At 43.6% G+C, this 55087-nt stretch overlaps 1 pseudogene across 1 annotated transcript; it reads left to right on the top strand.

Moving 5' to 3' along the window:
• Window positions 1–7394: 7394 nt before the first annotated feature.
• LOC147464850 (protein CHAPERONE-LIKE PROTEIN OF POR1, chloroplastic-like) lies at window positions 7395–48441 on the top strand (annotated as a pseudogene). The gene is made up of 5 exons (XR_015188729.1): window positions 7395–7490; window positions 7623–7732; window positions 47031–47413; window positions 47517–47593; window positions 47997–48441. The product of XR_015188729.1 is annotated as a protein CHAPERONE-LIKE PROTEIN OF POR1, chloroplastic-like (transcript).
• Window positions 48442–55087: the final 6646 nt, after the last annotated feature.

Below are 55087 nucleotides of genomic sequence, written 5' to 3' on the forward strand. Positions count from 1 at the left end.
CATGCACTGCGACATAGTCTTCCAATAGTGACAATAAAACCTTAGTGGCATCGAAAATAGGTATTGGGTCTCTTACACACATGCGAATGGTAATGGCAATGGTGGAGCTGCAAGTGCAGGTACGATGAGTGCACCATTGAAAGCAAGGTCCCTTCTCTACCAAACTTTGCTCTCGTATCCCACTTAGATTATGGTTTTGAAAGAGGTTTAGCGTGAGTCACACCACGATGCACACCTTCCTCACCATTGTTCGCTAAGAGGCGCTAAAGGTGACACATGATGAACACCATCATAGGAGAACATTCTTTCTATAACTATAAGGTGACTTCCCCCACCAACACAATGCCCTTTTGATGTGTCAGCTACTAAGGGTTGGGAAGGAAGCTTATATAGAAGAGCACCTCCACATATAAAAATTGAGAAGATCTCTACCATTTTCTAAGATGTTTTGAGCTAGCACTAACCCATGAGGGTGGATGCCAAGCTTATAATAACTTACTCAAACAAGCAAGCGTAGGATTTGGTACCTATATGTGCGTAAATGAGGGGAAGCATGGAGGCTTTGTGGGATTTGTACCTATAAGCAAGCATGGACGCTCGAACTTAAGTTCGATCTCCATGCTTGTTCATGGTCATTATGTATGTAAATGAGGGGGAGGCATGGAGCCTCCATGCTTGAGGGGGAAGCATGGAATGCTTGCAAAATTTGTACCTACTAGCAAGCATGGAGGCTCTTAAGTTCGAGCCTCGTGCTCATTATGTTGCAAATGAGGGGGACGATTGATTCATGCCGAACACATTGCTTGAATGAGGGGGAGGCTTTCTTTTAGGGATTTAGATGAACTCTTTGTTGAAGTCTCTTAGCAAAGGGATATTGGTAACAAAGTGGGTTTGCAAGTTGAAATGTAAACCTAATGGTAGTGTTGAATATTGTAAGCATAGACTTTGTGGCAAAAGATTATACTAAAGAGAATGGCATTGAAATTTTGATGAACTTCTCTTTTCTTTTTCTGTCTTTTGTAACTACCATTTATAACGTTGGCATTTGAAAACTCATAATGCATGAATGATGGAAATTGAGAATGAATCTAACAATGAATAAACTGTATAAGGAGCTAAGGACTACTTATCATGACATGATTATTAACAAGACAATCAAGACGAACAATAGAGATTGATGCATAAAAGTGAGATAAATTTTTATTGATTGAAATGGGATTATACATGATGTTGTATACACGATGAACAACATATTATCAATAAAATCATACTTGAATGAATGGTGAATGATGTCATGTGAATATAAGGTAGAGGTAGCTCCCACACTAGATTATTACATGCTTGTTTCTAATAGCCCCTCTCCATGTGAATGTAATGGAAATGGCCTATGAACTTTGAGAATAACGGAATTAGAAGAATTATAGAGAGCATTTTTGTGAGATTACTTTGAGAACATAGAGGGTAACTTAATTAGAGGTAGCAACATAACCATTATACTTTATTAACTTGGCATAACAATACTTTTGTGAGAGAGAGAGAGAGAGGGAATTAGAGACTGAGAACAGTTGAGGATCGAATTTATGTGGAGCTGGTCCCCCCTCCAATAGGCTTTTGTATTATAGATTCTTCCCTAAAGATAGACTTGGTAAAAATAAAATCTTTGTGTCCCTTGTGACCTTGGTGATGCTATGAAGATGAAAGCTTCATGCGTCACGAGCATAACATAAACTTTGTAAAAGCATTAACCATCCCCGGCCTCAGGTCCCAAGGCCTCAAACACCTTCAAAGGTGGAGAATGAGGGTAGGGAAGAGGAAGAAGAAACATTCATAGAAGAAAGAAATAGTTCCTCACTTATCATTACTCTTCTTGCTTAGCATAGCATAATAGCATAGTAATGAAGATGGAGAAGATGGCAAGCTTAAGCATTGAAACATGGCTCTTGGTTGGATTTGCATTCCATAGCCAAGAGTGTTGGTGTAGGCTCTCAACTTCTCAACAAGCTTGGAGAACAAGATGGAGTTCTTCCACTTTCACCAAGTGAGAATGTGTGAAAAATGAGTGTGTGAGAGGGTGTATATCCCCAAGCACACCCCTTGCTTTACTTGGTCGACGCCTCCTTGTAGCTCAAGCTTGAAGCTCATTGGACCCCCTCTAAGCCTATCCAATCACACGCACACTGCATTTCAAGCAACAAGGGTAGCCTTTGCGCAAGTGTCCTCCTTACCCCTTTGAGAGAGAGAGAGAGAGCTTGAAAATATCTAGATATTTGTTGAATTGAACTAGAAGCTCGTTGGACCCCTCTTTAGCCCAGCCAATAGGATTCAAGCACACCATGTGGCTAAGCATAGGGAGAGTCTAACATGTGTCCATGTGCCCCTTGAGAAAGGGGGTGCCCTTTGGGTGAGTGGGAGGTTAAGTCAAAGATTCCCCTAAACTTTGGGGCTTCCCCCCTCCTTTGTAGGGTCTCTTTTTGACTCAAGCACCTTACCCCCATGCATGGGAAGCTTCTCAAGCACCTTCCTCATCAAGCATGACAAGCACCTCGAGCACCTTCCTCATCAAGCACGACAAGCACCTAAGCACCTTAGTCGGCAAGCACGACAAGCACCTCAAGCTTCGGTCGGGTTCCCACCTCAAGCTCAGCCCTAGCTTGCCTAAGTCAAAGGACTTTTAAACACTAACCTTTGGAGGTCTTTAATGAAGCTAACCCTAAGGTATTATAAGTTCCATTAGATGCACGTTGCTCTTTGATAGACTCTCCTTTTGGACCCCTATTGAGAAGTTTAACCATCTCTTGTCCTCTTGGTCCCCTGTTGAGATAAGTCTAGGAGCACTTATTACACGTTGCTCTTTGGTAGACAATCTCGTTTTGGACCCCTATTGAGATGTAGCCATCTCTCCTCTTGGTCCCCTGCTGAGATAGGTCTAGAAGCACATGTCTCTATTCTAACTCTTGTTCCCGTTTATTATCCCACATTAAATGATCAATTTAATATGAGAAAATCATTTGGGTTAGCTAGATATTAGATTCTGTGACAGTGAATGTCCTATGTGAACAAGATTTTGATTTGTGTATGGGTGTGAGAATCAACTTATGGTATTGGCCCTTTAGGGTTTTGACATTTTTATGACAGCGAATGTCCTATGTGAACAAGATTTTGATTTGTGTATGGGTGTGAGATTCAACTTATGGTATTGGCCCTTTAGGGTTTTGACATTTTTTGGATCATGTGGTGTAGTTACTTGACATTGAGTTTGGACTTTTGGATCAATTGTTATGGTCATTTGACATTAAATTTTGGCTTGAATTTATGATTTTAGAGGAGAAAGTTTAGGATGTGAATTTTGACTCTAGTGCCTCCTAATAAACCTACTAAACTCATCCCAATAACTCTAAGGTTTGCTTCAAGATATGAAAATGCATCTTATATAGGATTGGCTTCAAGAGATGGTCGTGATTCTTTTGCTTGTTCCTCTCCTTACTCAATATGCTAGCATGGTTCTTTGGCTTGATTTTGACACATGTAGCTCTTGGGTAGCTCTTTGGAATGACAAGAGATTCTTCTTCTAGATTGATGGCTCAGACATGGTCTTTAACTCCTTATTCAATTCTCTTCTTGTATGGGCTTTGGTTGCACTTCCTTGTTCATGGACAACTCTTGTGCTTTGTATACTTTTTTTTTTGGCAACAATTCAATAGGATGTAGATCCTTGTAGATAACTTCTTTAGGTATGCTAAAGGGTTTGATTGATCCTTATGGTTTGCAAGTTAAGGCTAATTTGCAGCTCCTTGGCCTATAAAAAATCTATAGATCTATGAATAATGTTACAACACAACCTCAAAATTCCTAGAAATTATGAATCGTTACCTAGATGCATAGCAATTATTTTTGGATTCAATTGGAGTCCTTGATTTAGCAAAACGGATATCCAGAGCTCTGTTGGTCATGAAAAGACCCCAACAAAAAATTTACTAGCTATCCTTAGGGCTAACCTAAGGCAACACTTCTTGTAGAACCTGATACAAGGTATGGTAAAAGAAAGAGCTTGTAGAAGCTAATAATTGGGCTAACAAAGAGGCTAATTGGCTAAATTAATGCACACTTTATGGGATAATGGGGGTCTAATATGCATTCCCAACTAGAGGACTTTATTAGATGATGCTAATACACATCAATAAGAACTAACTTCTATTAAGATAGTGGTGACTGAAGGTATCGCCATGAACATATTTGTTGTTAGTAAATTCAAAGGTCTTTGGTACCAATTGAGTATGAAGCTAACTAATGAAGGATCTAATGATCCACTTATTAATGGAAAATTTATTAACAAGGGACTGATACATAAAAGAAAAGAGAAACTTTTATTGATTGAAATGGGCCTTGCATAGGCTCATGTACATGATGAGTGACAGAGTTAATGATGTCATACTAGGAGAACATAAGGAATGTTGTTCATGAAGCAAAGAGACAGAGTAATTCCCATACTGGGATTTTTACATGAAATGTATAACAATTTGACATAAAAACTACACTTTTGAATCGTGACAAGCATGAGGCAGGTAAAACAAGCTCCTCCTGCTTTTTGTATGAGAAAACACATGCTTAATTGATTGCACACAATTTTTAGAATAGTCCACTTGACAACACTTTGCATGTTAGGCATGCAAATATTGTTTTTTTGCCATTTTTCTTTATGCTAATGGCATGTTAATGAAATAACCAATTTGATGAAGGTATTGTTTTGTCCTAGACAATGTATATCGAGACAATGCTATGTAGATTTGACCATAAGAACTACAAGCCTATCAATACTTATATGGAGATAGGTTTAAAGCTTAGTCTTTATGATGCTTGAGACAACACGTAGATGATTGCCTTATTTATATGTGATTACAAGGCTAGATGTTTAGTATGTAGTCTCACAAGTGAGCAAATTTATGCGTAGCCTAGGGTCTAAGAATTTGTAGATGTTAAACAAATCCTCCACTTGCTCTAGCCCAAGGGGGTATGATAGCTATGTGATTTACGTGATTTTATAAGGGTTGATTGCTATGGCACGTGCGTGCCCACAATTGGTGCCTTGATTTCTCCCAAGTAACTCATGCATCTTGTTTTAACAAAGAAGCACCCTATTATGGCTACTTCTAGTTACAAAGTTGAATACAACGTGGCTTTCACATCTACTTTTGAATGCATTTGGCCTAGAGGCCTTATGATTGATTTGGGCACTAGAGTGCAATCTGGCCACAAGCCCTCATTGAAAGTGAGACACATTATTGTTGTTCTTTGTTCAAACGACGTGCTACTAGCTGGACTGAATGAGAAGCACACTGCTAATTTAAGAATGATTTGAATGTTTCCCTTGAGATGTCACACTTAGGATTCTTGCATTGTTACATGGGCCTTATACTTTAAGTGGTGTGATAGGTATATGCTTTGTGCCAAACAAACTCTATCGAGACAATGTTGCATTTGCATAATTCGACTTTGAGGACTATAAACCCATGGATACTCCTATGGAAATAAATGTGAAGCTTACCCTTCATGATGTCGAAGACTACTTTGATGTCTTTTTCTCTCAACAGACCATTGGCTACCTTGTTTATGTTTGCATTACTAGGCCAAGAATTGAATACGCAGTCTCATAGGTGAATAGCCAAGATTTAACTATTACTAGGATTTTGCTAGTCGAGTATACATCTTGGTGTTTTATCCAAGAGGAAATCATTGATGTCCGCTTCAGATGCTTTTTGGGGCTCATATTGGGCTAGTTGATATCAAACCATCAAACTCTGTACACCATTAAAAATAACTAGAGATAAATCTTAATAGATAAAAGGCTCTTATCAAAATTCTATTATGATTACTTCTTGAGCCAAACTTGCAAAAACTAAGAAGGATCCAAACTTGGTTTTCGCCATCCTCAAAGATGATCTTGTTTTGGGAGCACTAAACCTGATATGTTGGATTCTCATTGCAATTTTTTTGGAAAGAGGATGGGCCTTGCAACCACAAAGGAGGAAGTCAAAACCAAATGTTGGCATGAGAATCAACATTGCTATATACTATTCTCCTTAATATCTGCCAACTTATTGGATTTCCCTCTAAACATCGTGCACGAGTGGACAAAGCCATCATCTTGCACCTTATTAATAGTTTATAATCGAATGGGTTCATCAAAATTGTGGACTTGTCTTGTCTTTATACAAGTTTTGCTATGTTAGGTCCATTTGGTTTTGTTATTATATCCTACAACATTGAATTCTTGAACATTGCCAATATGTTTGATTTTGTTGAGGCTTTAGAGTAAAGGGAATGAAAGCCAAACTTTGTGATCATAAATCTTGTAGATGGCAGATATGCAAGGCTTGAGGAGCTAATTCTATGGAATGCTCTTTTAGCACAATCTAAAAGCATATTTTAAAGCCCTTTATTGCCATTTAAAAGATATCCCTTAATGTCTTTTTGAGATAACCTATGGAGCCAATCTCCCTATTCTCTCTACTTACATGTAGTATACTCTTTGACCCAATGGTCATGCCATTAGGCTTCAATGTGGAAGTTCGAGGCTCAAGTCACATTTTTCTTCATCGATTTTGTTTAGTGAGAGTGGAGTCAAAAGCATGCGATCAAGCTATAGAATACAAATTGCATTACAATGCACCCCCACCCAAAATTTTCCTTCTCTTGAGTTTTCAACACTTGTCAACGAATAGATCTTTGAGGTATATTGAATTGTTTCTGCGATGTTAAAAGCTTGTCTTCGCTTCTTTGCTTCTAAGATGGTGTGCAATATAGTAGCTTCACGATGATGAATCATTGGACCACACAATGAACGCGGCTTTCCTACAACACCAATGTATCACGATGTGGGAAGAATCTGGAGGTTTGCACTTTACCATTATACCACCCACAATGCTCCAGTTACAAAAGTGCGTTCTTCTCTAAGAGAAAACACCCTTATTGATTGAGCTTATCCCCTTGTATGCAATTTGCACCTTTATGAGAACAATCTAGCCTAGTTCGCACTCCTTTCAGTGTGAGATAAAGCACTGAGGCACTAGGGACCCTTCCTTGATGCACACAATGCCCTCGCAAGCACAAGAGTTTTGACATCATACCTGACTTGAGTGCTCATCTTCTGTTCACATTTGAGCTTGTTTTTCTCAAATTTGTAGCTCGAAGCACTCCCTTCATACCTCTCTCTCTCTCTCTCTCTCTCTCTCTCTCTCTCCTAACCTTATGTTGTGAGCTCTCAATTGCCAACCTCATCTCCAATGTCAGGCATGTGACTTGTTTCATCGGGTCCCATGATTTTTTGACCATAGAGGGCACTCGTATCATCTCCCTCTCTCTCTCTCTCTCTCTCTCTCTCCATTTACAATTTTGGATGTGAAGAGGGGAAGATGGCGGGTCTAAGAATTTCCCTCTCCGGCAGCCCCGCTTGTGGGTCGCCCAGACGGTCATGGGTCTGCCCAGTCTGCAAGGTACAATTTCAGCTGCTCAAGAGGGTTTTAACTTGAAATGTACAACCACAAACAGGTTTTCTCACGCAGATTTATGGGCATGAAGTACACGTTTAGGTTTTAAAAGGCATTTTTTTCGAAATGGACAACCAGGTTTCTGGGTTGCAGAGAGCTCCATTTTTTCTGGCCAGGCCAAAAAGGCAGCAGACACATCCATCACCACAACAAAATAGTATGTGCATTGGGTGGTTCTTCTGATGAAGGTAAGCTTGTTCTCTACTGCCAAGGTTTTTCAATCCTGTACAATATCCCGTGAAAATCCTGTAATAATTGTTGAGAGGAAATAGTTTAGTTGTGTTTCTTCTCTTACTCGGTCACGGAAAAAAGTTGTAAGACGAGTTTTGCGCCTTGTGCTAATCCCATTCATATTTCCTCTGCACCTGTGTATGTATATGTGTTCACAAAGTGAAGCCTTCACTCATTCTAGTTTGGCTTATTTTGTTATTTTTTCTGCATCATGTTTATAGTGATGGCCAAAACTGCCTTGGTCTCTCCCTCTCTCTATTGTTCCATCATAGGAGTGCTCGCTCAGGCCTTAGTGTTATTTGCTAATGCCTGCATGTGTTTAAGTTAGTCGTCTCGTGTATGTACAAGGTGCGAGCCCCGGCATCTTTCAGGGCAGATGATAGGGGGTGAGGGTTGTTTTGTGGTTGTTCGTTGCTGTTTGTGAGGTAGTTCTAGTCCATACATTGCCATATATCATGCCAGTCTTGCCCAAATCGCGTGTTGATGCTGTATGGATATGCCTGGCCGTGCCACTTTGTTTTCCCCTTAATGGCGTGATTATGTGGCGCCTTCTTTTTGGGTCATTGTGGCTATTATTCCATATTCCACCTTCTATGCTGTGGGGCAAGCAGTTTGATCGCCAAAAGCTAACTAGGGAAATCTTGGCCTGGTAGAAGCAGAGATGTATCTGGTGAGTGCCTAGGGTGTTAGAAGGAGCCTATCACTACGCGGATGTAGAGGAGCTGGAAAGCCATTCAAATGGTACAGGTGGTATATAAGAGGAATTTAGGATATACCACATTGGTGGGTCCATATTTCCGAAGTAATCTTGCCCCATGTGAGGTGGAAGAAAAGTCGTGTACGAGGCCAATTCCTCGAAACAAGTATATGACGCTCTTCAATGAATAGCCAGGTAATTTAACGCATTGAGTGTGAAGGGTGTGGAGAAGCTCTATTGATCTGCCAATGAGCGTACTAGCTGTTGAAGGCTCATGGTATGCAAGCAATCAGTGTTTTGCACCACCCATAGTGCCATTCAACAAATAGTAGAGAAGATAGAATCCTTCACAAAGCATGTATAGTAGCCGATTGCATATCTAGAGTGTCGCTTCTATATCCTAAGTGCACCAACATGAAGAGTGGATCCTTAGCTTCTGCTCAAAATAAGATGAGAACCAAGAAATTTTAAAATCTAGGAGACGGCCTCAAGTCTTAAAACCATAGTGAAGGTCCACACATACATATAGCATACCATATTGAGCATGAGGGCTATATGTATTTTTTCTTGCCAACAAGTCTAATGCTCTCTCTCTCTCTCTCTCTCTCTCTCTCTCAATAGTGGATCAATCTAGTTGAAGACCAATATAACTCTATAGTCTCTATCTTGAGAAGGGACAATGGAGGCGTATGTATTGATTTAATTCATTTCTCTCTCTTAAGAGCAGTTCAACAACAAACTTCTCTTACCTACATCCTTTGTGGAGAGGATGAATAAGATAGTGAGTGAGATGGCATTCCCTCGCTTGCATCATGCCCCTCTCCCTCCCTCTTTTTGAGGTGAAGCAGTTGATTTATGTAACCACTTTCGGCGAATGGTCGGACAAAAAATAGTGAATTACCACAATTTGCAACTCTTAAAACACTTTTACTCTTCTAAGCATCTGATAATTGAACAAAACAAGAGACTGAAGAGAGAGATGACAAAGATTGTGAAAGAGAATCGGTCGCCTTGAATCGCCACTATCGACGCCCCCGGTTGGGGATTTGTCTATTGATTGACCGTGTACAATTGACGGCGGGAATTTGCAATTAGTCTTCTTCAAAGTCGCAATCTGTATGTACGAAGTGTGTGCTTAAACTATTCATTGAGTGTGTCAGTGCACACAATATGCTCTTAAAATGGCTGGCGCTCAAAAAGCAGCCAATAATTATAGTTTGCAAGAAAAAAGCCCCCCCCCCCCCCCCCCCCGGTTCCCCCCTTCTCAAAATTTGCGTTTGCAATAAAAAAAGCTTATGCTTTTTCTCTATTGTATGAGAGTGTAGGGAGAGAGAATCCTCTCTCCTGCCGATGAGGAGAAACCTCACCCTAATGGAAAAAGCTTTTGGTATGTTATGTGTATGGTTATTGGATGCATACATGGAAGTGGATGGTGAGGGAATTCATGTTTTTTCAGCTCTCATTGTAACAAACTTGGACACTCTAAGTCAAGATTCTACCGCGACACAGCAGAGGTTCACTTCAAAACAGTTCACAATTCACAATTGATTCGACACGGCCCGACGGAGTTCCGTTCCTAGAGATATTGGCCCCAAAGACTGGCGCCCTTTCGGTATTTCTTTTGTATTAATCTGAGTTCAAGTACAAGAGAGTGGAGGGTTCTCACTCTCAGACTCTCGTCCAGATGCTTTGAGTTGTGAGGGGCTTATATTTAAAGGTTACAAGGGATGCCCATAAGCAAAGCCCGAAAAGCAGTCAATTTTTAAAAGCCTCTTAAATAAAGCAACTGGTCCAAAAGCTTCCCCAAAAACAGCCAGCATAAAATTCAGCTTGCGCAAAAGCTGGAATTCTGTACAGCCTGCTTTTTTCGTACGCACTGTCACGTCAGCAGCTTCGCGTGAATTCCGCCGCATTTTTCGGAATCTGCCACGTCACCCTGTCTCCGCGGGTGCTGCCAGCCGAGGTGTGTGTTTTCTCTGCTGCCCCACTTATAAGTGTGTCTAGGGCCATGATACGTCACCAGTTTGTGACATACCCCCCTCTTGAAAGCATTGTAATCGCCCTCGATTACGCCTGCAAAACAAACAAAGGCCATAAGCTGTTTTAGCAGACACTGATTGTTAGTACCCACGCTCTAGGAACAACACATCTAGCACATGTACCAATCGACAGTCATCAGAGGATATCACTGGACATCATAGGACACCACATGGCAAATCACATTCAACAGTCATTCCAATCTCAGACTATGATTAATCGGCAACGTATTTAGCAATCGCATCTAGATCCAATGGGGACTTCACAGATGCCCGATTAACTAATCCTTATTGCAATCATGTCTATAGAGATTTGTCACACCAAAATGCTGCAGTCATTTCGTCTATCACTTCCTGCACTTAAACAAGTCAAGTACAAATCAATATCATACTATCGGGAATTCCAAATTTTAAAGTCATTATAGCAGAATAGTGTCAGCTCACAGTATCCCTGAAACCCAATAGGGGTACCAAACCTATTCTCGATGGTATTCTTGTTCAGTGCACGGTAGTCTATGCACATACGCCATGAGTCATCCTTTTTCTGCACCACCAACACTGGAGAACAGAATGGAGATGAACTGGGCTGAATCAGCCCCTTTTCTAACAGCTCCTGTACTTGGCTCATTATCTCTTTCTGCTGAGCCGCACTAACCCTGTACGGAGGCTTATTTGGTGGGCTACTGCCTGGCACCAAATCTATCGCATTGTCCTCGGGTCTCTCTGGCGGTAATTGAGACGGTAATGAATCGGAAAAAGCAATCACTATACTGTTGTAAAAACATTGACCTTTCTTTATCTAACACAGATAAATTTGATTCATCACAATCTGACACTTCACGTGCAAAAACCAAGTACGCAGAAAGATGCTTTTTCATTACAGAAGTAATAGCAGAAGCTGATACAGTGGGAATAGACTCCCCTTTAAGCTTTACATCCGGAATGTGAGTCTTTCCCCTGCTCTGTACAGTGATCTTTTTGTTGTAGGCATCCATGATTCCCTGTACACGAAACAACCAAGGAATACCTAACAACACATCACATCGTCCAGTGGCATGATATAAAATTCTTCAGCATCTACATAGGACTGGATATGTAGAGGCAGCTTTCCAATGATGGGTGTCACAGCCTCTGTATGGCCAGGACATGCCAAACCTGCCTCTGCTGTATACCCCATCTCTTCAGGTCTGATTCCCAACTTTGAAGCGAATTCTGGGGAAATAAAGTTGGCTTTGGCCCCTGGGTCAAAGAAGATAAGCACTGTTTGATCCCTGACCTTTCCCCATGCTCTGCAAAGCTCACTTGCATCTGAATTTGGCTTGTCACCCACCATATCTGGCACTAGACCAGCCATGGGCTTCTTTCCTTTCCTGTCCTCCTTGTCTTCAGAATCAGCTGGCCTTTTCTTTGTAGGACAATTGTAAGCAATGTGGCCAGGCTGCTCACAAATAAAGCATTTGTTCTTTGTCCTCAGGACCTTCTTTTGATGGTATTCTTGTTCAGTGCACGGTAGTCTATGCACATACGCCATGAGTCATCCTTTTTCTGCACCAACAACACTGGAGAACAGAATGGAGATGAACTGGGCTGAATCAGCCCCTTTTCTAACAGCTCCTGTACTTGGCCCATTATCTCTTTCTGCTGAGCCGCACTAACCCTGTACAGAGGCTTATTTGGTGGGCTACTGCCTGGCACCAAATCTATCGCATGGTCCTCGGGTCTCTCTGGCGGTAATTGAGATGGTAATGAATCGGAGAAACAGTCACTATACTGTCGTAAAAACATTGAATGACCTTTCTTTATCTAGCACAGATAAATTTGATTATTCATCACAATCTGACACTTCACGTGCAAAAACCAAGTATGCAGAAAGATGCTTTTTCATTACAGAAGGAATAGCAGAAGCTGATACAGTAGGAATAGACTCCCCTTTAAGCTTTACATCTAGAATGTGAGTCTTTCCCTGCTCTGTACAGTGATCTTTTTGTTGTAGGCATCCATGATTCCCTGTACACGAAACAACCAAGGAATACCTAACAACACATCACATCCGTCCAGTGGCATGATGTAAAATTCTTCAGCATCTACATAGGACTGGATATGTAGACGCAACTTTCAATGATGGGTGTCACAGCCTCTGTATGGCCAGGACATGCCAAACCTGCCTCTACTGTATACCCCATCTCTTCAGGTCTGATTCCCAACTTTGAAGCCAATTCTGGGGAAATAAAGTTGGCTTTGGCACCTGGATCAAAGAAGATAAGCACTGTTTGATCCCTGACCTTTCCCCATGCTCTGCAAAGCTCACTTGCATCTGAATTTGGCTTGTCGCCACCATATCTAGCACTAGACCAGCCATGGGCTTCTTTCCTTTCCTGTCCTCCTTGTCATCAGAATCAGCTGGCCTTTTCTTTGTAGGACAGTTGTAAGCAATGTGGCCAGGCTGCTCACATATAAAGCATTTGTTCTCTGTCCTCAGGACCTTCTTTTGCTCTTCTGACTTGCGAGGGAAAACGTCTTTTCCATTTCTTTGCTGGTCCCTTTTCTGATTCAGCCGTAGCTTATCTTCCCTGCATTAGCTGACTCCTGAGTCCCTTTCGGAGCCTCATTGGGAACGTGCTTCTTGGCTGAATTTTTCTTGCCTGATCCTGCCTTGACGCCAGTGTTAAATTCACAATCTTCTCCCTTGAGCAAACCATTGCCAGTGTTTGCTACCTCGAACTGCGTCAAAGTAGTGACTTTGGTCTTCGTGCAGTATTTTCTCAATCCTTTGGGTAGGCCACAACAATATTTTCAATCTGTTCTGTCAATGGCACAAACCTATAGGAAGTTACTGGAAGTAGAGCTTTTCAAAACTTTCGATTGTATCATCCAGATTTCTGCAAGTGGCAGCATTAAGCTGTGCCATTCTGTCATGACATCTGCTTCAAAGTCATCAGATAACCATGCTGTTGCAAAAATCTGCTTGAAGTAAATCCATGTGGACGGAGCGTGCCCTTGAAGCAATAAAGTTGTCCACCATTGTCCTGCATTCCCTGTCAAGAAAGTGGCTGCCTTGCGGACCTTTGAAGCCTCTGTAAAGTTTCCCCCTGCATAGCCCTTGTCAAACTGCTGGAGGAATGAGAGAGCTTCTTCCTGTCATCAAACCCTGTAAAGGTCGTGAATGACACACCTTTGCCACCTTCTTTGTACGGAGTTGGCCTCTCCAGCGGCGTTAAATTGTCATATGGAAGTGACTGAAACATGGAACATTATTAGGGTCATTGGTGTTCCCTGACTGCAATTAAGTTGACCTGGAAAACGCCATATTTGGCTGCTGATTTGTAATTCCAGCCATACCAAAATTTGCTTGTGGCATCCCAAATTGGCCCTGAGTGCTTTGAAACCCTGGTAGCATGCCCGTGACACCATACATGGGGTTGGGTATCATCGTTTGAGCACTCCCGAACATTGTCCCTGGCGTGTAAAACTGATTTCCAAGTGCATGACCAGCCATGCTCTGGAATACCGATCCACCTCCAAAATAGCCAGGGTGTACTGAAGGTGGTGGGAAGACCTGTTGCATAGCCTGTAGGTTGCTTTCGTGCCCATTAGAACCAACTATAGGCTGCTGAAGGTGGCAGGCTCAACTGGTACAGCTTGAAAGACTGGCATCTCAGCCACCTGTTCTTGCACCTAGGCATAGGTTGTGGAGACTGCATGTTCTCCGTAAGTGTACAGGTGTTTCCATTGACTGTGCAGTATGAATCACCTGTGCTCGAGCCTTAACAGGCTTTTGAATATGATCCAGTGACCCAACTTGCTGAGACGGAACAGGAGGTTGCAGAAGGCTAAAAACCTCGGATTCTGCATTACTTGTGTGAACATAGCCACAGCAGTAGCCTATTGGGTCCTGAATATATCATCATCTGTCTGTGGTGGTCTTGAGGACTCACCCACTTCATGTGTCTGTTGACCCTGTGAAGAGGAAACCTCTTCAGTCACATCATATGGTCTGTCAACCATAATTACAATTCCCTGTGTCTGGTCTATGATCCCCTGCGTCTTCAAGCCCAACCTGACCAAGGCTCACTTCTATGGGAAAAAGTGATTTAATCCCGTCGATGGAACCATGTAACCGGCCTGTTCAATCCAAAAAGGGCGGTAGACTTACTTCAAACCTGATTTAGTTTTTCACCCATTATCAGTCGTCTATTATACCTGCGCTATAGTGACACAAGAGAGGGGAATGGGATACAGATGCTAGAATGCACCTGTATGAGAAGACCGACACCAGATTGGCCCCTAACTTAGGCGCCCCTTTCGGTATTTCTTTATTGTTTAAAAGAGGGAATAAACGCTATGGTTCTTTCCAAGCTGCCCCCGCACAACCTTGGCTGAATTTTGACTGTTCTGGCCTGATTTCGGCAGCATAACTGTACTAGAACCCTTCACAGTCAGTATTCCCACGCATTAAATGACTTTCCCGACGCATACGGGCACTTTGCAAAACCTGGCGAGAATCTGCAGCACGCTGAATTCTCTGTTTTCAGCCCTGAAAATGCGCCAGATCGTCTGTACAGCGGTCCCCTTGCGTCCGCGAACCTCCTGGGGGTATTAGGGTCCGTTTAGGGCCAAAACCCTAAACCTGCAAAAATACACAGCAGGCTGTAATTCACTGTTGTTTCGGGCTCCGTTTCGCGTGCCGGTCGCATCCGTAGCAAGTCCTCGAGCTCCCGCACCTGTAGGGCTACTTGCCCTTTGAATCGGACGAGATTTCTGGCGTGAAACCTCTCGGAATTCACCTGTACCTGCGGGGGGATTAGCCGCTAGCTAATCCAGTACCTGTGCAAGAGGCTCTTGCCTCAGCAATTGCGCATGAACCCACACAACTGTACATTGGTCAAATGAAGAGCCCACTAGTGGGGCATAACATACTGCTAAAGGGGAGAGAGAGGGCAGTGCGTAGCGTGCAGGGCATCACTCCTGGCACCGCACTGTGCATAAGAGGGAAAGCCAGCACTCCATAGCTCTTAACCTGTGACAAATTCTGAAAATCAGCCTCTCCCAGCTTAAAAATCAGCGCCCAATTTTTTGCATGAGGAAAGTGCACAGAATTGTGCCACTTGGCACATTTACAAGCATTTTCCCGTTTCGGGGTTGCCGCCTAAAAATCTCGCAACCGGTTGCCCAGTGGACTTCACGGTAGAGTAAGAAAATGTTCCCTTTGTCATTCCGGAGGTAATGACGCCAACTAAATTTTAGGAGATGCTGCCATTGTATCTTTCTAGGTCATCCGACCCTCTTTGTACACTGTGGCCACATCTAGAATTGAAATGTAGCCTCTGTAGCAAAGGATTCCACTTTGGCTAGTCAATGACCCCACTTGGCTAACCATAGTCCTTGTCCAACTTTAGTGCTCTCTTGCCCTCAGGCCTGGACTCCCTCTGGACAGTTCCACACTAGCTATGCAATGCAGAGCAGTTAGATTTCCCAAGGGGTGTTTCCAAAAAGTGAAAGTAAATAGATAATAAGAAAGAAATCAACAAAAAGGATAAATAGTAGTCACACGCTGGTGACAGCAGGGTTGATCTGATCCCAAAACGCTAGCTTTAGGCTTCTGCTCCAAAAACACTAGGTCTCCTGGGGGTTCTGTTGAGAAGTTGCCTGTTCAGCGTGGAGCTCCTGCTGCCTCTTCTACCATTGAGTGCTAACTTGGGTTTGCTTATATACAAACTTAGCAAAATTGCCCTACCTACTTTTGTTGGAAAGTCACTTAAATTAATAAGTGAAAAATGTCAAAAATAGGGAAAATAGGCTAAAATCACTGGAAAATTCCCCTAACTGATTCTAATGGATTCTGATGGAAATAATGATGATCATGCTGTGTGCAACGAGGGGATATGCATCTACACTAAGTGACTGGGCATGCACGGTCTATGAATAGGCTCAGAAAAGTGCCAGATCACTTCTAATCTAGACTGACTGGACTGACTGAACCCTGATCATGCTGTAGCTTGTCCACGGACACATAGGTCTGGATGTGTCACGTGACATCCCATCCGATTGGAAGTGATCTCGAGCCGTGGCGCCAATTCCGGTGAAATAAAGTTGGCCTTGGCTCCTCCATCAAAGAAGATCAGGGCTTCTTGGTCTTTCACTTTGCCCCAAGCTCGGCAAAGTTCTGTACTCTGGTCCAACGTGATGGGATCGGTACCCACGCAATCTGGAACCAGTCCTGTTTTCATCTTGCCTTTCTTCCACGTTCCTCAGCTGCTCTCGAACTCTCAGGCCTTTCGTCATCCTTGTCGTTCTGTTCTTTCTATGCCTTTTTAGGGCACTTTGCGGAGATATGTCCAGTTTCCCCGCATCCAAAGCACTTCCCTTCCCTAATGAAGCGAGCCCGCTCCTGAGGAGTAAGCTTGGGTCGTGCTGCAGGGTGGAAAGGTACGTAGTGTACGGTACGGTTTAGGTACGTACGGAACGTACTTCCGTACTAAACCAACCTTTAGGTACGTACCATTTGTAAAAAAAGATAATTACACTAAATTTAAGTTCACAGACCTTTCAAAATTCAGCCTCATTAACAATGCAATGCTGAAAATAAACATATTGAACATAAAACTTAATGACTCAAGACTCAATACTCAATGAGAAAACCAATGACCATAAATCATAAAACCAAATAACAACTACAAACATCATGTCCATGGCATCAGCCAGAAGTCGGCATATACCATACAAACTGAATCAAGATCCAAAACAAAGTATTGTGAAATACTACAATGCCATGATAACAATGAAAGTCTGTTGCAGCCTATCCTCCAAAGCATGCAGTCACCAGTGTGCACTAAGACGTGCAACCTCAAAAGTTTGTGTCAGATGCAGAAGATGAATCGTCGGTATAGTGAGCAAGCCCCCATCATCAAGGACATTGCCCTCCTCATCAAACTCAGGGTCAGGCTTAGCATATGTCAACTCTGGTACAAGCACCTTTGCACCACAAGCCTCCTCAGGCATATCAACAATCTCTCCATGGATGAGCCGGACAGCTTCATTTCCTCGCGTGCGATTGGAGCGAATAGGAAGCTTCCCCCCGCGAATACTTTCTCGTCTCACAGTGTCTGGATCTCCTCCCACCGTGCGTAGAGGAAGGCTAAGAGCTCGTGCACGTGATCTAGTCACACGACGATCCACGCTCTCGAGCTCTCTATGCAGTTCTTTGAGAATCTGCTCTTGCTTGTCTCTGATCTGTCGGTCCACCTCCTCTGGTCTAGGATCATCTACCATTTTCAGCTCTGTCGCATCAACCTGTTGAAGAGTAAAATAAAGTTAAAATGACTTATTTATGGCATATGCTTGCAGGTTGAGTTTACAGTGGCCAACATCGAGATAATTTACCTGTTTGGGTTGCCCCAAAGAATGGTAACTCTGCACGAGCCTCATGTTGGCTCTGCAATACACCAACTTCTCCAACTAAGAAGTGCTAAGGCGATTTCGAATCTTCGTGTGTATGAGAGAGTAAGCACTCCAATTGCGCTCACATGCTCTAGTCGAGCAATCCTGCTCAGTGCTCAAGCAAGAGCACAATCATCAATGCACACAAAATTAGGAGAGTGACAAGTGTCAAGTAATATAAAGATGAAGTTAGAAGTAGTATATACAATGGAATCATTGATGGCAGTTTCCTAACCTGAGAAAGGATACGAAGAGCAACGCGTGAGAGGTTGGGAAGACCAACTCTCCCATACGAAGTGCCACCACGTCAAAGGATACTTTGTGGCTTCCTTCCTCAAAGAAACTGCTCTTGTGAAAGAAGCGCCAATGCCATTCATGTAGTTGGTGAATTCCTTGTCTATCCCAAGCTGATCATCCTCTGAAAACATAAGCCCAACATACTCTGATTGTTTAGCTCTGGCGATCTGTAGAGAGGATGAAGCATGGCAGCCACCGCATGCATGGGACGGCTCATGAAAGTCCAGCGGCTCTCAACACATCCCAATAAATCTGATCGGCTGAAATATCAAAACAACTTGTCAATACAAGTTAGAACTTAGACTTGATGGTTAAAACAGACAACCATTAGAACATGAGGAACCCCTTACCGATCAATAGTCAACAGAGAGCTTTTGGAAACGTGGTCTTTCATCTGCATAAACAGATGATAGACTAGTCTCAAGGTCGATCCCTCCATATCCGTCAATCGAAGGAGGACGTAGACTGGCTTGAGTGCCACTAAAAGAGCGTGCACTTCCTGCCAAAATCTCTCATCAAGGATCCGTCTTTGCAAGTATTTTGTAGATTCATCTTGCGATCTTGACATGCCTCGCCATTTTGGATCCACCACTGTCTGGTGTAGCGGATCTCTAAGTTTGTAGAGCCTCTGTAAAACCAAGTAAATGTAGGCAAACCTGGTTTTTGAAGGCCGAACCATATCCAAAGTGCTATGGCTGCGGAAGATAGCAAGAGCCTGATGTTTCTTGCGAAAGAATGTGGTGACCTTGACTACATCTGCAACTATGGGCTGCACCCATGAAAGTTTGCCAATATCCTCCATGAGCAAATCCAAACAATGTGCAGCAGATGGAGTCCACACTATGCCAGGAAACTATTGCTCGACCATAAATCCCATTGCCTTGCAATTAGCTGCATTATCTGTCACCACCTGCATAACATTCTCCTTGCCAACCTCCTCTATGGCTGTTTTGATGTGACTAAATATAAACTCAGCCGTGATCTTTTCCCCTGCTTTTCAAGCATCCACAGCACGCAAGAAATAGGTGCCCAAAGCAGAAGACACAAGGATTGATTATGTGTCGTCTGCTAATGTCTGCCCAACCATCTGAGATAATGGTGCATCCTAACTCCTTCCATTCAGCTTTCACAGGCGTAAGTGCCTTGTCAATTAAGGCCTTTTGTTCATCTAACATAGTGGTGTGCATCTTGGTGTAATCAAGACGTGTCCATGTCTCAGTAGGCCCCACCTGTGCAATGGATTTTACCATTCTTTTCCACTGATATGTGCGCAAAACATTCAAAGATATATTGCACTCAATAAGAGTGCGACATATCTCCATCTCTACCACCCTTTGACGCTCTTTGACCCAAGCTTGAGAAGAGATGCGACTAGGCAAAGTGGTCTGCGTTGGTGTTTCAGATGTACCTTTTTCACGTGGCAAGGAATCCTCATCTTCACCGCCAACACGTGCTCTCTTCCTGGAAGTAGGGGGTTGCATGGAGGCCGAACCTCCTCCAACCTCTGTCTCCGCACCTAAAGACTCCAGCTCTCCAACAAAAGCATCATGTAAAGCATCCTGTGTGCTGGGAGCACCTCTCAAACCAGGAGCACCAACAGGAAAATACTCTTCAATAAGCTGCTCCCTCAAAGGTGGTGGTATTTTCTCACATGCACCAATTTGATCAGTGCACACGATGCTTGTCAAGTGCTTTTTGACTCGCGTAAGGTGTACTGGTCCGCACAATACTTGCATTGCCATAAGCGTGTGCCGGAACCTTGCTGAGAAGTGGTCGTGATGATGCTCAACACATTGGTGTGGAGCGATCAATTGGGGTTGGTTTTACGGGGCATAATGAATCCTGCACATTGCAAATGCAAAAGAGTGCACACATGAGGAGTACGGAGTGCGAGAAGAGTACGGAGTGCATGGTGGCAGAAGCAGTACCTTTTCACGCGCGTAGCTCGGCTCTGCAGGTCTCTATGCACTGCTCTACAGACTTCTTTGTAACAGAACAGAGACTCTTTTGGTTTCGTGGTCGATTAAAAAAGCCTGAGGCTTTCTCCCCTTCACACTATTAAGCCCATCTGAAAGCGCCCCCTAGCGCAACTCGTCCGAGGAGAAAACGTCCATTTTTTTTTTTAAATGTTGCATTGTATCGTACGGCTGTACTGTACGGAATGGCACCGTACGTACGTACGGATTCCACCTTGGTTTTCAGCTCATCGTCGTCGCATCATCGTCATTGCCGTCGTCACCGACATAGAGTCAGAATTCAGCAGATAAAGATTTGCAGATTTCAGCCCTTAGCGTTTTCAGATTTCAGCCTGTCTTGTCGTCGTCCCCATCGTCGTCGACGTCGTCGGCAAGTCCAAAGCATTGTAGAGATTTGTGCAATCAATAGTAGACCTCTCTCGCCATAGAGAGTGGGGCCTTCGGAGGAGGGTTTGACAACATTCTGGTGTCGTATTCTCTTCTCTCTCTATCTCTCAGTCTCAGCACCTTCATTCACAGTGTTCACCACTTTGTTTGTGTCCATTGCGCTCTCTCACTAAAGGAACGGAAGGCTCTCCCTTCCGTAAGTAAAAGGAATCCCTGAGCACAGTTCGGAGCACTCATCTTGAACAAAGTTCAACGTTCACTTCCGCTGCAACTTACATTGGTATCCGAGCTTTGGCAACGTTCTGTATCACTCAAGGAAAGAACCACAAGAATTTTCTTTTTGCTTGTTGTGGTCGCACGTAACCCAAGTCCTCTTGGGCGTGTCGATTCCTAATCATGTTTTTGAAAAGTGACAGGAAACCCAAGAAAGAAGGGCTTGTTTAGCCTCCCCTTGTTTCTCTTTTCACTCATTGAGAGCGGACTGTGCACTTAGCGGCTGGCCAATCGACGTGAGGTGGGAAAAAGCAACCTTGGTGTGACTGCAAGGCCGCCAAGGGGTGCGCCCGCGGGAAAGAGAAGAGCTCGGGTAAGAGAAGATCCTTCTCTTAACACAGATTGCAAGCTAAAGAAGAACCACAAGAACCTCAAAAACCTCAAGACTCCAAAACCTCAAGACTCAAGAACCCAAGAACCCAAGACCCACAAGAACCCAAGTTCCTCGTGAACTTAAGAACCCAAGACTTCAGTGTATGGTCATCACCCGAAGTGAAATGGATACTTTGCATGAAGGTGATGAGCATGAAAGTGGCGAAGAAGAATTTTCCCCATTAGGAGGTTTTTCTGACCCTCCCCCTTCCCCATCTACGCCAAGGATTGCACCAAATTCTATGGAGGCTCTGGTCAAGACGATGATGGATATGATGTCACAACAAGAAGCGAATCGTGTTGCCTTGGAACGCGAAGCGCGTTTGGCGGCCGAGGAACGGAAAGAAAGAAAAGCAGCAAGAAAGGCAGCTATTGAGCGTGAGCGTGAGCAAGTGTGCTTGGCGGCCGAAGACAGACGATCGGCCTTGGAGGCAGAGCGTGAGGTGCATAGAGACCTACGAATGCAAGAGTTGGTCCGACTGGTTCTCACCTCGAAATCCGAGCCAGCCGAAGATGTTGGTAGTTCATCAAGTGGCGCAAGCCGAGATTCGGACTCCAACAACCTCGTCACAGAGAAGATCACGTTCAGTAAGTATGATGGTAAGATGGAATTATTCATGTGTAGAGTCAGTGGTTTTGTCTTATTGTTTGACCCAGGTAGTATGCATGATGTGATTAGTGACTCTCTTGTCGAAAGAGTCCACTTGGAGGTTAGCACGACATCTCCTTTCGAGGTGTCGGGCTTCGCTCCCGGTATGAACTCTCTCATCACGCAAGAGTGCTTTGATGTTTTGTTCACTGTTCAACAAGCGTCCTTCCGCAGAAAATTTGTAGTCTCTCCTCTCTCAAGATGTGATGTCACCCGCGTGTGACTACTATCTATCCTTTTTGTTGATTTCTTTCTTATTATCTATTTACTTTCACTTTTTGGAAACACCCCTCGGGAAATCTAACTGCTCTGCATTGCATAGCTAGTGTGGAACTGTCCAGAGGGAGTCTAGGCCTGATGGCAAGAGAGCACTAAGGTTGGACAAGGACTATGGTTAGCAAAGTGGGGTCATTGACTAGCCAAAGTGGAATCCTTTGCTACAGAGGCTACATTTCAGTTCTGGATGTGGCCGCAGTGTACAAAGAGGGTCGGATGACCTAGAAAGATACAATGGCAGCATCTCCTAAAATTTAGGGAACTGCTATTTTGGGACCTGAAAATGTGTTGACGTCATTACCTCCGGAATGACAAAGGGAACATTTTCTCACTCTGCCGTGAAGTCAACTGGGCAGCCGGTTGGGAGATTTTTAGGCGGCAACCCCGAAACGGGAAAATGCTTATAAATGTGCCAAGTGGCACAATTCTGTGCACTTTCCTCATGCAAAAAATTGGGCGCTGATTTTTAAGCTGGGAGAGGCTCATTTTCAGTTTTTGTCATAGGTTAAGAGCTATGGAGTGCTTGCTTTCCCTCCTATGTACAGTGCGGTGCCAGGAGTGATGCCCTGCACGCTACGCATTGCCCTCTCTCTCCCCTTTGGCAGTATGTTATGCCCCACTAGTGGGCTCTTCATTTGACCAATGTACAGTTGTGTGGGTTCATGCGCGATTGCCGAGGCAAGAGCCTCTTGCACAGGTACTGGATTAGCTAGCGGCTAATCCCCCCGTAGGTACAGGTGAATTCGGAGAGGTTTCACGCCAGAAATCTCGTTCGATTCAAAGGGCAAGTAGCCCTACAGGTGCGGGAGCTCGAGGACTTGCTACGGATGCGATCGACACGCGAAACGGAGCCCGAAACAGTAAATTACAGCCTGCTGTGTATTTTTGCAGGTTTAGGGTTTTGGCCCTAAACGGACCCTAATACCCCCAGGAGGTTCGGAGACGCAAGGGGACCGCTGTATAGGTGATCTGGCGCATTTTCAGGGCTGAAAACAGAGAATTCAGCGTGCTGCAGATTCTCGCCAGGTTTTGCAAAGTGCCCGTATGCGTCGGGAAAGTCAGTCAATGCGTGGGAATACTGACTGTGAAGTGTCCTAGTACAGTTATGTTGCCGAAATCGGGCTGGAACAGTGGAAAAGAGCTTGTGCGGGGCAGCTTGTAGCAATTCACAACGTTTATTCCCTCTTTTGAAGAATAAAGAAATACCGAAAGGGGCGCCTAAGTTAGGGGCCAATCTGGTGTCGGTCTACTCATATAGGTGCAATCTAGCAGCCTGTATCCCTTTCCCCCGTGTTGTGTCTTGAAAGTACAGGTAAAATAGACGACTAATAATGGGTGAAAGCTAAATCAAGGTTTGAAGTAAAGTCTACCGCCCTTTTTGGATTGAACAGGCCGGTTACATGGTTCCATCGACGGGATTAAATCACTTTTTCCCATAGAAGTGAGCCTTGGTCAGTTTTGGGCTTGAAGACACAGGGGATCATAGACCAGACACAGGAAATTGCAATTATGGCTGACAGACCAGATGATGTGACTGAAGAGGTTTCCTCTTCACAGGGTCAACAGTAACATGAAGTGGGTGAGTCCTCAAGACCACCACAGACAGATGACGATATATTCAGGACCCAGTTGGCTACTGCTGTGGCTATGTTCACACAAGTAATGCAGAACCCGAGGTTTTTAGCCTTTCTCCTCTTCCGTCTCAGCAAGTTGGGTCACTGGATCATATTCAAAAGCTTGTTAAGGCTCGAGCACAGGTGATTCATACCGCACAGTCAATGGAAACACCTGTACACTTGACGGAGAACATGCAGTCTCCACAACTTGTGCCTAAGGTGCAAGAACAGGTGGCTGAGATGCCAGTCTTTCAAGCTGTACCAGTTCAGCCTGCCACCTTTCAGCAACCTATAGCTGGTTCTAATGGGCAGGGAAGCAACCTACAGGCTATGCAACAGGTCTTTCCACCACCTTCAGTACACCCTGGCTATTTTGGAGGTGGATCGGTATTCCAGAGCATGGCTGGTCATGCACCTGGAAATCAGTTTTACATGCTAGGAACAATGTTCAGGGGTGCTCAAACGATGATGCCTAACCCCATGTATGGTGTCACGGGCATGCTACCAGGGTTTCAGAGCACTCAGGGCCAATTTGGGATGCCACAGGCAAATTTTGGTATGGCTGGAATTACAAATCAGCAGCCAAATATGGCATTTCCAGGTCAACTTAATTGCGGCCAGGGAACACAAATGAACCCTAACAGTGTTCCCATGTTTCAGCCACTTGCATATGACAATTTGACGCCGCTGGAGAGGCAAACTCCGTACAAAGAAGGTGGCAAAGGTGTCTTTCACGACCTTTACAGGGTTTGATGACAGGAAGAAGGCTCTCTCATTCCTCCAGTAGTTTGACAAGGCCTATGCAGGGGGAAACTTTACAGAGGCTTCAAAGGTCCGCAAGGCAGCCACTTTCTTGACAGGGAATGCGGGACAATGGTGGACAACTTTATTGCTTCAAGGGCAAGCTCCGTCCACATGGATTTATTTCAAGCAAATTTTTGCAGCAGCATGGTTATCTGATGACTTTGAAGCAGATGTCATGACAGAATGGCACCAGCTTAATGCTGCCACTTGCAGAAATCTGGATGATTACAATCGAAAGTTTTGGAAAGCTCTACTTCCAGTAACTTCCTATAGGTTTGTGCCATTGATAGAACAGATTGAAAAATACTGTTGTGGCCTACCTAAAGGATTGAGAAAGTACTGTACGAAGACAAAAGTCACTACTTTGACGCAGCTCATCGAGGTAGCAAACACTGGCAATGGTTTGCTCAAGGGAGAAGATTGTGAATTTAACACTGGCGTCAGGTAAGAAAAATTCAGCCAAGAAGCACGTTCCCAATGAGGCTCCGAAAGGGACTCAGTAGTCAGCCAATGCAAGGAAAGATAAAGCTACAGCTGAATCAGAAAAGGGACCAGCAAAGAAATGGAAAAGACGTTTTTCTCGCAAGTCAGAAGAGCAAAAGATGGTCCTGAGGACAGAGAACAAATGCTTTATATGTGAGCAGCCTGGCCACATTGCTTACAACTGTCCTACAAAGAAAAGGCCAGCTGATTCTGATGACAAGGAGGACAGGAAAGGAAAGAAGCCCATGGCTGGTCTAGTGCCAGATATGGTGGGCGACAAGCCAAATTCAGATGCAAGTGAGCTTTGCAGAGCATGGGGAAAGGTCAGGGATCAAACAGTGCTTATCTTCTTTGATCCAGGTGCCAAAGCCAACTTCATTTCCCCAGAATTGGCTTCAACGTTGGGAATCAGACCTGAAGAGATGGGGTATACAACAGAGGCAGGTTTGGCATGTCCTGGCCATACAGAGGTTGTGACACCCATCATCGGAAAGGTGCGCCTACATATCCAGTCCTATGTAGATGCTGAAGAATTTTACATCATGCCACTGGACGGATGTGATGTGTTGCTAGGTATTCCTTGGTTGTTTCGTGTACAGGGAATCATGGATGCCTACAACAAAAAGATCACTGTACAGAGCAGGGGAAAGACTCACATTCTGGATGTAAAGCTTAAAGGGGAGTCTATTCCCACTGTATCAGCTTGTGCTATTACTTCTGTAATGAAAAAGCATCTTTCTGCGTACTTGGTTTTTGCACGTGAAGTGTCAGATTGTGATGAATCAAATTTATCTGTGCTAGATAAAGAAAGGTCAATGTTTTTACAACAGTATAGTGACTGTTTTTCTTATTCATTTTCTTATTCATTACCGTTCCAATTACCGTCAGAGAGACCCGAGGACCATGCGATCGATTTGGTGCCAGGTAGTAGCCCACCAAATAAGCCTCCGTACAGGGTTAGTGCGGCTCAACAGAAAGAGATAATGGGCCAAGTACAAGAGTTGTTAGAAAAGGGTCTGATTCAGCCCAATTCATCTCCATTCTGTTCTCCAGTGTTGTTGGTGCAAAAAAAGGATGGCTCATGGCGTATGTGCATCGACTACCGTGCACTGAACAAGAATACCATCAAGAATAGGTTCCCTATACCTAGAATTGATGATATTATGGACAAATTAGAAGGAGCAGCTATGTTTAGCAGGATAGATCTAAAGAGTGGGTACCATCAGATCCGCATTAGATCAGAGGATGTGCACAAGACTGCTTTTAGAACGACGTTTGGCCTTTACGAATTTTTAGTGATGCCCTTTGGTCTCACAAATGCTCCTGCTACGTTCAATAGGATGATGGATAGAATTTCCCGTCCACACCAGCAGTTTGTTGGTACATTCTTTGATGACATGATAGTCTACTCAAAGAATGAAGAGGAGCATAGGCATCACTTGGCCATTGTGTTCAAAGAGCTACGCAGTCATAGGTTGCTCATCAATGCAAAGAAAAGTGAATTTTTTCTGGAAGAGATTCGCTTTCTGGGACACATTGTCTCAAAGGATGGTGTCAGAATGGATCCTGCAAAAGTTGAAGCGATCAAGTCATGGCCAAATTTGAAGACGGTGCACGATGTCCGAAGCTTCTTGGGACTATACTCCTATTACAGAAGGTTTATGCGAAATTTCACTGAGATTGCTTCACCTTTACATGCTCTTCAAAAGAAGGTTGTCACCTTTAGATGGACACAAAAAGAGATTTCAGCTTTTAATCTCTTAAAGGAAAAGATGACTTCAGATCCAGTCATTGTGTTGCCAGATCTTAGGAAGTCATTTGTAGTCCAGTGCGATGCCTGTGGTAGTAGCATTGGTGCTGTGCTAATGCAAGATGGCAGGGTAGTAGCCTATGAGAGCAGAATTTTGCAAGGGCCAGAGATGACCATGCAGGTCTATGAGAAAGAGTTACTGGCTGTGATTCATGCGCTCTTAAGTTGGAAACACTACGTGCTAGGTGCAGATTTCGTTGTCCAAACGGACCATCAGACCTTGCGGTACTTCTTGACATAGACAAAGTTATCTGAGAAGCATATGCGATGGGCAAATATCTTGTCAATGTTCCATTTTCAGATTGTGCATGTGGAAGGCAAGAAGAACGTTGTGGCTGATGCCTTGTCAAGGAAGCCACAAATTTCAGCTGTGTCAATTCCTTATCATCATGAACTTGATGATATGAGAGAACAGTATGCAAATGATGAAGATTTTGCAAGGGTCTTTGAGTTGCTAATGGATGGACAACGTCATGAACACTATCTTCTCAAAGATGGGTTCATGATGATGCATGGCAGATTGTGTGTCACAAAGCCATTGCGACGCAAATTGATGGAAGAGAGTCATGTCCCACCGTATGCAGGGCATCGTGGTATCGATGCTACAGTTAAAGCGGTTGAGACATTCTTCTATTGGCCTACATTGAGAAGGGATGTGGATGCCTTTGTGCGAGAATGCCTAATATGCCAAAAGGTCAAGTTTGATAGGCAAAAGGCACTAGGGTTATTGCAACCACTACCTATTCCAGATAAACCATGGGAAAGTATTGCTATGGATTTTATCTTTGATCTTCCGAGAACGCAGACAGGAAACGATGGTATTTGGACCATTATTTGCAGATTCAGCAAACAGGCTCATTTTATTCCTGTCAGGAAGAAGATAAAGCCAGATCAGATGGCACGCTTGTTTATGAGCAATATTTTCAAGTATCATGGCATGCCACAGTCGATTGTTAGCGACCGTGATCCACGCATGACAAGTTTGTTCTGGAGAGGCTTATTTGAGAATATGGGCACCACGCTCAAATTCTCTTCGTCATTTCATCCTCAAACAGATGGGCAGTCGGAAGAGGCAAATTCTACTGTCCTAGATTTGCTGAAGTGCTATGTGTTAGAGCATAAAGGAAAGTGGGAGTAGTATTTGCCATTGGTGGAGTATGCATACAATAATACAATGCATTCATCAACTGGCAAGGCACCTTTTGAGATTGTTGAAGGTGGCAAGAAAGTTCCTCCCATACTGCATACAAAAGACAAGATATTTGAAGCAGATAAGTATGTTCAGGACATGGATGAAATGTACAAGAAGGTCAAAGTGGCCTTAGAAAAGACTCAGGCAAAGCAAAAGAAAGCAGCTGATCGTCACCGTCGTGAAGTGGTATATTCACTTGGTGATTGGGTGCTTTTACGCTTTGAAAAGGCAAGGTTAAAGAAGATAAAGGGCAAGGAAAGATAGTTTCCAAAGCTCAGCATGCGTTACTATGGGCCTTTTCAAGTATGCGACATAATCAGTGATGTTGCATATAGGCTGAAATTGCCTGACAGTTGGAAGATTCACAATGCGTTTCATGTGAGTCTTCTCAGACCCTATGTGGGTGATGTGCCAGAAGATATGCCAGCTGAAGATCAGCCGGAAGTCGAGGAACTTGACGAGATCTTTGTCCCTGAACAGATTTTGGCACACAAAGAAAGGAAAGTGAAAGGCAAGGTTGCTAGGCGTTACTTGGTAAAGTTCAGAAACTATCCACCAATGGATGCTAAGTGGATGGAAGAAGGTGAACTTGCAGAGTCACCAACTGTGTTATCACTTTACCTTGAAGCCTTCGGTTTGCAACCTACCTTGACCCCATGAGTTTCAGAGCTACATGGATTGTCAGTGTGACAATGGCTTCTGAAACAAATGATGTACATGGTATTTAAAGTGAGCTCAAATGAAATACCTGTTACATGAATGTTAGAGCTGTACAGATTGTCAGTTTGGCAATTGCTCTTATGGAATGTCCAAAAGTTTGGTTAGTGCTATAGAAGTGAGTATTTCTTGTCAGTTTGTCAAGGATACAGTAATTGCTTCTATTAAAGAGTACATGTGTAACTGCATTCTTAAACTGTCGGTTTGGGTATGCTTGAAAGTGTTACGGGATCCAACGTGTACTATAAGACAGTGGCAAAATGTGCAGCTACCATTTTGTCATTGGAAAGTTAGTGACTCAAAGCAATGGCAGAGTGCGAAGCTACCACGATGTCATTGGGACAGGGTTCACACGTAGGCAATACATGAGTCGACGAGGTGTTGAATACACTAGGGTTGACAATGAGCATGTATGTGTCGTATATGTGTCGACATGTGTTGAATACATCAGTGTTGACAGTAAGCATGTACGACATAGATGCAAACGAGGACGTTTGAGATTTCAAGAGGGGGGTATGTCACGAGCGTGTGACTACTATCTATCCTTTTTGTTGATTTCTTTCTTATTATCTATTTACTTTCACTTTTTGGAAACACCCCTCGGGAAATCTAACTGCCCTGCATTGCATAGCTAGTGTGGAAGTGTCCAGAGGGAGTCCAGGCGTGAGGGCAAGAGAGCACTAAGGTTGGACAAGGACTATGGTTAGCAAAGTGGGGTCATTGACTAGCCAAAGTGGAATCCTTTGCTACAGAGGCTACATTTCAGTTCTAGATGTGGCCGCAGTGTACAAAGAGGGTCGAATGACCTAGAAAGATACAATGGCAGCATCTCCTAAAATTTAGGGAACTGCTATTTTGGGACCTGAAAATGTGTTGACGTCATTACCTCCGGAATGACAAAGGGAACATTTTCTTACTCTGCCGTGAAGTCAACTGGGCAGCCGGTTGGGAGATTTTTAGGCGGCAACCCCGAAACGGGAAAATGCTTATAAATGTGCCAAGTGGCACAATTCTGTGCACTTTCCTCGTACAGAAAATTGAGCGCTGATTTTTAAGCTGGGAGAGGCTCATTTTCAGTTTTTGTCACAGGTTAAGAGCTATGGAGTGCTTGCTTTCCCTCCTATGTACAGTGCGGTGCCAGGAGTGATGCCCTGCACGCTACGCACTGCCCTCTCTCTCCCCTTTGGCAGTATGTTATGCCCCACTAGTGGGCTCTTCATTTGACCAATGTACAGTTGTGTGGGTTCATGCGCGATTGCCGAGGCAAGAGCCTCTTGCACAGGTACTGGATTAGCTAGCGGCTAATCCCCCCGCAGGTACAGGTGAATTCGGAGAGGTTTCACGCCAGAAATCTCGTCCGATTCAAAGGGCAAGTAGCCCTACATGTGCGGGAGCTCGAGGACTTGCTACGGATGCGACCGGCACGCGGAACAGAGCCCGAAACAGTAAATTACAGCCTGCTGTGTATTTTTGCAGGTTTAGGGTTTTGGCCCTAATCGGACCCTAATACCCCCAGGAGGTTCGGGGACGCAAGGGGACCGCTGTACAGGTGATCTGGCGCATTTTCAGGGCTGAAAACAGAGAATTCAGCGTGCTGCAGATTCTCGCCAGGTTTTGCAAAGTGCCCGTATGCGTCGGGAAAGTCAGTCAATGGGTGGGAATACTGACTGTGAAGTGTCCTAGTATAGTTATGCTGCCGAAATCGGGCTGGAACAGTGGAAATTCAGCCGAGTTTGTGCGGGGCAGCCTGTAGGGATTTACAACGTTTATTCCCTCTTTTGAAGAATAAAGAAATACCGAAAGGGGCGCCTAAGTTAGGGGCCAATCTGGTGTAGGTCTACTCATATAGGTGCAATCTAGCAGCCTGTATCCCTTTCCCCCGTGTTGTGTCTTGAAAGTACAGGTAAAATAGATGACTAATAATGGGTGAAAGCTAAATCAAGGTTTGAAGTAAAGTCTACCGCCCTTTTTGGATTGAACAGGCCGGTTACATGTGATATGCTTTTAGGCATTCGATGGTTTCGTGAGCATAACCCTCTCATTGATTGGGCAGCTAATACGTTCACTTTCAATGCTAAAAGTGACTCTCCCATTGTCATTCGTGGGGAGCAAGTTGTTCATTCTTCATCTCTCATTTCTAATGTGCAGGCGAAGAATGAAAAGAACCAGGAGAAGGAGATTCTCTCAGTCTTGTCTTCTCGAAAGCATGACGCACATGATTTGCATTATAATGATAAGCATGATCAAGATGTGATTATTGACAAGCATGATGATTTGCATGATCAAGATGTGATTATTCACGAGCATGATGATTTGCAGGATAATGATGTGATTGTTCACAGGGATGATGGTTTAGTTGATGCTTTTTCTAGCGAAGCTAACCTCGTTGCAGATACGATCAATCACGAAGAACCGATCTTGGCTCTCGAGTCGAGGTCCAAAGAACCTCCACAAGAAGTATTGTGTATGCGCATGATTAGTCTGTGCACATTGTTCGAGTGAAACAGTGTAAAGGCATAGCCTAGTAGGGTATATGTGCTGGATATACTATGGGGCTATGCGATGAGAAGATACATACGAACACTAGGTTGCTTCACTCAATTTAATGGTGTGATCAGGCAATGCTTTGCTAAACATACTATGGAACCATGTATTACGTTGTGAGAAACCAGCATCGGATTGATTTGGCAACACGACACACTTGAGCACTTTTTGCACTGGGCACCAACTGACCTATGCACATTGTCAGTTGATTGATGTATAAGACCCCTCTTTTGTTTTAGCGGATGAGTATCTGCCAAGTGCAACGGAAGGGTTTAAGGATTTAGCTCAAATCTAGTACTTCGCATAAATACTAGGTTACTTCACTTGAGAGGGAAGTTGAACTGAACACAAGAGAGAGAGAGAGAGAGAGAGAGAGAGAGAGAGAGAGAGAGAGAGAGAGAGAGAGAGAGCACAATGCATGTTGGGTCCCAATCACCCTCTAGGGCCCCCTTGCTCTGTTGCCAGAGTAAGTACTTGCTTTGATTACTTGCAGAAATGCTGCTGCAATGGTTAAATGCTGATTTGGTGCAAAAACGTTGGGCTGAACTGATGCAAAAATGCTAGGTTGAATTGATGCAATCTGCAAACGCTAGGGTTGTGAGGTGCCGTGGGCGCTAGATCTGCTACTGCTGATAATACTTCTTGGAACTTGTAAGCAAGAGAAGGGCAATTGCTGGCCCCTTGTAGGTGAGGGGCTGATCTACCAAGTTGCTGCAAGAAACACGGATCCTTTGTAAAACGTTGGGGATGGGTAAACTCCTATGCTGGCATGAGGTTTTAAGATCCTAAAAACTGGAGGCCAAGTGGCTCTATTATAGTTTTTAGCCATTTGCCCTATTTATCTTTAGAAATGTCATTTCAAAGTCACTTATTAATAAATGACTTAAGTGACTATTTGAAACCGGCCTGTTCAATCCAAAAAGGGCGGTAGACTTTACTTTAAACCTTGATTTAGCTTTCACCCATTATTAGTCGTCTATTTTACCTGTACTTTCAAGACACAACAAAGGGGAGAGGGATACAGGCTGCTAGATTGCACCTGTATGAGTAGACAGACACCAGATTGGCCCCTAACTTAGGCGCCCCTTTCGGTATTTCTTTATTGTTCAAAAGAGGGAATAAACGCTGTGGTTCCTACAAGCTGCCCCGCACAAACTCGGCTGAATTTCCACTGTTCCAGCCCGATTTCGGCAGCATAACTGTACTAGAACCTTTCACGGTCAGTATTCCCACGCATTGACTGACTTTCCCGACGCATACGGGCACTTTGCAAAACCTGGCGAGAATCTGCAGCACGCTGAATTCTCTGTTTTCAGCCCTGAAAATGCGCCAGATCGCCTATACAGCGGTCCCCTTGCGTCCCCGAACCTCCTGGGGGTATTAGGGTCCGTTTAGGGCCAAAACCCTAAACCTGCAAAAATACACAGCAGGCTGTAATTCACTGTTTCGGGCTCCGTTTCGCGTGCCGGTCGCATCCCTAGCAAGTCCTCGAGCTCCCGCACCTGTAGGGCTACTTGCCCTTTGAATTGGACGAGATTTCTGGCGTGAAACCTCTCCGAATTCACCTGTACCTGCGGGGGGATTAGCCGCTAGCTAATCCAGTACCTGTGCAAGAGGCTCTTGCCTCGGCAATCGCGCATGAACCCACACAACTGTACATTGGTCAAATGAAGAGCCCACTAGAGGGGCATAACATACTGCCAAAGGGGAGAGAGAGGGCAGTGCGTAGCGTGCAGGGCATCACTCCTGGCACCGCACTGTGCATAAGAGGGAAAGCAAGCACTCCATAGCTCTTAACCTGTGACAGAGACTTGCAAAATGAGCCTCCCAACTATAAATCACGTTTTTGCCTTCTCTATAAGTAGTAAACTGGCCTCAAAGTGCCAAGTGTCACTCATTTGTGCATTTTCCCGCTTTAGACCCTCGGGTCTAAAAATATCTCACCTGCAGCCTCTGTTGACTTGGCCACAGAGTAACAAAATGATCCCCATGTCAAACTGCACGTAATGACGCGAAGACATTTTCAGGTCCCAAAATAGCAGTTCCCTAAATTTTAGGAGATGCTGCCATTGTATCTTTCTAGGTCATCCGACCCTCTTTGTACACTGCGGCCACATCCAAAACTGAAATGTAGCCTCTGTAGCAAAGGATTCCACTTTGGCTAGTCAATGACCCCACTTGGCTAACCATAGTCCTTGTCCAACCTTAGTGCTCTCTTGCCCTCAGGCCCGGACTCCCTCTGGACATTTCCACACTAGCTATGCAATGCAGGGCAGTTAGATTTCCCGAGGGGTGTTTCCAAAAAGTGAAAGTAAATAGATAATAAGAAAGAAATCAACAAAAAGGATAGATAGTAGTCACACGCTGGTGACATACCCCCCTCTTGAAATCTCAAACGTCCTCGTTTGCATCTATGTCGTACATGCTTACTGTCAACACTGATGTATTCAACACCTGTCGACACATATACGACACATACATGCTCATTGTCAACCCTGGTGTATTCAACACCTCGTCGACTCATGTATTGCCTGCGTGTGAACCCTGTCCCAATGACATAGTGGTAGCTTCGCACTCTGCCATTGCTTTGAGTCACGAACTTTCCAATGACAAAATGGTAGCTGCACATTTTGCCACTGTCTTATAGTACACGTTGGATCCCGTAACACTTCTGAGCATACCCAAACCGACAGTTTAAGAATGCAGTTACACATGTACTCTTTAATAGAAGCAATCACTGTATCCTTGACAGACTGACAAGAAATACTCACTTCTATAGCACTAACCAAACTTTTGGACATTCCATAAGAGCAATTGCCAAACTGACAATCTGTACAGCTCTAACATTCATGTAACAGGTATTTGATTTGAGCTCACTTTAAATACCATGTACATCATTTGTTTCAAAAGCCATTGTCACACTGACAATCCATTTAGCTTTGAAACTCAAGGGGTCAAGGTAGGTTGCAAATCGAAGGCTTCCAGGTAAAGTGATAACACAGTTGGTGACTCTGCAAGTTCACCTTCTTCCATCCACTTAGCATCCATTGGTGGATAGTTTCTGAACTTTACCAAGTAACGCCTAGCAACCTTGCCTTTCACTTTCCTTTCTTTGTGTGCCAAAATCTGTTCAGGGACCAAGATTTCGTCAAGTTCCTCGACTTCCGGCTGATCTTCAGCTGGTATATCTTCTGGCACATCACCCACATAGGGTCTGAGAAGACTCACATGAAACGCATTGTGAATCTTCCAACTGTCAGGCAATTTCAGCCTATATGCAACATCACTGATTATGCCGCATACTTGAAAAGGCCCATAGTAACGCATGCTGAGCTTTGGAAACAGTCTTTCCTTGCCCTTCATCTTCTTTAACCTTGCCTTTTCAAACCGTAGAAGCACCCAATCACCAAGTGAATATACCACTTCACGACGGTGACGATCAGCTGCTTTCTTTTGCTTTGCCTGAGTCCTTTCTAAGGCCACTTTGACCTTCTTGTACATTTCATCCATGTCTTGAACATACTTATCTGCTTCAAATATCTTGTCCTTTGTATGCAGTATGGGAGGAACTTTCTTGCCACCTTCAACTATTTCAAAAGGTGCCTTGCCAGTTGATGAATGCACTGTATTATTGTATGCATACTCCACCAATGGCAAATACTGCTCCCACTTTCCTTTATGCTCTGACACATAGCACTTCAGCAGATCTAGGACAGTAGAATTTGCCTCTTCTGACTGCCCATCTGTTTGAGGATGAAATGACGAAGAGAATTTGAGCGTGGTACCCATATTCTCAAACAAGCCTTTCCAGAACAAACTAGTCATGCGTGGATCACGGTCGCTAATAATCGACTGTGGCATGCCATGATACTTGAAAATATTGCTCATAAACAAGCGTGCCATCTGATCTGGCTTTATCTTCTTCCTGACAGGAATAAAATGAGCCTGTTTGCTGAATCTGCAAATAATGGTCCAAATACCATCATTTCCTGTCTGCGTTCTTGGAAGATCAAAGATAAAATCTATAGCAATACTTTCCCATGGTTTATCTGGAATAGGTAGTGGTTGCAATAACCCTGGTGCCTTTTGCCTGTCAAACTTGACCTTTTGGCATATTAGGCATTCTCGCACAAAGGCATCCACATCCCTTCTCAATGTAGGCCAATAGAAGAATGTCTCTACCGCTTTAACTGTAGCATCAATACGACGATGCCCTGCATACGGTGGGACATGACTCTCTTCCATAACTTTGCGTCGCAATGGCTTTGTGACACACAATCTGCCATGCATCATCATGAACCCGTCTTTAAGAAGATAATGTTCATGACGTTGTCCATCCATTAGTTGCTCGAAGACCCTTGCAAAATCTTCATCATTTGCATACTGTTCTCTCATATCATCAAGTTCATGATGATAAGGAATCGACACAGCTGAAATTTGTGGCTTTCTTGACAAGGCATCAGCCACAACGTTCTTCTTGCCTTCCACATGCACAATCTGAAAATGGAACATGGACAAGATATTTGCCCATCGCATATGCTTCTCAGATAACTTTGTCTGTGTCAAGAAGTATCGCAAGGTCTGATGGTCCGTTTGGACAACAAAGTCTGCACCTAGCAGGTAGTGTTTCCAACTTAAGAGCGCATGAATCACAGCCAGTAACTCTTTCTCATAGACCTGCATGGTCATCTCTGGCCCTTGCAAAATTCTACTCTCATAGGCTACTACCCTGCCATCTTGCATTAGCACAGCACCAATGCTACTACCGCAGGCATCACACTGGACCACAAATGACTTCCTAAGATCTGGCAACACAATGACTGGATCCGAAGTCATCTTTTCCTTTAAGAGATTAAAAGCTGAAATCTCTTTCTGTGTCCATCTGAAGGTGACTGCCTTCTTTTGAAGAGCATATAAAGGTGAAGCAATCTCAGCGAAATTTCGAATAAACCTTCTGTAATAGGAGCATAGTCCCAAAAAGCTTCGGACATCATGCACCGTCTTCAAATTTGGCCATGACTTGATCGCTTCGACTTTTGCAGGATCCATTCTGACACCATCCTTTGAGACAATGTGTCCCAGAAAGTGAATCTCTTCCAGAAAAAACTCACTTTTCTTTGCATTGATGAGCAACCTATGACTGCGTAGCTCTTTGAACACAATGGCCAAGTGATGCCTATGCTCCTCTTCATTCTTTGAGTAGACTATCATGTCATCAAAGAATGTACCAACAAACTGCTGGTGTGGACGGAAAATTCTGTCCATCATCCTATTGAACGTAGCAGGAGCATTTGTGAGACCAAAGGGCATCACTAAAAATTCGTAAAGGCCAAACGTCGTTCTAAAAGCAGTCTTGTGCACATCCTCTGATCTAATGCGGATCTGATGATACCCACTCTTTAGATCTATCCTGCTAAACATAGCTGCTCCTTCTAATTTGTCCATAATATCATCAATTCTAGGTATAGGAAACCTATTCTTGATGGTATTCTTGTTCAGTGCACGGTAGTCGATGCACATACGCCATGAGCCATCCTTTTTCTGCACCAACAACACTGGAGAACAGAATGGAGATGAACTGGGCTGAATCAGCCCCTTTTCTAACAGCTCCTGTACTTGGCCCATTATCTCTTTCTGCTGAGCCGCACTAACCCTGTACGGAGGCTTATTTGGTGGGCTACTGCCTGGCACCAAATCTATCGCATGGTCCTCGGGTCTCTCTGGCGGTAATTGAGACGGTAATGAATCGGAAAAGCAGTCACTATACTGTTGTAAAAACATTGACCTTTCTTTATCTAGCACAGATAAATTTGATTCATCACAATCTGACACTTCACGTGCAAAAACCAAGTACGCAGAAAGATGCTTTTTCATTACAGAAGTAATAGCAGAAGCTGATACAGTAGGAATAGACTCCCCTTTAAGCTTTACATCCAGAATGTGAGTCTTTCCCTTGCTCTGTACAGTGATCTTTTTGTTGTAGGCATCCATGATTCCCTGTACACGAAATAACCAAGGAATACCTAACAACACATCACATCCGTCCAGTGGCATGATGTAAAATTCTTCAGCATCTACATAGGACTGGATATGTAGACGCAACTTTCCGATGATGGGTGTCACAGCCTCTGTATGGCCAGGACATGCCAAACCTGCCTCTGCTGTATACCCCATCTCTTCAGGTCTGATTCCCAACTTTGAAGCCAATTCTGGGGAAATGAAGTTGGCTTTGGCACCTGGATCAAAGAAGATAAGCACTGTTTGATCCCTAACCTTTCCCCATGCTCTGCAAAGCTCACTTGCATCTGAATTTGGCTTGTCGCCCACCATATCTGGCACTAGACCAGCCATGGGCTTCTTTCCTTTCTTGTCTTCCTTGTCTTCAGAATCAGCTGGCCTTTTCTTTGTAGGACAGTTGTAAGCGATGTGGCCAGGCTGCTCACATATAAAGCATTTGTTCTCTGTCCTCAGGACCTTCTTTTGCTCTTCTGACTTGCGAGGAAAACGTCTTTTCCATTTCTTTGCTGGTCCTTTTTCTGATTCAGCCGTAGCTTTGTCTTTCCCTGCGTTGGCTGACTCCTGAGTCCCTTTAGGAGCCTCATTGGGAACGTGCTTCTTGGCTGAATTTTTCTTGCCTGATCCTGCCTTGACGCCAGTGTTAAATTCACAATCTTCTCCCTTGAGCAAACCATTGCCAGTGTTTGCTACCTCGATGAGCTGCGTCAAAGTAGTGACTTTTGTCTTCGTACAGTACTTTCTCAATCCTTTAGGTAGGCCACAACAGTATTTTTCAATCTGTTCTGTCAATGGCACAAACCTATAGGAAGTTACTGGAAGTAGAGCTTTCCAAAACTTCCGATTGTAATCATCCAGATTTCTGCAAGTGGCAGCATTTAGCTGGTGCCATTCTGTCATGACATCTGCTTCAAAGTCATCAGATAACCATGCTGCTGCAAAAATCTGCTTGAAGTAAATCCATGTGGACGGAGCTTGCCCTTGAAGCAATAAAGTTGTCCACCATTGTCCCGCATTCCCTGTCAAGAAAGTGGCTGCCTTGCGGACCTTTGAAGCCTCTGTAAAGTTTCCCCCTGCATAGGCCTTGTCAAATTGCTGGAGGAATGAAAGAGCCTTCTTCCTGTCATCAAACCCTGTAAAGGTCGTGAATGTCACACCTTTGCCACCTTCTTTGTACGGAGTTGGCCTCTCCAGCGGCGTTAGATTGTCATATGGAAGTGACTGAAACATGGGAACACTATTAAGGTTCATCTGTGTTCCTTGGCCGCTATTAACTTGACCTGGAAATGCCATATTTGGCTGCTGATTTGTAATTCCAGCCATGCCAAAATTTGCTTGTGGCATCCCAAATTGTCCCTGAGTGCTTTGAAACCCTGGTTGCATACCCATGACACTGTACATGGGGTTAGGCATCATCGTTTGAGCACCCGCAAACACTGTTCCTGGCGTATAAAACTGATTTCCAGGTGCATGACCAGCCATGCTTTGGAATACGGATCCACCTCCAAAATAGCCAGGGTGTACTGAAGGTGGTGGGAAGACTTGTTCCATAGCCTGTAGGTTGCTTCCCTGCCCATTAGAACCAGCTATAGGCTGCTGAAAGGTGGCGGGCTGAATTGGTACAGCTTGAAAGACTGGCATCTCAGCCACCTGTTCTTGCACCTTAGGCATACGTTGTGGAGACTGCATGTTCTCCGTCAAGTGTACAGGTGTTTCCATTGACTGTGCGGTATGAATCACCTGTGCTCGAGCCTTAACAGGCTTTTGAATATGATCCAGTGACCCAACTTGCTGAGACGGAACAGGAGGTTGCAGAAAGGCTAAAAACCTTGGGTTCTGCATTACTTGTGTGAACATAGCCACAGCAGTAGCCAACTGGGTCCTGAATATATCGTCATCAGTCTGTGGTGGTCTTGAGGACTCACCCACTTCATGTGTCTGTTGACCCTGTGAAGAGGAAACCTCTTCAGTCACATCATCTGGTCTGTCAGCCATAATTACAATTCCCTGTGTCTCGTCTATGATCCCCTGTGTCTTCAAGCCCAAAACTGCCCAAGGCTCACTTCTATGGGAAAAAGTGATTTAATCCCGTCGATGGAACCATGAAACCGGCCTGTTCAATCCAAAAAGGGCGGTAGACTTTACTTTAAACCTTGATTTAGCTTTCACCCATTATTAGTCGTCTATTTTACCTGTACTTTCAAGACACAACAAAGGGGAGAGGGATACAGGCTGCTAGATTGCACCTGTATGAGTAGACAGACACCAGATTGGCCCCTAACTTAGGCGCCCCTTTCGGTATTTCTTTATTGTTCAAAAGAGGGAATAAACGCTGTGGTTCCTACAAGCTGCCCCGCACAAACTCGGCTGAATTTCCACTGTTCCAGCCCGATTTCGGCAGCATAACTGTACTAGAACCTTTCACGGTCAGTATTCCCACGCATTGACTGACTTTCCCGACGCATACGGGCACTTTGCAAAACCTGGCGAGAATCTGCAGCACGCTGAATTCTCTGTTTTCAGCCCTGAAAATGCGCCAGATCGCCTATACAGCGGTCCCCTTGCGTCCCCGAACCTCCTGGGGGTATTAGGGTCCGTTTAGGGCCAAAACCCTAAACCTGCAAAAATACACAGCAGGCTGTAATTCACTGTTTCGGGCTCCGTTTCGCGTGCCGGTCGCATCCCTAGCAAGTCCTCGAGCTCCCGCACCTGTAGGGCTACTTGCCCTTTGAATTGGACGAGATTTCTGGCGTGAAACCTCTCCGAATTCACCTGTACCTGCGGGGGGATTAGCCGCTAGCTAATCCAGTACCTGTGCAAGAGGCTCTTGCCTCGGCAATCGCGCATGAACCCACACAACTGTACATTGGTCAAATGAAGAGCCCACTAGAGGGGCATAACATACTGCCAAAGGGGAGAGAGAGGGCAGTGCGTAGCGTGCAGGGCATCACTCCTGGCACCGCACTGTGCATAAGAGGGAAAGCAAGCACTCCATAGCTCTTAACCTGTGACAGAGACTTGCAAAATGAGCCTCCCAACTATAAATCACGTTTTTGCCTTCTCTATAAGTAGTAAACTGGCCTCAAAGTGCCAAGTGTCACTCATTTGTGCATTTTCCCGCTTTAGACCCTCGGGTCTAAAAATATCTCACCTGCAGCCTCTGTTGACTTGGCCACAGAGTAACAAAATGATCCCCATGTCAAACTGCACGTAATGACGCGAAGACATTTTCAGGTCCCAAAATAGCAGTTCCCTAAATTTTAGGAGATGCTGCCATTGTATCTTTCTAGGTCATCCGACCCTCTTTGTACACTGCGGCCACATCCAAAACTGAAATGTAGCCTCTGTAGCAAAGGATTCCACTTTGGCTAGTCAATGACCCCACTTGGCTAACCATAGTCCTTGTCCAACCTTAGTGCTCTCTTGCCCTCAGGCCCGGACTCCCTCTGGACATTTCCACACTAGCTATGCAATGCAGGGCAGTTAGATTTCCCGAGGGGTGTTTCCAAAAAGTGAAAGTAAATAGATAATAAGAAAGAAATCAACAAAAAGGATAGATAGTAGTCACACGCTGGTGACACTATTCATGTTTGTATGCTGAAGTGACTGTATAGTGCAAGTAAGGGTTTGTGACTATGACTGTCACAAACTGCTGACGTGTCAAAGCCTAAAGAATGGAGCCAACTTGCAAGTGCTGGCCGAGGGGCCTAAACCCTAAGAAGAACAAGTAAAAGAAGAAGTCCTACCAACTTATGGGGACCCCGTTCGATGGGGCCCCAAGTGACATAAAGGATTAAAATAAAGCAGGACCCGCACATACGCAAAAACTGATGACGTGGCAGATTTTCGAAAATTGCGTTGGTATGATGACGTGGGAGGCTGTACGGATTTCCGCATTTTGCGTTGGTTGATGACGTGGCAGCTGTACGGATTTCCGTGATTTACGATGGCAGCTTTTTGGCTTTGCTTTTGGACCAGATGCTTTTGAGTTTGAAGGCTTTTTACTGTAAACTGCTTTTGGGGCCTAGGGCCTTTAAATATGTGCGAAGGGCTCATTCTCTGGCATGCTTCTTGGAGAAGGTGTGGAGTCTGGAGTACTGGCTTGTACTTTGTTGATGCAATATAAAGAAATACCGAAAGGGGTGCCAAGGTTTGGGGCCAATACTCTTTGGGGTGGAATTCCGCCACTGTGTCGCGTGTCGTCTCTCTCTCTCTCTCTCTCTCTCTCTCTCTCCAGTTCAGTTGTTATTGAAGTGCTAAAAGTCTGCTTAGTCTGTTCTTTTCTATTGGCACGTGGTGCCCGTCTTGTGACAGTGGTATCAGAGCATCAGGCGTGTGCTCTTCTGAAAGCATACCGGTCCTACAAAAGAGCAGACAGAGCTATTGGAATTTTATTCCAGGTATCTTCGCCCTCCAACCCGGACTTATTAGCCACTCCCACCCTTACTTCATCGCGCATCGGGTGCTGTCACAAAACGGGAGCGTACACGAGTACTTAGAAAATCTGAAAATTATAATTCTTTGAAAAACATGAGAGAAGGGAGAAGATCGACACAGTATTGGGGACCGGAACATCTTCTGGTGCCCCCCCCCCCCCCCCCCCCCCCCCCCCCCTCCGTTCAGAGTATTCTTTTATTCAGGGAGAATTCTTATACAGGTACGAGAACCCGAGGAAACCCCTCCGTTCTGTAGTCTTAGACCCGAAGGTCGTGCTTTCCCGTAAAGGGCTTGGGCACAAGGCCGTTCCTTCCCGTGAGGGACTTAAGCGCGAAGCCGTACTTTCCCGTAAGGGACTTAGGCGTGAAGCCGTACTTCCCGTGAAGGGCCTTCCCTTGAGACGGGAGATTCCTGCAAAACAAACCACACAAAGCAGCAATTCTCAATGCGTATCAACACCTTATACCTGTCGCTCCTTGCTCGGAGAATCAACCTCCGTACTCAGTCGTCACGCGAGCACTTGCAAATTCCGTCGCCAGTCTCTGCTCCAGAATCCCAGCGCTTGCACTTCTTGCTGCTTCTGGCTCCTCCAAACTAAAACGCTGGCTACCCTTTTATAGGGTCTGACACCCGACAGGAATAGGGGTCCAAAAGCAGAGCTTGGCGCTCCTAGAGAGAGGAGAGAGAAAATCGTGTTTTCTAGAGAGAGGAGAGAGAGAGAGATCGCAATTCAGCCCCCCTGCGTTGGTTTTAGCGCTGGCTTTTTCTATAAGAGCCTTGCCTGCTTTATTATATTAATAAAAGTGATCGGTCACTTTATAATATAAAGTGTGAACCTGTTCAAACTTTCAAAACTCACTCAGTTAGTGAAAACAATGCTACACGGACACATTCCAAGTGTCCCTGGGTGCAGGACACGACACAGATGCAATGCAGACACAGACTCCTCGCGGGAAAACATCTGTCCTCCCGCGACTGTTCCTGCTTTTCGTAAAAAGCTTCATTGAACCCATCTTTATTCTTGTGCTTGCGTTCTTACGCGTATTTTCTTACTCAGTTCGGATTTCCTCCTTAGCATACGGGATGCCCCCTTACTGATGCACCCGTCACCCATCATGTGACGCATCAGAGGCACTCGTAACCCGGCCCTTTCCACCGAACTTACGGAAACTCCTTCGTGATGTTTACCGTCACCCATCAAATGACACATCAGAGTTGTCCGTTCCTGATGGCAGTTCCTGTAGCTACAATCTTTTTAACAGTTTTTAGTACACATAATAAAATATCCTAAAAAAGAGATTTAATCATTAAAAATAAGAAAATAGTCCAATTAGCAACAGGCGCGCTCCCGTCTTCACCGCTGATGTCTTACAGGGCATAAGCCATTAATATCACTTGCAAGAGAAGGATCCAAGATTTGTTTCAAGTCACTGTTTTTCTCAAAAGCAGTGCCATGCAGATGTTGATGTCTACAGCTACCAAGCAGCACACTCCAAGGACTTGGCAAGCTTTCAAGAAAATTTTTGCCCGAAGTTCTATGGTTTCTGACATCTTCCTTCAGAGTGCAACTTTTGGCAGAGTGTGGTATCCTGAAATGCTTGCCATGGAAAACCCAAGCAGATTATATCTTGAAATTTCTTGACATCTCTCAGTAGATGTCTTTTCGAGCAGATGACCTTGGAGGCTTAGTGTGATTGCTATCTTGGGACTACCATTGTCGCCAAAGAAACACTGTTTGTCCAAGAGCTGATGGACCATGCTGTGCTCGGCTACGACCCTATGGAATGAACCTAACGCTAATTTTTTTGGTGCAGGTTTTAGGATGGAAAGTCAATCGACTTTTCGAGCTCGACTGATGTCGAGATTGCTTTTTAAGTTTGAATTTTGTGTGAGAATCTGTTTGAGAGCTTGTTTGGTGATCCTGTTTGGAATTTGTTTGAAATGGATGCTATCTGTTTTAAACCTGTCTTGGTGCCGATTTGAATTGTTTAACTTTGGTTTTAATACTGGTTTCAATGATTGGTGATTTTACTCCCGGGTGGAGAAGTGAGAAATACTGTTTTGGTATTGTTTGACCTCGGAATGGCGCAGGTCGATGCCTGGGGAGCGTTATGTTGTATGCTAGAAAACCTCCGAACGACGCAGGCCGATGCCTGGGGAGCGTTTGGTTGAATGCTTGTAAAATAATTGTTGTTGTGACTCCCGGCCGGAACCTGGATGGTTATACGGGAGGAGTATTAAGAAGAAGAGCAGTGGTTACTCTCAGCACCTCCAAATGACGCAGGCTGCGGTCTGGGGGGGTGTTTGGTTGTAAAAGGCCTCTATATCTCCCGGCCCGTACCTTTTTAGGTTATGCGGGAGGAGTGATGAGGGAGTCGTTGAATATCTCCCGGCTCGGACCTTGTTAGGTTATGCGGGAGGAGTGTTCAACGGCTTTATGTTTCTATGTCTTGTAACATGCATATGTAAGCATTTGTGTTGCATTGTGATGTGCCAGCTACTGAATATTCCTAATTGGATGAGATTGCTTGGGTATGTAATTTTTTAGTGCATCAAGACACCCGTGGAAGATCAGTACGGTCTGGGTGTGATAGCTAATTTTACTACGCCGGAATATCAAGAGTTCTGATCTGGACGAAAGGAGAAGCTAACTCCTTGATCAAAAGAGCAGAAAGGAGAAGCTAACTCCTTAATAAAAAGAGCAAACTGATTGTCCCTCGGAAATTTTTGAGCTAACTTGAGTTGTTTTGCAGATATGCTGTAATCGCGAACGATTACTCTCCTTCAAGAAGGGGCAAGGCGGTACCAAACGTACTGTACATGGCGTATATGTATGTACTGTACGTTGTTCCTTATAGGAAAAAATTTTACGTACGTAAAAATACGTACTCTTATAAAAAAACCGCAAAGTACTAAATTTTCTAGGACATTTTCAATAAAAAACAAGAGAGAAGCCAACAACTTATAGAGACATTCAAAGACACGTTTTACAAGACAACCATATACTGTGTAACTATTGCAAGAGATTTGGATTTTTATTTTAAATCAACATTGTACGGGCTTTCCACACCCCACCCAAAAAAAAAAAAAACAAAAAAAAAAACGGCGTATGGATCGTTCCGTATGGTACGGATCCGTACAGAACATCCGTACGTTACGGAACGGATCAATACGTACGTTTTGATCCAACCTTGAGAAGGGGAGATGTCACAAACTGCTGACGTGTCAAAGCCTAAAGAATGGAGCCAACTTGCAAATGCTGGCTGAGGGGCCTAAACCCTAAGAAGAACAAGTAACAGAAGAAGTCCTATCAACTTATGGGGACCCCGTCCGATGGGGCCCCAAGTGACATAAAGGATTAAAATAAAGCAGGACCCGCACACACGCAAAATTGATGACGTGGTAGATTTCCGAAAATTGTGCTGGCATGATGACGTGGCAGGTTGTACGGATTTTCGCGTTTTGCGCTAGCTGATGACATGGCAGCTATATGGATTTCCGTGATTTACGTTGGCAGTTTTTTGGCTTTGCTTTTGGACCAGATGCTTTTGAGTTTGAAGGCTTTTTACTGTAAACTGCTTTTGGGGCCTAGGGCCTTTAAATATGTGCTAAGGGCTCATTCTCTGGCATGCTTCCTGGAGAAGGTGCAGAGTCTGGAGTACCGGCTTGTACTTTGTTGATGCAATATAAAGAAATACCGAAAGGGGCGCCAAGGCCAATACTCTTTGGGGTGGAATTCCGCCACTCTGTGTCGCGTGTCGTCTCTCTCTCTCTCTCTCTCTCTCTCTCTCTCTCTCTCTCTCAGTTCAGTTGTTATTGAAGTGCTAAAAGTCTGCTCAGTCTGCTCTTTTCTATTGGCACGTGGTGCCCGTCTTGTGACAATGACCTACTTGATCATGCATGTCCTGCTAGAGGCTCACAAAGTGCCAAGCTAGATCCTAAGATAACTAAGACTGATGCTGACCTCTAGCAGTAGCTTGTCCTCAAGTGCAATGTGCACGTGACAATATCTGTATTTGGAGATGAATTATTGCAGGATTCTCTCTTCATCAAAAGGGTTTATGTCCAAAAGATTGAATTTGTATGCATGATTGCATCGGGTAGTAACTGGTAACAATGTGGTTTATTTTTTGAGTATGTGGGTGTAATCGAGGGGACAATAACTCTTAAAGTACTCTTCGTTAAGAGAGGGATAGGTGACAAGCAATGACGTGGCACTAACACGTGGTGAAGCAGCAGGAAAATGGAAAAACAAAGGGACTTTCTCTGGGCGTAGGCGTTAGTGAAATGCAACCCAAAAACCTCTGCAAGTCATGGATTGTATGAACTAAGACATGGCTGCAGCATGCTTATGTAACACTGTTGTACATGGCTGATATTTATCAGGGAGAAGCTTTTGTGCAACCATTTAGTTGACAACTGTTGACCTAAAATTAATTTTAGCAAATGATTTTTGAGTCGCTTTTGAGGCTACATTCCCATAAATTAAGGGCTCTAGTGCTAGATGTAATTGAGATCAGCTTGCACGGTCACACAAACAATTGTAAAAACTCTTGAGATGGTATGTAAAGATATACAACATGGGGCGCTCGACTTGAGGGCCAATACTCTGTGGAGGGTAAGTACGATTCTCTCGTGTTGTCTAGTGTCTTCAAGTGTCATTTATATTGTTCTGCTCAGTCTTGCAATTGCAGTTTGTGAGTTCGGGTTGATCATCCGCTTGACAGGTGATTACACTGATGGTCTCTGCCTCTCTTTCACTAAATAAGTAGCCATCCTTACACAAGCTAGCAGTTCAGTAAGTTTCCAAATGGTTTGCCAGCGAGTGCCTTAATGGTTTCGCTATCTACAAACAAACCTGATACCTGCTTTCTACTACTGGAATGAGCATGGACCGAATGGGGCGAACCAATGAAAACAAACAATTATTATTTCAAAACTATAGCAAATGGGTTTGATCTTAGGAGAAGTTTAATTGTTAATGCCCTTTGCAAATGCTTCTGTTCGAGCTACAACTTCATTTTTTCATTTTTTGACCTTGTACCAATGTTGGCTGTTTTTGGTTCCCACTCCAACTAGAAAAGTGCAGGTATTTCTGTATGTCAGAATTGGTCCCATGCAAAAGGAATGACGTCTTTTATGGTGCCTTGTGATTTCTGTACTTTTACATGTACGTGACAGCTGAAGAAACCTGGCATGAACAATTTTTCTTGATATTCCAATGATTTTTTTTGCAGGATATACAGCTGTATTCCCGAGAATCTATGTGCGAGATCCGCACAAAGTTTTAGGGGTTACTCGGGATGCATCCGAGGAAGAGATTCAATCAGCTCGCAACTTTCTTGCTGAACAATATGCACATCATGAACGAAGTAGGGAAGCTGTTGAGGCAGCTCATGACAAAATCATCATGGAAAGCTTCCGAGCAAGGAAAAATTCAAAAATCAATCTTAAGAGCAACCTTAAAAAGAAAGTTGAAGAATCACCTCCGTGGGTGAAAAGAATTCTGAATATTTTTGAAGTTCCACCTTCTCAAATTATACTACAGAGGGCGGCCTTTTTTGGACTTATGGGAGTGTGGAGTGTGATGAATCCAGCCGAGGGGGGCCCCGCATTTCAGGTTATGCAACCACCATATGAAAGAGCATTTTACAAACATTGTTGAGCTTTATTCTAATCAAAGATGATTGTGAGACTGCTCTCAAGAATCGAATCATCTGCAGGTGGCTGTTTCTCTAGCAGGATGTGTGTATCTTCTTAATTATAGGCTCAAAAGCATTGGGCGGTCCTTCATGCTTGGGTAAGCATTCGAAGTGTTTATTCACAGTTGATATGAAAGAATTCGTTCTTTTGTCGTTTGTTTGTGTTGCCGTGTCTGTTGTTTAGAGTAGAATACTTGTTTCACAGTTTCAGTCAAGCAAGCTTCTCTAACTTATTTTACATAAGCCTCTTCTAAAAGGATTTTCAAGTGAATAATGGTTTTCTTTTTTCAAATCTTATTTTTGTTTAGAAACATATCAGGTCATGTAGTTTTTCTTCTTCATCTGTTTTCTTGTGTTGCCTTGCTTGTGTGTTTTAGCCTCTCTTATAATTTGTACACTCAGAACTTTTCTGTGTGTGTGTGTGTGTGTATATGTATATATATAATAAGTTTCTCTGATTCATCAAGCATTTGATCTAATTGAGCATGTCTGTGGTTTCAGATTCGGCGGGCTTGTTGTGGGATGGTTGGTTGGCTCCTTCATTGTACCTGTCGTGCCAATGGCTTTACTGCCTCCGAATTGGAGCCTAGAAATCATAACGGCACTGATATCATATGTATTCATGTGGGTTGCATGTACTTTCTTGAAGTAAGGACACCTTATAGATATTGTATACACGGGCCTCAAAAGGCTGGACTTGCAAGTGGTGGCTCTAGCACTCATCTATGCCTGTGCTCAAAAGGATGTCCGTTAAATGTTTCAGTAACACACTTTCTAGAGTAGATAGAGCTTTTCTTCCTTTTTAATGCACCATTACTATTTCTGTCACACTAGCCAATTTACCCGATCGACATTTTTGTAATGTACCCATTAGTGGTGAATATCAATATGTATCGGGATTTGTTAAAAAGAAAGCATGCTCTATGAAGTAGTGATTGTCACTTGAATGACCGTTTTGGGAGGGATTTCTATCGAATTCCAAGCAGAGTGTCAGCTAATGACTGCTTTTGTAGTACTGAGCGGTGAGGACTGGTTTAAATCTTGTGGACTCGAAAATTTGTTTACAATCTTCAAGGCTCTAATGGGAAGTGCAGTTAGTAGTGGCTTCCTTTTTGGTGGTGGTATTTCTCTTTTGCTTGTCCTATTATTCTCAAAGCACACACTCAAACACTTCCCCCTAAAGATACACCTTCATTTGACATGAATCAATCCATGACTAAATTTGCAATTAGGATTTTCTTCTTGTCAATTGCTGTAGGGATCCCAGTTACCTCTCTCGGGCGCTCACTCTATGTAGAACTCCTATATCTCGTGCGTTCAAAGGGTATCATAAAAATTCCTTACCTGTGATTTTTTTGTGAATATAGCACACCCTTTGTGTTCAATCCGTATTTCTTTTTGAAGCTATACCCCTTTGTAAATGAAGATGTGGCAATTTTTTGAAATTAAAAAATATCCTTCTATTGAACCCATGTGATAAGTAAATATCAGGTGACCTACCGCTATGTTCCGTCTTGAGTAACAGGTGGAGTTCAACACTTGTTGGATAGATCTTGGAGGTTTTTTGGGATTGTTTTCTACCACATTAAAGTTTCTTCTGCCTGTACCTACTACATTGCAAAGTGAAGAGTAGCCTGTTGATTTATACCACCTGATTTAACAAGAGCAGTTGCCTTCTCAGCACTTGCAAATGAGAGGTTTAGTGCTAATTGGCTCATTGATCTTTTTCCTTGGATGAACACTTTTGTTTCGAAGGTTTCCCGACCTGAACCAACGTTGAATGTTCAAGAGGCACCCTCTGAATTGCACCCTTGTAAACTGCATGTTAGATGTTAACAATGTTGGCATTATGCAACACAAAAAGCTCGAACTTATCTCTTCTCTATCTCTCAACAACCTTTGGGCGTATCACTTTGATCTTCCACTCCATTATCGGCTCAATGTGGTTTGGTTGAGGCATTGCTTTCCCCTTTTGCCTTGCCTCCTCTACTGTGTCTATGTTAGACGGCAGTGCCATTGTTTGTGGTTGATCGGCTTTGCTTAGATGCTTCTTGATGTGAGATTAAGTACTTTGCCATAACCTTCATTCATACGTTCTTCATTTTCGTATCCTTAATTCATACCTTCTAGAATTTTCCTATTGATGTGGTTGTCACTCAAAAAATGTGTCTTTCCACATCCAAACATCTTGCCAGTCCTAATAGTGAGCTTCAATGAATTGACATTTAGACAGGCTTTGTTCGTATCTAGCACGAAAAAGCGCCCTAGCCATGAATATGTTATTAATAAATAGTACTTTTCTTGAAGGAATAAGAGTTCCATAAACTATTAATAATTTATGGATCACATGTGGATTTGTATTGTCATGCTGATGATAACAAGGATCTTATCCATAATAAAACATGCATTTGTATCCTAGCATTCATAGTAGGTAGATTTTAAATGTTCTCAATAAGCTCCTTCATTGGCAAAAGGGTCAAAGATTGGTTTTTGGAATAAAAACTGATAAAGGCAGGAAAGAAACATGATTAATTTTTGCATTTTGTTGTCCCATTAGAAAGATACCCAAGTTGACGTCTTTCTCAACCTCTCTTTATGTTAAGGTTCTCATATAGCCAACTTGTTTGAGCACAAGTGTAGAAGCAATGCAAAAATTCATCACTTGGCATGTTTTACAGTTAAGACATTACAACCGTGGGTATATGAAGCAAACATAACGTTACATATGTGCATATTTAGCCTCTCAAAATTCATCTAGTGCTGTGCAAGATCTAAACTCTTTGTTAAGAATCTCAAAAAACAAGGTCTTCATGCTTCTATTCAAGTGTCGAGGTATTTTCAATAAAGTAACGAGAAATGCTAAGGTCAACTCTTAGCTTTTAATAACCTTGCCTTTGGACAAGTGCCATAAAATGTGGAGTGACGAGTAGTTTAAATGTGATGCTGTCTTAGCATGGAAATGCTAGTTGATTGAGGTGGGTCCAACAAACAATTGAAATTCCACCTTCAATAGTGTGCTTCCTCAAGCACTTGTGCCACCAAAATTGGAATGAATTACTCAATAAACAATGTCGACTAGATGCTGCTTAGAAGCAAGTTGGATTCCATAGAGTCAGTAAACTAGTTGCGGGTAGTAAGTGTGCGCAAAGAAGTAAACTAGTTTTGATCACATGATACGTAGTGGGCATGCATTCTACAATTTGAAAGATGTGTCCATAATAGAATACACTTTTGGCAAATCATGTGTTGCATTCAAATTTGTTTCAAGAATTTTTCTTTTCTTGAAATGGTCATTTGGTTGATGTAAATCAAGACTTTGACCAACAAGTGCAACCAAGAACTTGCTAACCATGCTAGAGGTTCGGTATGGAAAAGGGCTAGTGAGAAGTGATAAGCTTTAGGGACTATGTCTCTGATAGGCGAGGGACTCTAGCATATTCATCTGCACATATCTGTACTCCTCTTATAGGCCCCTTGGCCCATCTTCAGTAGACCCCTTGACAACTCATGCTGGACCATGTCCTTCTGGTCCTACCTTTCTCTTGACATTACTCCCTCCTTGAAGGAGAGTTTTTGTCCTTAAAAAAAAGGTGGAATCTTTGTTCCTAAGAACGCTCATGTCTTCTTAAGTGGCACTTTCTTTATGTCTATCTTTCCACTTAACCAATACTTGTGGACGCACATGATGATGAGTACATAAAACTTGATAGGAAGAAAACTTGTAGGCTATAGCTCCAACTCGCTTGAATATATTTGAATGGGCCACAATATGTAGGAGATAACTTAGCTATCTAACCAGTTTTTATACTTTTTGAATGGTCTGGAATACGTAAAAATATATCTTCACCTTCTCTAGAAGTGACTTATTGATTTTTTTTTTCTCAACATACATTCTGTATCTATCTTGTGCTTGTCAAACATTTTGACGAGAAATCTTGAGCATATCCACGTGATCTTGGATAATGTCCATGACTTGCTGAATTGTTGATGTAGCCAATCCCACCCTTACTGATGGATTGGGTGGAAAGGTGTACATAAGACTCAACAAGTAATTCACTTGTTTTCATTAAAATGCTTCATAATTAGTCAAATGAATGAATTTACATGTTGCTTCACATATGAATTTTCTAAACACTAGGATCCATAACACTTAGTATGCATACATTAGCAAAAAATTATCCGAGCGTGTGTTTCCACTATTGGAGTGTTTTGTGCTTGCCTATGCTCATGGCACAGTTGATGCACATAGCATACATGAGACTTGAGGGAATAGATATGTAAATAGCTCTTTAAAAGAAATTAAACACTTTCCACTTTGAATCGTAACAAATTCATAATATACTAAACAGAACAATTACTAAACATGCTAAAATATGTGAACACCATGATAGAATGCAAACATAAATCAACATCCAAGTAAAAACAATGAAACATTTTTATTGACATGAAATAGCCTTTGACTATGTACGAAATAGGTGTGCAAAATTAAACCTAAAATTCTTAATCAACCATTCATTAATGATTGTTTGTCGTACTTGTTACATCAACAAAGTTTAACTAGATGTTCGATAAGCTTGCCACTCAAATTGTTTCCCCATAACCTCATGCTTGAAATGATCTAAATAAACGACATCATCACCAGCACCAAATAAGGACTTTTAAAAAAAAAAAAAAAGAGAAAAAAGATCCTTCTATTAGTTTACTGAAACTGCCCATAGGGCTACAACCACCTCATCAAGAGAGGGTACAACAACCATGTGTGGAGACTCTCCCCAATGAAAAACCAGAAACTGTACAATGGGGCTAAATCAAGAAATGGGGGGAGGGAAAATCCACACAGGTGGTCGGTAGTGACACGTAAGTTACAACCCTGGACCATGTGTAGAAGGGCCCAGGATGCCAGAGTCGTAGGAAAGCCTCTCTGCGCTGCCGCATGCGGTCGGAGCTGCCCGTAGTCGTCCTCTGAGAGTGTGGATCAGCTCTAGCCAAAAATCGCGTACAGTCTCTGCTGGTCGCACAGGGTGAGCCTCAAAGATGCAGAAAACAACGGGCCCACCAGATGAACCAGAGTGTCATGCCACTGATGCGCTCCCAACACTCCTCTTTCTGCTGCACCACTCCTATGGAGTAAGCTCTGTATAGCAGGCTGAAGTGTAAGGTCACCCCTCCTGCCAAATAGGGACTTTTTTATGATACATAATTAAGAAAAAGGCATTAATATCTGGTCCATAGACTCATATTCTTCACATGTGGAATATTTCTCATATAGTGATGTCAATAAATGTGATATTTGTCAAGTACAAGAAGTACTTGTGTGTGGAGTTAACTTGAGACACTCAATGATAGGATCGAGAGGGACCTTCCTAAAACCTTGCCGCACACTGGTTGAACCGAACTCGGTGAATTCCTAAACCATGTTGTACAATGTGTGATTGACAACATGTACCAAAGAACGATCCCCACTTTGTAGGCGTATGATCGCCTTAAGAGAATCGACCACTAAAAAGTATATAATACCCTGAGTAGACCTTCAATTCCATCATAAGGGAAATTTGTTGGGGTTCACGCCAACTGGCTAACCCATCTCTTAACCCTAACCTTATTCTTTCATATACTATAGAATAAGGAGTTGTGAGATTACATCCTCACATTGTGCTCCACCCAAACCCGTGCTCCTACTTCCCTCATTTTCCTGCACGCATGCACACACACACACACACACCCACACCTGTGCACGCGCACTTCACAAGTGGTATCAAAGCCTAGGCGGGAGGTGCATCAGCATCTTCACCTTCATCTTGCATGCACAGGGCTCAAGAGGAGCATAAGGTCTTGCAACGCTTTCAAAGCTAAGGAACTAGAGGAGGATCTATAGAATCGAGTGAAGAGGAACTTGACTCATCTGGTAGCACTGGATTATGATGAGAACTGAAAAAAGGTAAAGGAAGTGCTAGTTACTTTGTATAATTAGCACTGGTGATTGCAAAAGCAACGCAAGGCAAAGTAAAATTGCAACACTGGTGACACCAATCTGTAGTGCAATAGAAGAGAGAGAGAGAGAGAGAGAGAGAGAGAGGAGAGAGAGAGAGAGAGAGAGAGAGAGAGAGAGAGAGAGAGAGAGAGAGCTTCCTTGCCTCTCATGACACTCTCGACGAGAAGAGAAAGGAGTTTCGATAGCGAGAGAGAGGGAAGAGGCGGCATTGTGATTTTGAAAACACACACAAATGGTTTCAAAGAAGCAAAGTATGTGAAACACACACACACATATACTTAGCCTCATCCTCATGGAAAGAGAGAGAAAGAGAGAGAGAGAGAGAGAGAGAGAGAGAGAGAGGAGAGAGAGAGAGAGAGAGAGAGAGAGAGAGAATGTCTTCCTTAGCTTTGCAAGCTATGTTCGTTTATGTATATCTACTACTTTTTAATTTCATGGTATGGGCAAATTTGGCTCTGTGTGAGGGAGTGTTTATGTGGTGGCACCCTTGCTTCAGATAGTGCTTTTCTCTTCTAGGGCTCTCTAGATCCTTAGGGCAGTTGAATGAGGTTTTTATGCTTTGTAAGTTTTTTAAAGTTGTGACTACCTATAAAAGCCTATACTGATGTAATGGTTTTTCTTTTATAGTTTCACCTAGGTCATAAAATGAGCATTGAAAAAACAAAAAAGGGGGAGTTCCTTTATGGCCTTCAAAAAGCAAAGTAGAGTCACCTTCAAATGGCCTTGAAAAGGAAAAGTAGAGTCACCCTTCAAATGACAAATGGAGGCATATAATATAGATATTAGTTTGGAGGTGCCGCCTCTAGAGGCACTCTCTCTCTCTCTCTCTCTCTCTCTCTCTCTCTCTCTCTCTCTCACTCTCTCTCTCTCTCTCTCTCTCCTCTCTCTCTTCTCTCTCTTCTCTCTCTAATTGGACAGCCAATGCACACCGGTTTAAGACACCCGGACACAAGAAATGAGGACATGTGGGGGGAGGGGCTACATGAATCTCTTTCCCCTTATATATAGTATATATAGACCTTTTTTTTGCCATACTCACAATTGTGAGTGGAGATGTATATAAACTCAACAAAATAATGTACAAAAGACCTCAAGCACATCTTGTGCCTTGAGGGATCAACATTACTACAGATCGGCCTTTTTGTTACGGACATAAGAGACTTACTTGAGAGAGATATAATGGAGGGTGTCACCCTCGAGTTGGCTAGAACCACAATCATCTTTCATAGTGTCAACTGGAATGGAGTGGGATGGCTTTAATCGCTTGGATCCACTCACCAAAGCTCCTCCCTTTTCCATTAGAGACTATCACTTCCCTGCTTTCTTGGATTATCTCGTTGAAGTCAGTAGTTGAGAGTTCATTTTTGAAAATACATTTTGTTCCTAGTTCTCTAGACTTGTTTAAAGTAGCCAAAGCACAAAACTTGTGTGCATGTAAGGAGCTTGGTCTCTTTATAAACTTCCCTCCCGTGATGAAATAATTATGTAGAAAATAATCTTTTGTATCCATTTGCAGACTTTGCCTGCCAAGCCACTTATAGTCAGATATTATGATCTTCATTTGATGTTTGCATCCTAAGAGTGCTATCTGATCGAATTG

Source organism: Adiantum capillus-veneris, chromosome 1 (genome assembly GCF_014529385.1).
Source record: "Adiantum capillus-veneris isolate H3 chromosome 1, ASM1452938v2, whole genome shotgun sequence".
In the NCBI taxonomy this organism is placed as follows: domain Eukaryota; kingdom Viridiplantae; phylum Streptophyta; class Polypodiopsida; order Polypodiales; family Pteridaceae; genus Adiantum; species Adiantum capillus-veneris.